This window comes from Cyprinus carpio, chromosome B8, assembly GCF_018340385.1.
Source record: "Cyprinus carpio isolate SPL01 chromosome B8, ASM1834038v1, whole genome shotgun sequence".
NCBI classification, from domain to species: Eukaryota; Metazoa; Chordata; class Actinopteri; order Cypriniformes; family Cyprinidae; genus Cyprinus; species Cyprinus carpio.
Genome location: NC_056604.1, coordinates 22,627,375 through 22,699,463, shown reverse-complemented (window position 1 = coordinate 22,699,463; position 72,089 = coordinate 22,627,375). Strand labels below are relative to the sequence as shown.

The 72,089-nt window shown below is 37.3% G+C and overlaps 4 protein-coding genes and 1 pseudogene across 4 annotated transcripts in view; 3 read left to right on the top strand and 2 right to left on the bottom strand.

Annotated features, from left to right (window-relative positions):
* Nucleotides 1-1,837, top strand: part of LOC109084679 (protein FAM110A-like) — a 4,846-nt gene extending 3,009 nt beyond the window's left edge. Inside the window, exon 3 of the mRNA XM_042730150.1 lies at nucleotides 180-1,837. Within this exon, the coding sequence (XP_042586084.1) occupies nucleotides 313-1,587 (1,275 nt within the window). The 5' untranslated portion in view covers nucleotides 180-312 and the 3' untranslated portion in view covers nucleotides 1,588-1,837. The remainder of the gene's footprint in view (nucleotides 1-179) is intronic.
* A 149-nt stretch (nucleotides 1,838-1,986) lies between these two features.
* mfsd2al2 (major facilitator superfamily domain containing 2a-like 2) lies at nucleotides 1,987-10,192 on the top strand. The gene is made up of 11 exons (XM_042730151.1): nucleotides 1,987-2,949; nucleotides 3,067-3,180; nucleotides 3,629-3,753; nucleotides 4,415-4,547; nucleotides 4,743-4,821; nucleotides 6,808-6,953; nucleotides 7,468-7,558; nucleotides 8,964-9,085; nucleotides 9,299-9,382; nucleotides 9,660-9,743; nucleotides 9,935-10,192. Exons 1-11 carry the CDS (start codon nucleotides 2,872-2,874, stop codon nucleotides 10,064-10,066), a joined length of 1,188 nt encoding a protein of 395 aa, XP_042586085.1. The 5' UTR covers nucleotides 1,987-2,871; the 3' UTR covers nucleotides 10,067-10,192.
* Nucleotides 10,193-13,708: 3,516 nt separating this feature from the next.
* Nucleotides 13,709-16,099, top strand: LOC122138268 (peptidyl-prolyl cis-trans isomerase FKBP1A-like). The gene is made up of 5 exons (XM_042730148.1): nucleotides 13,709-13,862; nucleotides 14,062-14,109; nucleotides 14,880-14,992; nucleotides 15,286-15,460; nucleotides 15,739-16,099. Exons 1-4 carry the CDS (start codon nucleotides 13,826-13,828, stop codon nucleotides 15,412-15,414), a joined length of 327 nt encoding a protein of 108 aa, XP_042586082.1. The 5' UTR covers nucleotides 13,709-13,825; the 3' UTR covers nucleotides 15,415-15,460; nucleotides 15,739-16,099.
* Nucleotides 16,100-17,968: 1,869 nt separating this feature from the next.
* LOC109084687 lies at nucleotides 17,969-28,544 on the bottom strand (annotated as a pseudogene).
* A 7,464-nt stretch (nucleotides 28,545-36,008) lies between these two features.
* Nucleotides 36,009-63,839, bottom strand: LOC109080388 (double-strand-break repair protein rad21-like protein 1). The gene is given in 13 exon segments (XM_042729103.1): nucleotides 36,009-36,471; nucleotides 40,894-40,968; nucleotides 42,094-42,195; nucleotides 42,351-42,499; nucleotides 54,619-54,715; nucleotides 54,835-54,947; nucleotides 60,250-60,370; nucleotides 61,808-61,908; nucleotides 62,710-62,805; nucleotides 62,893-62,996; nucleotides 63,096-63,195; nucleotides 63,307-63,436; nucleotides 63,576-63,839. Coding segments are annotated over 13 exon segments (1,536 nt in total). The 5' UTR covers nucleotides 63,765-63,839; the 3' UTR covers nucleotides 36,009-36,312.
* Nucleotides 63,840-72,089: the final 8,250 nt, after the last annotated feature.

Genomic DNA, 72,089 nt, shown 5'->3' with positions numbered 1-72,089 from the left:
AATGCCCTAACATTGTGGTTGGTGACTTGCACAGGCAAGCACTCATATTTTCTTCAGAAAATTGAAAAAAAAACAAAAAAAACTACTTATTAAAGCAGTCTTTAAAAGTGTGAGTGCACAGAAGAGTAAACTGTCTAGCAGCAATTGTCTGATTGTCAGAATTATTTCTGTTCCCCCAGGAATTAAAACGTGAATCCAGTGTCTCCAATGCATTAATGTGGAAGTATACTCTGCCTGTAAGTCCATTCATCTACTTCTAAGCAAACAAGTGGAGGACAAAAGAGAAACAGCTGAAGTTTTTCATTTCCAAGGATGTCAACTGACACTCTCCAGCCATCTTCACGGAGAATAATAAGGCTGGCTGTAACTCCTGGCACTCCAAGTCGCAACCTAGAGTCCAGTTGTCCAGTCAAATCATCTCCAGGCATACGCAAACCAAGTGCGGTGGAACGTTTGGAAGCAGACAAGGCCAAGTACGTCAAGAGCCAACAGGTGGCTTTGAAGAAGCAGCAGCCAGTTATTTGTCCATCCAACAACAGCCAAAGTGGACAAGTTGCTCAACAGCCATCAAGGAAGATCCCTGCGAGACCAATAAAGTCTGAGATGCCACCTCTTAACCTGGAACATCTTTGCAAGCTGATTGATGGAGTCAGCGATGCCACTGTTCCAGTCGTATCTACACAACCCAACAACGAAGAGAAAGATGCTACAGATCCATGCAAGGCCACCTCTCCAACAGTGGAAGAACCTTCTCTGGGCTTGACTTCAGCAAGTCAAGAAAAAACTCCAGTAGAAGCTTTAGGGGCGAGCGGATGTCCTACCATGACAGTGCGGAGAGTCGACGTTAGGCCGCAGTTACCTCAGATGAGGATGGCTGGTAGACCACAGCTACAGAACCGGCCACCGGTGCAACAGACCACACCTCAGGTCCCAATACAACTTCTGCGCTTGTTTAGACCGTACACACAGCCAAATCGTCAACCAACTGACTTCAAAAGACTCCATAATGCCACACAAACAAATGCCACCCAAGGACCTATTAAACCACCAAACTGTGCTGTGCAAACCTCACCTTCTTCCAAATCCCCAACTAGCCCACCTCTACCCCTTTCCATACAACAAATCAAAGAACCATTATCATGTCCCTCACCGAGCCCACTTACTCCAAACTCCATTGCTTCCCTCAAAAATGACTTCCAGTCCCCGCCATCTCCAGCCATTACTCGCCAGTCCTCAACAAGCTCCAGGAAGCGTCGTTCCCTGACGCGCTCAAAATCTGACGTCAGCGACTGCTTTTCACGAGTAGGAGCAGAACTTGAGCGCTTCTTTAATTATTGTGGCCTTGACCCATCGGATTTAGAGGAGCTAGCGAGACCGTGTTCTGACATTGTGTCTGTTTCACGTCTACGTAGCGCCAGTGCGCCGGCATCTGAGCGTTCGGCTGAGGGTGAAGATGAGGAAGAAGATGCAGCAAAAGATGAACGTCCTGTTTACGGTGTGTCGGTCATTGAGAGAAATGCTCGAGTGATCAAGTGGCTTTATGGGATGCGCCAGGCCAAAGAGAGTCCCAAAGTGGCCAATATGTAACAGACAACAAGGGACTAACAAACTACCACTGTTCAGACTGAAATAAAATACAAAATATGTTTTACAAATTGCTTACTTCCCCATTCAGTATTTTGTCTCTCATCTGTACATTTTAGAGTTGTCTTGTTAAAACCGCTATGCTTGTGTCATGTATAATAGCTCATGCTTGTTGCCACCTGTGTTCTCAAACAATAACTAAGCATGCATGGTTGCATGGTTATGGTGACCACCAATAAACTCTTAAACACAATGCATTTGTTGCATCGTTGTCTTTTCAGCAATGTTAGGCTATACTTGACAGGCCAAATCAAACAATGACAGGATTTTTATGCATGAAAAGGTACTTGCGTCATCCAAAAAATTTTTTGTTTTACTGTTTACCTTATTGCAGCTAAGCTTTAATGATCATTTTAAAATCTTGTATCTAACCTTGCTACTGCATATTTCCATAAAAGTTGTGGAAACACTAGCCTTCTCTTGTGCCCAACTCATACATATTGTGTGGATGGCACAAGCATCCGGAAAAAACCTGGCTTTAATTCTTTTGTCCAAAGGGCAAAGTGATGAATACGGATCAGTGTAGCTGAGGAGAGAAACTGAGAAGCTTTGGTTCTGGTAGACCTGACTATAGCTGAATTACTTTAAATTGTAGCATGACAAAGTACAGTATCAAAATTGCTTCTCCAACATTGAATAAAACTATGTAAATCACTCCCTCTGTAATGTGCACAATAATGGTTGCCGGCCATTTTGCAATCACTTTAAATATGCCTGTTTATACTTCAGTTTGGTATTTCAAACTAATAAACTGATATCTGATTCAGTAGCTCCCACTTGAATCCCTCAGCAAGACCTAATTTGTAAAAAAAAAAAAAAAAAAAGGCAGTATGATTTTATTAAAAAAAAAGAACCTTCTTGATATACTGAAATTCCGATAAGGTTTTTTTGGTCTCTAACTGAAACACTCTCCAAATGAAATCTAGAATGTTATCCAACAAATAAAATAAAAAATAAAAATTAATTAAAAAATAAATCACTGTTGTTCTATAAATCCTGTTTACTTTGTAAAAGTAGTCCGTATGTGATTGACAGCAGCTCTAGTTACAGTGTGGGAGGATCAGTGAACTCAGGGTTCAGCTGGACTAGTTTCACTGCTTTCACTGCTCTTAGTATTCAACAGAAACTAGTGAAACCAGCAGAAGAAGCAAATGATGGTAGATGCAGTTATGATTAAAGACTAATAAAACAGACAACCAAAGACCAATCACGCTGACTGACCACAATATGCCAACTGCTACAACACAGAGTGTTTTCACCTGTATCAGTGATGAACACGGCAACAGAGAAAGACAAGAGACATCTGTAAGTTCTTCTTAACAAAGTGTTTTGTAACACATCCATACAGAGCATAACTTTTATACGCGTATTAATTTTTAAGAGGCTGTATCTTTGTTGCTCTTTCTGTGTCTTCACAATAAGGTGAGGCTTCCCCTTTCCAGAAAGCTGTGTTATGCAGTAGGTGGTGTACCGTATCAGATGACCAACATTGCTATGGGATTTTCTCTACAGATCTTTCTGTTAGATGTAGTGCAGGTAAGAATCTGCATTTTGCCACCTGAATTATGTGTGAATTAGGTGTGAATGAAATATTATGTAATATGGAATAATGAAGGAGGTTTATAATACCTGGAAAAAGAACAGGGCATTGCCAAAACATCTAATGTAATATAATGAGACATTAGTTTAAAATTGTCATTAATATTGCTTATTTTGAATGGCCATCTTTTTGTGATTTATGTATTTTAAGGAAAGTGTAGTTGCACTTTTCACTTAAAGACCAAAAAAAAAAAAAAGGGCCACCATGCAAACAAATCCATTTTGATTTCATGGTAACTTTAACTGCCTTGACTACTAAAGTTATGTCTGAGATTTTTTGCATAGAAGCATTTTATCAGTAATCTTATCGCTGAAGTGGAAAATATCCCATATGCATTCCCATATTTACCCTCATTTCTCTGTTTCGCTCTTGTTTGGTATGCAGATGGAGGCTTTTTCAGTATCTCTGATTCTGTTCATCAGTCATGCCTGGGATGCCGTGACTGATCCAGTTGTTGGGTATCTAGTGAGCAGGAGTAGCTGGACCCACATCGGCAGACTCCTTCCATGGTGGGTGGTAAACCCATAGTTTGTGACATAAATGGTATAGCATTTTAAAATAAAATAGTACTTATAAAAATCATATCATTACAAAAAAAAAAAAAAAAAAAAAAAAAAAAACTATTTTCTGTTCAATAAAATCCTGATAACCCGATTTGGGAACAAGTTGCTCAGACCAGTTTTGTAAACTTATCCAGTGGATTCATTAAAAATATGAGTTTCCATGAAGGAATTAAAGACCATTTTCAAAGATCAAGAGGATTAAAATAATAATAATAATAATAATGTATGTGTATATTAGTGCTGTCAAACGATTAATCGCGATTAATCGTATCCAAAATAGAAGCTTTTGTTTAAATAATATATGTGTGTGTACTGTGTATATTATGCATATATAAACACACACACAAACCTTATATATTTTGAAGGTATTTACATGTATATGCATTTTTATATTTATATTCTTATATTTTATATTATATATAAATATATTTAATATATAAACATAACATATTTTTCTTAAATATATGCATGCATGTGTTTGTATTTATATATACTTAATAAATAAACACAGTATACACACATATATTATGTAAACACAAACTTTTATTTTGGATGCGATTAATCGTTTGACAGCACTACATGACTCATCTGGTTGTTTCTGTCTCAGGGCTGTGCTGTCAATGCCATTGGCCATTCTCGCTTACATCTTCCTTTGGTTCATACCCCATAATGCTGTGAGTTCAGCATTCAGTGTGCCCTGGTACCTAACCATCAGCTGTCTTTTCGAGACCTTCATGAGTGTATGACATCCTTCTTTTATTCTCTCAGTCACTAACACATGCCCTGTCCTTTCTCCATGTGATGCTTTTTATGTAAAAGCCAAATTAGCCGGCTTCCATTAGCGGCACTCTAGTGTTCATTATTGAGGTCAAATGGCTGTTACATCACACAGCTCCCCCGCATGTCTTTCATGTGCTGACTCCTGCTCCCTGCAGTGTTACAGTGTTCCATACACATCCCTCAACATGTTTCTGGGAGGAGATCAACAAGACAGAGACTCTGCCACAGCTTACAGTGAGAACACTTCAATCGTCAGCTTTAAATATTCAAACTGTGTCATCATTTTCTCATTGTTTCAAACCTGGCGTTTCGCCATGGAAAAAGGAAAAATTCTGAGGAAAGAGCAGGCAGAACATGCTTCACATTTTCATCTTCTGTGTTCCACAGAAGAATTACAGAAACTCATACAGGTTTGAAACAACCATGAGTTGTCTTACTGACCCTGGACCACAAAAGCAGTCTTAAGTCACTGGGGTATATTTGTAGCAATAGCCACAAATACATTGTATGGGTCAAAATTATTGATTTTTCGTTTATGCCAAAAATCATTAGGATATTAAGTAAAGATCATGTTCCATGAAGATAATTTGTAAATTTCCTACTTTAAATATATTAAAACTTAATTTTTCACTAGTAATATGCATTGCTAAGAACTTCATCTGGACAATTGTAAAGGTGATTTTCTCAGTATTCTGATTTTTTTGCACCCTCAGATTCCAGATTTTCAAATAGTTGTATCTCGGCCAAATATTGTCCGATCCTAATAAACCATACATCAATGGAAAGCTTATTAATTCAGTATAGATCTCAATTTCAACAAATTGACACTTAAGACTGGTTTTGTGGTCCAGGGTCACATTTTACTTTTATCCAATGTTTGTTTGTGCTGTGCATTTTTATGCCACTTAGAATATTGTGTTCCTAGATTAGTGAATGTAAAACGTTGCAGTGTTGTTACTGTTAACTAAAACTCATTTAAAGTTTACTAATTGAGATAAAGTTGAAATCAATTAAAATATAAATATTAGATGAAAAAGTTAAATAAATAAAAACTTGCCGAAAAATTAACTACATTGTCAACTTACTGAAATAAGTGTTATTTGAAGTCCTCAAAAATTACTAAAACTAAAAACAAGAAATAAAGCTAAAATAAAATAAAAACGAATAAAACCATCAAACGCATATCAAAATTATTAATTAAAGGGATAGTTCACCTAAAAAGGAAAATTCTGTCATTAATACAAAATTACAGTTCAACTGTAATTTTACGAAGCTACGAGAATACTTTTTGTGCGAAAAGAAAAGAAAAATAACGTAAACAATGTATGCTGTTCAGTGTCAGCTGCACCATATGCGGATATGCTGTTTATGATGTTTACGCTTTGATCTGAACATAATCAACGTATCCATGTACATACATTGTATACGTTGTTTATGTATGTGATACTCTCCAAAACTGCACTATATGGTGATGTGGAGGAGACGAATTGTTGAATAAAGTCGTTATTTTTGTTTTCTTCGCACACAAAAAGTATTCTCGTAACTTCATAATTACGGTTGAACCACTGATGTCACATGGATTATTTTAACAATCTTCTAACTACTTTTCTGAGCCTTGATTGTGTTAGGATCCTTGCGGTCTATGAGAGGGTCAGAGAGCTCTCGGAATGCATCAAAAATATCTTAATTTGTTTTCTGAAGATGAACATAGGTCTTACGGGTTTAGAACGACACGTCAATATAAAAATAAGTTCAAACTCAAAATATTATGAATAAATACTAAAGTTGTATATAAGGCAACACTGCTCTGTTGGAAACAATTGTCAAGTCTCCTAACCCTGCTAGTACGTTATTCTGTTAGCTTATATCTCGTTATAACATTTACAAACAGCACTCAATCATTTAGACCAGTTTTGTGTGGAGCAGAATTTGCCACCTACATAGATCGTTCCAAATCCGTCACTTACAATGTTCCCTTTGGTTAGAATGCTGCCTTATAAGACAGCTGCCCATTTAGGCAGTAGACAGCTCACTATTTTTTGAAACAGAGCCATTATGACCTATTATTACACTGCCAAGACTGAAAACAAACAAACAAACAAACAAAAAAACGAACTAATTTCGGGCAGGATGTGTGTGATGGTGTTTCTCTGAGCAGTAGTTGGTATTATCAGTTGCTGTATGATTGCATGCACATCTGTCTGACCCTCTTTCTGTCAGGGATGAGTGTGGAGGCGTTTGCTATGCTGATGGCAGCTGTGATTCAGGGTCAGGTGCTGTGGGTGTATAACAAAGACAGAGATCAAGCCTGTCTGATTGTGGACCAAACACCGGATCTCCCACACAGCGCTGCACTGCATGAAACTGTAACACGATAACACCTACACACCACCAGCATACTGTAAAGTACGGTGTAATCTAACAGATGTTACTCAAGTATTTTACTATTTATATTTAGTGCGGTTTGCTGAGGAAAGCATTACTTGTAAAATTGCCCATACCTATCTGAACAAAGCCATACAAAGTGTTTAACCTAAGGGTGTAATTTTGGTTCTGTGCAGTGTGTTAATTATACAATACTTTCAATGTTTTTAAAGCGTTTTCTAGGGGTAATTTGTAGATTGTTTTGGCACCTCAGGGACTGCTAGTCTCTGGTGTCATGTAAAATTACACACTCTGTCTGACAATTTTGAACTCTTGTAATCTAGCTAAGACATTGTTTGGAAACAGTTGAAAAGTGCCTTATATGTAGACTATTTAGTATGCTGTAGACCCGTCACACTTTCTTTAGGGAGGTCTATTAAAGCCCCTATCATATACAATCTGGGACTGTTTGCATATACACTTACTGTGCATATATATGTCTGTGTTTCCCATCAGAGAAGTGCCTTTATGATATCAGCACTGGTCATGAGCGCTCTCTTCTTTGTTTGCTGTATGGTGCTGTTCCTGGGGGTCAAAGAACAAAGAGGTGCGGCATACAGTTCAGTTTTGCACAAATAAGTGTCAGTTCTAAGAATGTTTTGTTTTGTCAGATTCTCTGAATATATTACTGAGCATGAGGGTTTGTTGAGAACTCTTATCAACATGTAATAATAACTTTATGGTAGGCTACATTTTGCATGTTTATCAGCTAAACAAGATGGGCTTGAACTGTAGTGAATTCACTGTTTACTGTTTTTTTTTTTTTTTTTTTGCCAGATTTGCTGAATATATTGTTGCGCTCTTAACAACATTTAATAAAACTTTATGGTAGGTTATATTTAGACATGTTTATCAGAGAAACATGGGCTTGGATTTTATTTGTTGGCCAGATTCCCCGAGTATATTATTGAGCATGAGACTTTATTAAGGACTCTTAACAACATTTAATGATATGTTGATAGCAGGCTACATTCTGTACATGTTTATCAGCTAAAAATATAAGCTTGGACTGCAGTGAATAGTTTGTTTACAAATAAAACCTTTTATGTTTTGTTTGTTTTCTTTTCCTAGATTTCAGGAATAATATATCACTGAACACAAGGTTTTATTGATGACTCTTAAGAACATTTAACAACAATACGGCTTTGAACTGCAGTGAATTGATTTACAAATAAAAACATTTTTGTTTTTGCTTTTCTCTTGCCAGATTCCCTGAATATATCATTAAGCATAAGGCTTTACTGAGCACTTAACAACAATATGGCTTTGAACCGCAGTGAATTGATTAACAAATAAAACCTTGTTTTTTGTTTGTTTTGTTTTGTTTTGTTTGTCTTGCCAGATTCCCTGAGCATGAGGCTTTACTGAGGACTCTTAACAACAGTATGGCTTTGAAACTGTAGTGAATTGATTAACAAATAAAACCTTGTTTTTTGTTTGGTTTTGTTTTGTTTGTCTTGCCAGATTCCCTGAGCATGAGGCTTTACTGAGGACTCTTAACAACAATATGGCTTTGAAACTGTAGTGAATTGATTAACAATTAAAACTTTTTTTGTTGTGGTTGATTTTTCTTTCTTTCTTTTTTTTTTAGATTCCCTGAATATTGAGCATGATGCTTTAATGAGGACTCTTAACAACATTTAACAATATATGCTTGAACTGTAGTGAACTACTTATAAAGTCTTTTTGTGTTTTGTTTTGCTAGATTCCCTGAATATACTATTGACCATGAGGGTTTGTTGAGGACTCTTAACGACCCTTAATAATAACTTTATTGTAGGCTACATTTTGGCCATTTATCAGGCAGCGAAACAATATGTGTTTGAACTACAGTGAATTCATTGTTTACGAATCAAATCCCACCAAACTAGCTCTTAACTCTTCACCAGTTCAGTGTCAAATTTCATAGCTTTGTGTAGATGTATTGTTGTTTCTCTCTCTGGCTCCTGTAGGGCCTCTCTGTGGTCAGAGTCACATGCACACTACATACCTGAATACTGTGAAGAAGCTGATTGGCCATGTTTCATACCAGCGTCTGGTCCTCGGCTTCCTCTTCTCCACTTTAGCTTTTCAGGTTGGATCTCTGGTTTACCTGTGAAGTATGTGTAAAATTAAAACTACTGTACCTTGATATGCAATCACAAATTGTATGCGGTAAATATTCAAAACCTAGATTCTATAATGTATAAAATCATCATGTTGTATTTTTATTTTTATTTATTTTTTAATGACAGTGCTCCATTGGTGCTTGCTGAAATTTCTGAAACATTTTTGGGTTCATTTCCAGATGTCTTTAGGGAACTTCACACTGTTTTGCACTCACGTTGCTGGCTTAGGAGCTCAGTTCCAGTATCTCATGTTAGCTATACTGGTAAGTCTAGACATAAAAATGCTGTAGTTTTATAAACAAATTCAAAACAGTATGGCACAGTTACATATATGTTAGTTATAGTGTTACTATATGATGTATTTTTGCACCACTTGAACGCTTCATAGACCAATCAGCATCCAGGAACAGAATTGTCTATTTTATAATTGCCATTATAATCTTTATTTTGCCAAAACCAGAATCAATTACACTGATGAACAGATGTTTTAGCATGGTTTAAGAGATTTTTAATTCCTTGGATGTTCTAATGTGTGTACAGGTGTCCGCTACCATATCAGTGCCAGTGTGGCAGATGACGCTGGTGAGGCTGGGCAAGAAAACTGCACTTTTTATAGGTCTGCCTGTAAGTTCCCTTTGTTTAAAGGTGAAGAGACCCGACACAATGATTCTGGTGATGTACTCTAGTTGTTAAATAACTGGGCTGGTAGCTGGAAGGTTGATTCAAACTTGAGCTATCAATTTTTGTTCCCACTGTAAAACACCTTCACATTTTCAAAGTGATCAATATGTTCTTTTATGTGTTTCTCCATATAGCTCCTCATTCCAGGTCTACTGGTCCTAGTTGCCATGCCAGAGAACTTTCCGGTGTGCATGGTTATGTGTGTTTTGGCATGTGAAAAAAATCATGTGAATCATGTGAATCAACTAATTTTTAAGACATGGTAGTTCAAGTTGTAAAATGTCATGTGGTGCAGCCTTCAAAAAACGTATGAATTATTTATTTATTTATTTATTTATTAATTATTATTTGGAATTAAAGAATTATTTAAAATATATATAATATTTAAGATGTGTTACTTACATGTATTCATATGTAAGCACAATATGTTAAAATGTTTTACTTGATGATTGCATCAAATTACACTTCAAACTTTTGAAAACCATATAATAGCAATGTGGATACAAAGAGTACATTTCGAAGAACTCAGCACATGTCTTTTGAACATTTTTTTAAAGATTTTTATTTTCTTCGACTTGGATGCTCTTATTCAGGGGTGATTCTAGGATTTTCATTTTAGGGGGCTCAGCCCCCAGTGAGGGTGGGTAGTAGGTAGATAAATAAATCAAGTCTATCAATCAATAAATAATGTTTGACTAATAGGGTGGGGGGGGTATACCTAACTTATTTCAGTATTCCACTGTATTGCATAGATATACTATGCATAATATGCTTAGGTATAATATTTGAGTACTGAATAAGCCAAATACAAGTCTTCCTGATCACACACACACACACACACCTGTTTACTGTACAAACACAAAATTTTACTATTTGCATTTCTAGTACAAACCTCTTTGCCACATGCACTGTAGTATGTTTTATATTGAAAGTAACATTTTCAAAGAGAAAATAGCAACATGATCATTTTATAAAGAATATAGGGCTGTTTATAAAGCATTCATATGTGTTAATTAATGGCTAAAAACAGTGTGATGAGGGGTGAACACAGCGAAAACTTTACAGTAGTTGGGAAACCGATTGCTCCCACATGACATTTTGTAAACTGTATGCATGACAAAGAACTGCACAGATGCAAATATTATAACACTTTATCACGAAATCATCCCTAAAAATGGCCCAGCGATGCCCATGCTCTTATTTATCATTGATTATTTATTAAACTTCTGCACATTACTAATCCTGAACCACTTGTGCAAACTAGGCAATTACACATTAAGTCTTATTAGAAACAGGTGTTCTATTACTTCTATAAGCAAACACAACTTTGGCTACTAAATGATAAAACGGGTGAAAAAAAATCTAATCTGGACAGGACCGACCTAAAACATGGGGACAGTTGTAAAATAGTATTTATTTGTAGAATTTATGTATAATTTCATTATTTTAATCAGCTGATGTGAATGATAACTTAAACTTGTTATTGACTGAGTTTTTTCTTTCTTTCTTTTTTCTAAATAACCGTTTTTAGCATAAAACTATGAAAGCTGTGGGTCCAATTTGGCTGAGGACAAGGACAGGATTTGTAATTTTCAAAAGTGTTTTTAATAAAGAAAAGAATATCTGAGAACCTAATGAATGACATATTCCACAGAAACAACTCACAGAAACCAACCATCAGTACGTTTTAGACATTTTTTGGATGAAATACTTAAATTCACTCTAACAAGTCAAGGAGAGATAATGTATGTTTCTGGTAGAATGTCCCAATTATATCATTTTAATGACATGACATCTTGTTTTTAGGAGAAAAGATGTTTTAACGAGAAAACATTTCTCATTGTTATTACGGGAAAAGATGTCATTTTAATGACATAACATCTCGTTTTTACGAGAAAACATCTCGTTATTATGAGAAAAGATGTCATTAAAATGACATACAGTATTTCGTTATTGCGACATAATTGAGTGGAAAAAATAATATGTTTGTGGCAGCACTGCGTCACCATACAAACAAGCGTGCTTCAGAATATCAATCCACACAGCTGTTATTCGCTTCATTCATAATGGCGTGCAGGAAAACACAACAATGCTGATAAAATAAACTCACGTTAATTGAGTAACTTACACTGTAGACACAAAACTGCCACTTACTTCATCTGTTGCTAACAAAAGCAAAGCAGAAGCAAGCTGCTCTTTGAGAAACACAATAATCGCGTTCCTGAGTCAATCAGTGTTTGAAAGAATCGGTTGAGTAAACTGATTCAGTGACTCACTCATAAGGACAGTCAGTGTAACATGAAAAAATATCCAACCAAAAATTCACACAACTAATTTATAAATATTCAAACATAAAATTCAAAAAATCACAATAAAAAATCATAAAAAACTTACTTAAAAGTGTAATTAAAATGTTTTAAAAACGTAGGGAAACCAAACAGCATGAGTTCCACTGTCTATGATATATGGAATATGATTCATATGCCTTGTCACTAGGCGGCGAAAAAGTGAAAGCGTTTGCGTTTCTTTACAGTGGGTATAACTTGTGATAGTGGGTGGGCGTGGCGTGTGAGAGGCGTGGTTTGTAGCCATATGGGCGGAGTCGGATACACTGAGAACAGACAAGTGAAACTACTTTATTTGGGCTTCCAAAAGAGGACACAACTAGAAATCACTGTTCCAGAACAGTTCAACCCAAATATTCAGATGCCTGCAGCGCATTTTGCGGAGGACAAGGACTGTTTTCTGTGAAAGTAGCCTACAATGCCGGTGTCTGTTTCTATAAAGTGGGGCAATTCCAACTTTGCAAGGACAGTCTGGCGCTTCTGACTCACAGTCTGTAAGTACGTTTTCATATGTAAAGGATTTGCCACTGATGATTCAAACGCGAATTTTGAGCAGTGTAGAGTAACTGTAGAGTAGCTTGTTGTTTGCTGTTTCTCTGATCACAAAATCACAGTGTTAAGGGGCTTAACATTTCCGTCACACACTTGAGGCATTCAGCCAATCACAACGCACTGGATGGATATACATATGAAATGTTGCATTATTTGTCTACTAGATAATACCTGAATACAAGTGTGTCATTATCATGTAAAAGCTTAGGGGCTGATACATATTTCATAAAATAAAACACACAAATTTTTTCTTGGTCGATGGCTGGCGTTGTTCATTTTCAGAGCATCGGACCAATAAAAATTCTTCATTGCACCAAATCCTAATAAGCTTCTGAGGCATTCAATACTGCCAAAAAGAGTAGCAAAAGTCAGAGCTATGATTTTGAACTCGTACTTTTCTTGATCGCAGGTGGGATAGTGCAAAAGTAAATGGACACCATCAGAGCTACAACTTCCTAATTCAAAACACTTGTGTATTGATCATTCTTTTCAGAACGACCAATACGAATTTAAAAAAATATACGCGTTTAAATTTACCTAATAAGGCGGCTTAATTTTGGCATAAAATAAGCCAAAAACAACGCACTGGATAGCTGGACAAATCAGAGCACACCTTAACTTTTTAAAAAATATACGCGTTTAAAAATACAACTCTTGTACACTTGTGAAATAAATATTGAAAATGAGTATTACTACTCTTGTACACTTGTGAAATAAATATTGAAAATGGAAAAATTGGAAAAACAGTCAGTGCAAATAACTAACAAAATACTAAAGGTGATCTGGTTGCGATGGAGATATAGAATTGGTAGATGATTTTTACAGTGCAAAAGACTGTGCATAGTGCGAAAACAGATGCATTCCAGTAATCATAAAATAATAAGACATACAAATATTATATTTATGACAGTAATGGCTACCAAGTTAGCGTATTGTACTGAATGGAATTACAGTTGAGACTGCTTAATATGGCGATGATCGTTGATGGACGCTCGAGGCAGAGCGCTGTTTGTCCGCTGGGGGCGCTGCAAGCGCGAGTGTGGCGCAGACGGGGGTGTCTGCCCTCAATCACAATTACTGAAGCCCATTCTGTGTGCAGAGCTTCGGGAGTCAAAACAAGCAGCCAGGATGGGAGTCGAGGTTGAAACTATTACTCCCGGAGACGGTAAAATGCATCATAGATGGAATCGCATCGACAATATACAAACCGCAATACTTATATCTCAAATCAGCCGCGTGTTAAATCGACACATTTTGCCTGTTTTGGGCATCACGGGCGTTAGCCTGCTAGCTAAACACTAACCCTTTCCCACAGGATTTGCCGTTCATTTTTAACATTTTTCTCTTCTTGTTTTGAATTTTAGGAAGTACTTTCCCTAAAAAAGGACAGACGTGTGTCGTGCACTACGTGGGTAAGTTTGAGAAGTGATCTTGTTGATGTATCGCACTAAGGGTGTTAGCCAGCATTAGCTGATTAGCCGCATTGACACAATAGACTCTTTCGCATCCGCGATCGGCTCATCGAGGCTTTACATTTGATTTGATTTAATCTACCTTTGATATTTGCTTCATCTTAGATCTTTCATTTAACTCAAAACTAATAAATGCGTCCAAAACCACGGGATTTGGAAACTGTGGCCTGTTTTTTGCGGACATGGTGTGGTTATATTGATGTCATTAATGATGAGGTGAAAAAATAGCGGCCAGCCTCACCAAACTAATCGTTTTTTGGAGATTCTAAGCGCGTCTGAACGTCATATTCGAACGTTTTTACCGCGCTTATGATGCTCGATTAGAATGTTTAGATTGGAATGTTCTGTAGCTACAATGCTACAACTGGAATCCTCAGTGGGTGTAATCTTTCATAATGCTTCGGTTTGAACGTGCCCTTGATTGTCAGATCTTTTGATTCGAACATCCGGCGTCTTTAACGCGCAAATAATTACATTCAAACGGTCTGGGCGTGCCTTGTGTTTTCAAACCAAACTGTTTTGAAGGATCCAAATTATTATGATCTGCATTCACGGAAGGCCGTTTTAATATTTAACGCTTACGGTCTGAATGAATGAAAAATGTAAGGTTTTTTTTTTTTATTATTATTTTTTTTTTTTTGGCAATGTGAAATTGTGCGTGTGCAGGTTGACGCAGCTTCTTCAATCATATCTGTGTTCTTTTTTCTCAGGCTCTCTGACAGATGGACGCAAGTTCGACTCCTCCCGAGACCGAGGAAAGCCTTTCAAATTCAAAATTGGCAAACAGGAAGTGATTCGTGGTTGGGATGAGGGAGTAGCCCAGGTAATGTTAGAAAACACTTTTTTTTTTTTTTTTTTTTTTTTTTTTAAAAATGAGGTTTGATTTGCAATATAAATCTGCCTGACCTACATTGTGCGGTTATCTAAAGGCACACCGTCTGTTCATAAAGTAGGTCTCGGCCTAATTGGAAAATATCCGCTTTCGCTTAAACATACAAATAACACAAGCTGTCTATTGGGCTTCTTATAACCAAGTGGTGTCACTTTTTTTGAGCCTCCATTCATTGTTTCTTACTATACTTCATTTGGTAAAATGACCTCTTCCCCTTGTGACAGATGAGTGTGGGGCAGCGTGCCAAGCTGACTTGCACTCCGGACTTTGCTTACGGGAGCAAGGGGCACCCGGGCATAATTCCTCCCAACGCAACCCTCATATTTGATGTGGAGCTAATTGGCTTGGAGTAAAGCCCCCACAATTGGACTCAGGTTATTCCCTATTCATTCTTTCAGGGTAGGTGCAAAGTTTTTTCACATGCCTCTTTTGAGTTTGTTCTTGTTACTTGGTATTTAATACATTTTATGACTGCATGACACCTGAAAAAACACTTTTTTCATCATTGTAGATAGTTCCTCCAGTTGCATAGATCACTTTAATAACTAACAGATAATCTTTAAAGGAGATTATTGTTGTCTTGGTCTTAGATGTCCCGTAGAGTTTATTTAACAGGCTCTCAGATTAAACCCTCATAATCGTATTTATCGTAAACCTCTCTCTTTGTTTTCTTCCAGGTCAACCTTTTAAGGAACATTGCTCCATGCACGTGATCCTGAAAAGGGGCTAGTGTTAATAGCGATACCACTTAGCTTAGCTCTGTTTTGCATTTGTATATTTTGTTGCCTTTTTATTTCTATTCTCCTTGACACAATCACTGGTATCCTCTCAATTATTGGACGTTCATTATAACACAAGTTTCTTTCTTTTTTTTCTTTTTTTCCCCCCATTTCCTTCTCTGGTTTTATATTTGATTTCTGTGTTGTAAACGTGATCACAGCAACAGGGTTGTGGCTGAGCTGGTAATAAGTACTCTGGTGGGGAAATCTGGTTAAGTATAAAACAAAACTACTTGAAAATAAATTGTTTATAAAAAGATCAAACTGGTCTCTGTGTTTGAGAAACTGAAATGGTGTGTATGCAGGTGTGTCATTATAATCATGACGGATGGTGGTACATTTTTGTCAGTCATTTGGTGGCCCCACCCACAACGAAATCACATTGGTCTAAATCCCACTCTGCATAACTAAATAATAAACAATTATCAATTATGTCTGATTGCCTGTGAGAACAGGGTGTAAATTAAAAACAAAAAAAGTCATTAGCACAACAGAAGCTTTGGCATTTTAATTAAATGCTTTTATTTGCAAGGCGCGGTTGAATTAATCCAAATTTACATTTAGGGTTGAATGTTGTTGGGCTCTGTCTAAACACAATCATTTTGCAATGAGACTCTTCAAATTAGGATGAGTTCTTTATGTGAATGTCCATTTGAAACAGATTCTTTAAGTTTACTGGTAATTAACCACAAGGAATTATTGTGCTAACATGCAATCTAAGCCCTTAAAAAATCAACTGGAACTTCATGATAATCCAGTTTTTAGTTTTTATTTTGTGCTACTTCAGAGAAACAGAATACTTTGCTTTACATATGCATTAATTAATTGCAAGTGTTTCTCTAATAGAGTTTACTAAAATCTGCATGCAACAGTTAAAGACCCATTTGTTTTGTGAAGTGATGGTCATCAAAAAAAATCTATTATGACAGTAAATCTGCATTTTCACAACTATTGTTCTTCTATACAAACCTTTTCTTTTTCTTTTTTGTTCAGTGAATGAACGTTTTGACATTGCTTTCTGCTAATTTTACATCCTCTCTAGTTCTATTCACCTGAGTTGCACCTGAGACTGATTTAAAAAGAGCAGAAAAATCTACCACCCAAAGGATAGAATAAATTCATCTTAAGCCATCACCTTCAATTGCTTTATCAATGAAATCTGGCATTTGTGAAAATTATTTTCTACAATTCCATAAATAAGCAAAAAAACAGTAAAGCAGTTTTTGCTCATATTATTAATGCACATATGTTACTGATAAAACACTAACGCTTACCTTTAGTAGAAAAGTGCAGAATGACATCAGAATACTGATCTGTAAAACACTCCACATTAGTAAAAACATTTTCATGTTATAGGATCAGTGTTCTAGTTCTATGTAATTAATGACTGAAGCAATTTTTTTAGCGATCCAAACATCAAAGTTGCAGGGTGCCTACTGATTCTTGTGCTGTTACCATTTAATACTATTTTTCCCTTTTAAACAAATTTAATTTTGCCTTAAATTGTGAAAAGGTCTGTTTCTCATGAAATGAGATTGGCACAATGATTGCTTAGAAACAGGTATGTAAAGATTTAAATTTTGAAAGCCTAGCTTTGCTAAATAGTTTGAGCTACAGTATGGACCCGAAATTTTCTCTTCTCATGAAGAGCAATTTTCATCATCAGTGTCTATGTAACCGACCTAAAGTCTCATGCAAAATTTTCTTGTGAACTGGCCTCACTCAGGAAATGAGAGCAGAATGAATTCAGTTCAATAGAAGAGTTTACATAAGAATGATGTTTCAAGGTGTTTGATATATATATATATATATAATAAGGCGTACATTTCTGTACATTGTGACTTCTCTGCTCAGCTTGTCTCTTGTTTGCAGCTATTTGTGACGGTGTACTGCCTGCTGAGTTTTTTCCAGGAATGGGAGGAAATAAAGCAGATAAGAGAACCAGAAGGAAAAGAAAAACAAATGGTGGAAATGAGCAACAGCCTTGAAACTTGTGAGTGTCTGCAAATTAGGGCCACATTCCCTCAATCTTTCTCCCAAACAAGCTTTGGTGTGATAGATTTAGGCCTCCTTGGTTAAAAAAACTAACTACCTACTGGGAGATCAAGGACAAAGATTCCACTCAAGATCCAGTTAAAAGTCTTTAATGGTACACTAATGCTAACGTTATCATATAGGTGTCACCCTTCCTGTTCCTGAGGGACTGTGGCCACGGCCGCTGCCAACCTGTCTTAGAGAGTGCAGCGCAACGGCACAACAGCCGCGTAACAGGGAGCCCATGTTGTACACTGGCATGCCATCATTCCTTGCCCCCCGGCAAAGCCACGCCAGTGTGGGAACTACAGGCACGGCCACCGCTAAGAGGTCAATCAGGAAATAACGGCTCCAGTGACTCCTCTGAGGGGGAGCTGATTCCGTGTCCTCCCCCATTCCATCTTCACCACTGACCCTTACTACCGCTTCTTCCTGTGGTGGCGGCTCGAGAGGTGGTGATGCTCTGCGACAAGGTTGTTGAACCTGTGGCTTCGTCAGCACTGTTGGTGTCGTTGTTGATGATGTAAATTCAACTGTGTTGTCTAGCGGCAATGTTTCTGTAATGTATGACATCTGTGCAGGGGAAGTAGTTACAGAGGATGGCGAAAACCTGTTGTTCAGCTAGAGTAACATCTGGTGCGCAAGCTGCTGAAGTGATGACGCTCAATTCCTCACCTGCGCCCTCTTCGGAGATCCAGGTTATGGTGGGGCTGCAGGCCTGTGAACGGTATCCTGGTCTGTCACTGACCTCTGATGCACTAGGGGGTGCTGTTGGTGGTGGAGGAGGAGGAGGAGGTGGTGGTGCTTCCTCCTGTGGGAGGTGCAAAAACAAATGGTGGTGTGGGAGGTAGGTATGTGGAGCACAGCTGCAGTTGTTGTTAACAGCATGGCAGGATCGGCTAACAGGCAACACCGTCTGTCCACTGCACAATCTCTCGCAGGTGGAGGATCGCGGCAAAGTTGAGCATGGTGCGTGAGGAACTTGAGGAACTTGCTCAGACAGTAGAGCTGCTTCTAGAAGTAGATGAGTACGTCTGTCCCCTCTTGGTAATGTCATCGCCCCTCTGTTGGCAGGAATGTAGTGATCAGAACGTACGTTTCCATTGCGATCTGTAGCACCAGGTGACGTGTCACTGCTCAGCCTGGTGAAGGTGGCACTGCGACTCATGGTGTGGGCCGGAGAGCAACCACAAGACCTTGATGCCCCAAATCGTGGGCCTATCCTACCGATGCCTAGACCTTCAGATTTACAGTCCTGTTGATCTGCCTCATGGGGCCCCAGATTGGACGTAACAGTTTCCACAGCCTGCTGAAGCTGCCGGATCTCCTTCCGGGCCTCTTTTAGGGCCAGCTGGGCCTCTATGCGATGACATTCCTCCTCGATCCAATCCTCCTGCATCCGAGTCAGCTGCATCCGTAACTCCTCGATCTCAGAGTCTCTGCCATGGTAAATAAAAAAAAACAAGGGCATAGAAATAAATCTAGTGCTATGTCCAAAAAAGCATACGGTGTAGTAGGTACTACATTTGATTTGAACTTCACGTCTGTTAAAAGTATTCTATACGGTATGAATGTTCATATTTTTCTTTCTGAAATGAATCAGTTAATCCCACCTAACAAACATTTTTAAATATACTTTTATGTTGCAATAATTTCACACTCAAACTTCAAATTAATGTAGAAACAGCATAAAGACAGTATATTTAAAATATTTTTTAATGGCGTCTTTTTTTTATGACTGAAGGTGAGTATCACTGATACCAATACTTTTCCCTCTAATATTTAATCATTGACTATAGCCATTCAACATTACAGTATAATTGAGAGCTATCCATTTTAACATTTATTAAGTGAACTTGAATCAATCTTCTCATTAACCCATTAAAATAAATGTCATATTTACCTGTACCCTTCAGCAAGTAGAATATATACAGAAATTGAATAAAGTTATCAAGCACTAAATTCTAAATTAAATATAGATGATCATCTATGATTACAGATGACTGATTTTTTTTTTATTTTTTTTATTAACAGACATCCCAGCTGCTGGTTATTAGCTTATTTGGCTGCTGTTACCTTAAGAGCAGCTGCTGCTGAATGTGACACAGATCTGACACACATTGCATTTTCTCACAACCCTTTACCTTTTCTGACCCACTTGGGGTCTTAAAATCTCTACTAATGAGCTGACGAGTTGAATCGGGTGTGTTAGATGAGGGAGGTCTTAAATGAGACTCATATATAACAAATAAATGCATGCACATGATTCGCCTTTTTGTTAACTTCATGACGACATAACTACAACATTGCATGCTCGGAATTTCTTTTGCACTTTATGAAATGATCGTTTCACAATCCACATAGTTGGGAAGTAGGTATATTCAGATGCAGGGTAGGTTCTGCTATATATGTCTGGATGTATAATACTCAGGAAGACCCGAAGCTATAAAACTACACTGACAGTACCTTGGTGTAAACATCTCAGAGGACCTGACTTGGTCTACCCACATTCAAACACAGGTTAATAAAGCCAGGCAAAGACTGTACCATCTGTGACAGCTGAGAAAATTCAGGGTTTCGCCAGCAATCCTGAAAACTTTCTATTCAGGGGCCATAGAAAGTGTATTGACTCAGTGTATCTCAGTGTGGTATGGGAACAGCTCCAGTCACGACTGCAAAGCCCTGCAGGGAGTTGTGCGCTTAGCAGAGCGCATCACAGGGTCTGCTTTCCCCTCTCTGTAGGACATCTACCTCAAATGCTGCAAAAGCAGAGCTGTTAAAATCATCAAGGACTCAAACCACCCCAGTAACCATCTTTTCACTTTGCTGCCATCTGGTAAGCGCTTCCATAGCCTGATGGCAAAAACTGAGAGACTTAGGAGGAGTTTCTTCCACAACCTGTTTGCACATTCACCTCTTGCACATTCCTGTGTATCTTAATATTTAACTACAGTATATTTTCATGCACATTTTATTTTCTATTCTATATTTAATTCTGCAGTATACTTTTTAACTATATTTTATTATTTTTATTTCATTTTTTCATATCAATATTTATGTATATTTTCCTCTGTGTTGTATTCTGTAATAATTGCACTGTCCATGGAGCGGACCCGACTCACATTTCATTGCTGGTTATATATTCTCTATATAATCGTGTATGTAATGAATAAAATCTTGAATCTTGAATCTTGACAGGATATTGAGAGATTGAAGCATTACTGACCGGTCCTGAAGCCTCTCCACATTTTCTTTCAGCCGAGCTCGTAAGTGGCGAATACACACTTCCTTCTGCTGCAGTGGGGTGAGATACTGCTCAGGAGCAGGCGGACGGATCCCGTGATTCTCACTACAAGTTGCATACTTTGCCTGCCGTCTGGTCAGAGAGCAAGACATACATAATATTTATATATATAAATATGAATATAATCATTTATAATTGCGATTGATCTCATATAATTACAACATATTTAGCATGTTAAGATAAAACTAAATAACAGGCCCAAGTGCAAATATTAGGACTAGCAACTGGTGCAACATCCATAGCGTAAATTTAACAAAGATGTCTACCCATCTCATTTGCACAAAAAGCAACAGATTCTATATTTCTGTAAAAGAGAAAATTAAAGAAGCCCTAAGTAGCAATGCATGATATTTTTTCTTTCTTTCTTGTTTTGTTGTGATCTCAACATAAGAAAATAGCTATTTTCTAATTTTTCACATAACAAAAAGTTGTTTTTTTATTGTTCTTAATGCGGCAAAAGCTTAGCGTAATCCTTCAGCATCAATAAACGAATTGGTTTTTACTTTGATCGCAGATTCACTCTGAAGCTGATATAGCTCCGTGTGTGTGAGTGACTGCCAACTTCCACATCAGTGTCTGACACTTGAGAAGCTGTAAATCTACAAAGTTATTGTCAAAGACAACAATTCAACACTGAACATGTGGTCAGGTTTCTTTTTTTTTTCTTTCAAGGCAATAAATGACATTTGCAAAGACATCAGCTTGCGTTCAACACCATTCACAAAAGTTAAAGATAAAATTACATTGATTCAATCGCACAAATGTAATTGAAATCTACAGCAAAAAGGAAGATTTTTAGTGAATAACAGCTTTTGTATAACTTTAGCAGACTTAAATAATGTGCGAGAACTATGAACTACATCTATGGTGCTTTTTATGATAGCCCTTCTCCCCTTTTACTTTCATTTAAAAAAAAAGAGCAGCCTGCACATTCTTACAAAATATCTCCTGTCGTGAACCACAGAGAAATTAAAAACAGCTTTGGAACAACATCAGGGTTTGTGAATAATAGAATTTTATATTTATGTGTGAACTCTTCCGATACACATAATCATCTTCATATTTCTGTATTTCAGAACTTTTGAATATCCGATTAGGACACAAGTATGTTTCATGTTAATTTGTATATTGCTTTTCACAATGCACATTATTGCAAAGGAGCTTCACAGAAAGAAACCAGAATTTTAAATGTTTATAGTGTCATGTCTGTTCCATCAATTCTATTTCTGTACTGTCCTTTGTGCCACCATGCAAAATCTGGAACACGACCCTGATGGAAGACAAATCTAATCTGCTTTTTTGTGTGTGTGTTGCTCACTGTGGTGTGGCTGGGTTGGAGAGTGGTACAGTATTGCTCTCTGTGCACTTGCAGGATGCTGTTGAGTAACTGCTACGGACAGACGAGTCTCCATGCGAGTGTCGAGTGCTGCTTGGGGCAGCAGGCCTTCTGTGACACACACACAGTGACAGCTGAGCTCTGATGTCCTTATCAAACAGGATGCCACAGTGAAACTATTTGCACTGGAAAACTGGATGTGTTTTAAAGGAACTGGCACTGAATGAATATAGCACATTATAATAATTAGAAAACTTGTGTGTTAAAGGAGATAGGCGGCATTACCTGCGGGAACCAGCAGATGGCATTCGGTTCACTGAGAGGGACATGGATGAGGACTCGCACCTTGTAACGGCACAATTACAAGGATTCCTCACGACAGATCTCTCTAAGACACACATACACCACAGAATATGAAATAGAGTCAGAAAAAAGCATATTTGAATGACACAATATAAATCTCTTTGTACTTAAAGGGAAAAGGATAGTTTTTTAATAGAGCACAAAAGGGTCTGTGTGTTTCTGCATGTTAGCCGCACATGAATTTGACTAATAGAAAAAAGTTTTTCAAATAAAATAAAGATAAGCAGTGAATGAGATTTTTTTTTTTTTTTTTTTTCAAATACAGTATGTACACTTGTTCAAAAGTTTGGGGTTGGTAAGATTTTTTAATGTTTTTGAGAGAAGTCTCATGTTCACCAAGAATTTATCACCGTTGTATATGTTCAACATTTATCTGATCAAAAATACAGTTCAAAAAAGCAGTGATATTGTGAAATATTATTGCTCTTCAAAATAACTGTTTACAATTTTAATATATATTAAAATTTAATTTCTTTTGTTTGATGCAAAGCTGAATCTTAAGCATCATTACTTCAGTGCCACATGGTCCTTTACAAATCATATGCTGATTTACTGCTCAAGAAACCTTTATCATTATATTTGCTGAAAAAAGATTCTTTTTATTCTTTCAAGATTCTTGGATGAAGAGAAAGTTCAAAAGAAAAGCATTTATTTAAAACAGAAATCTTTTGTAACATTTTATGTCTTTACTGCTACTTTTGATTAAACTCAAACTTGTAAATTGTAGTGTATATTTTTCCAAAGACACTATAAAAATTAAGCCAGATTACTGACGAATGAAGTTATCTTGTAGGTTTTATATTTCATTATCATATCAGGACAGTTAACATTGTTAAAAATCCTGCAAATCATGAACTAAAAATATTTGACACTGCCTGTGTAAACCCAGATAAAGTCATCAACATTTTAACATAAAATCATCCTACATAAATATACAAAAAACAATCCTTCAAAAAAACTTAAAGAACATCCTGTGAAATAACCTTTATATTTTAATATTTACTAAGTACGGCCATGTCAAAGATTGAAATCATTGTGAAATTAATGGTTGAAATCAAACTTTGATGCTTGTTATCGCATAATTCGATTTTGAGACTTTAGCCTGGATTTCACAGACAGGGTGACATATGTGCAGCATAGAAGAGGTATATTCAGGTCAATGTATATAAATATGCAATGTTTAGGTATTTTTCATTGCCCCAAAAGAATAATGTTCACACTGTTATTTTCCAAACAATGTAAGTAAATGGGACAGGGGCAAAATGAATGAATAAATAAATAAAACTATCTTAAATTGTCTATATGATTTGTGTGCTTCATTCCAAGTCACGTGATAGCTTTGCGTGAAGAACAGACTAAAATCGAGCAAAGCCATGACTTCAGAAGAGAGTTGGAGTATACTGCATAGATCACTTTTATGGTGCTTTTCATCACTTTTGAAACTTGACCACATTAGTCCCCATTCACTCTCATTGTATGGAAAAGAGCAGCCTTAAGATTCTGGTAAAATCCTTTTGTGTTCTACGGAAAGAAGTGATGAGTTTATAATAACACAAGGGTGAGTGAGTATAATTTGCTGGTTGGCCATTTGATAGCCACAAACACAAGTGTGTTTATTTGGAGACTCTGTAACCATGCATCCCATTAAAATACCAAATCAAAAAAGACACATGCCAGACAATATTAGAATATCAGATGCTGAACAAAATCCGACAAAGAGCATTTGATTCTGGATGCCACATGATGCACAAGAAAATAACTGCTTATGTAAACCAAGCATTCAGAACTATAAACAAAATGAACTAGACAAAGACACACACACACATACAATACAGCTGATGGATTCTTTCACACTTTGAACTGAGTTATTCACACACTCACAGAAACAAGGATTGTCTCTCCGGAGCATGAAGAGTGTGTGGGTGTGACTGACGTAACACTGGCTGCCATGACAAAGCTAGTGTGAACTGTTGATTCATGTCCTGCTACATTATTCAAATGCATATTTGATGCATTATTTAATGAATTTATTTATTTTTCTAATTGGAGGCATGGTGATTATTATTTCCAAATCTGCTTGCACTCTAGATTACTAGTTATCAAATATGCTTGCACTTTGCATATTTTGTAAGCCTGAGGACGGTCAATTGACCGAAATGTCATTTAAATATTTTTGTTATTATGCAGACTTGTGGATAGTGTGTAGGATTTATATTTTTCTAGTTTATAATGCATATTTAATGAAAGTGTTCAGCATATTTAATCCTCAAAGAATCTTCTCAGTCGCCAGTAAGGTGTTGGGCAAAAAAAAGGCTTTTTCGAGCATGACCCAGTTCTGATTTGACACACACAATATCTGGAGCTGCTGGTGTTATATAAGCATTAAGACTAGAAATCCTTATGTTCCAAAGCCGGACTGAACAGTCAAAATCATTGCAACTTCTAAGACACATTTTTTTCATCATAAAAAGTCCCTCAAGATATTCTCTCCCTATTGCTCACATTCATCTCTGTTCTAGTCTGTATTTCTCTGAACAATCTCAGAACACTGCATTACAGCAGTTACTATGTTACTATGGATGAACCGTTTATGTTATGAACCTTAAAATGTAGAGGACATTTCAGAATTTTGAAAATAAATCTTCATGCTATAAATGCTATAAACTCTACAGAAATATGACATATTTTGTCACAATTTCTAAATGACTAATCAAAGAACATTTGTGATTCTGATCATACAGGTGCACAGATATTCTTTGAAACATCTCAAAACCAAATTCATGTTTCATTCAAATTCATTCAGTTTAAATTAGAACCTAAATTGTTTTAATGATAATATAAGGTGCAAATTAAATACACATAAAATTTGAAAAAATAAAAATAAAATAATAATAATATATATATAATATATATATATATATATATATATATATATATATATATATATATATATATATATATATATATATAAACAAAAACACACAAATATAACAGTAAAGACAAAATTGCTTTCTCTGCTGTGGAGTCAAGGCAAATAAATAAATAAAGACATTTTCACTAGCCATAGTATTGGTGTCAGAAAGAAACCATTTAAGGGGCAATATTTGCTTGCTTTGTTACCAAAGTTTTATATGTTTAAAAAAAAAAAAAAATACATAGAAAAAAAATGCTGAAAATAAAATCAAGCGAGCAAATATTGCCCCTTAAATGGTTTCTTTCTGACACAAATACTATGGCTAGTGAAAATGTCTTTATTTATTTATTTTTATATATATAATTATATAATTATATATATAATTATTATTTTTTTTCTTAACCATATAAAACTTTGGTAACACTGTACAATAAGCTACAATGTGTTAGCATTAGTTAACTACATTAGTTAACCTGAACTAACAATGAAAATATTACTAAAGCATTTATTAATCTTAGTTCTTGTTATTATCAGCATTTACTAATGCATTATTGAAATCAAATGTTGTATCTGTTAATATTATTTAACCCTTGTGCGGCCTGACCAGACACCTGAAATGTAACTTTTTTTTCTTCAGTAAAATCAATCTAAAATATTATTGTTCAATAATATTTTTTATTTTGTATTTTGAGATAATTTTATGGTAATAATATTTATACAATAATTATTCTACATTTCCCCCCATTGAAAATAGTACAAAAAACATTTAATTTCCTTTTTTATTATTATTATTATTTAACGCAGTATCTCAGATTAAAATAGACACAAGGCCTTTAAAATCCATTTTTTTGAAGGTGGATTAGCACCTCCTGGTGGGAGCAAACATGTAATTTCATGGTGTAACCACTAGATGCCTGTATATGACACTATAGAGAGGCTTTTGCATTCCCTATTTGTTTTTATACATAATTATTTACTTTTATTAGGTTGTGGATTTAAATGTATATTATGGCTTTCTCAAAGAATACTTTTTATCAAGGTTTATATTTTTTTGTTGTTTTAAATGTTGATTTGAAGTATCAGTTTTTGAATTATTATTACTAGTCAAACCTGAACACAGAAAGCATTGTTACACAAAACAATTTAAATTCTATAAAAATGTAACAAAAATAAACAGGAATGCTTTATCAGAGCTTAATCCTTCTGAATCTGATCTGATTTCTACCTCTTATTTCAGTTTTCTGACTCATTTTGGCTATATGGTTATAGCCATACCAATTCATTTGAGTGTGAATAATTGTGTATGTGTGTGTCTGTGAGTGTGAGTGGATGTGTCCGTTTTGCATTCTTGATGTTTTAGTGTAACCCCTTCCTTGCTGTCCACTTTAGGGCTTTTTTTATTTATTTATGTATTTTTTTTTTTTTTACTAAATTGTAGCTTTTACATAGTTGGTGTGTTACAGGCACACCAGTTCATAGGGGTGGGTGGAGGGGTGTACAAGTGTTTGTGTGTGTAAGTGAGTGTGTTGATTTTGCAAAGATTAATGTTAACAAAGATTAATAAATACAGTGACAAATTGTCTTGCTCAATGTTAATGTTAGTAATGCATTAACTAATGGGTAAAGTGTTACCAAACGTTTTTGTTAAATTAAAAGATCATAATCACCAATATGTCATATACTTTAGTTAAATTAATCAAATTAAATACATTTTCATTTTAAGCAATTAAGTCTGTTACTAAATTAATATCAAATACAAAAGACCCTGCAAATAATACTTAGGTTCATAACAGAATAAACATTCAGCTAAAATTCCTTTTTTAAAAATGGTCCAGTTTATATATATATATATATATATATATATATATATATATAATATTTTTAATGATGTCACAAGTTTTTTCTTCAAATTTTCGAGTTCCAGCCATTATTTCTAGGGCTGGTTTTACTTTCATTTGACATTAGCATATTCAACAACACTTGCCTCAGAGTAATATCTGACAGCTACAGGTCATTATGTTATATGCAGAGACACTAAGCTAGACAGGCCTAGAATAAAAAAAATAAATAAATAAAAAAATCTAATAATATTAAATAATTATTTTTTCCCCCACATTTTTTTTATATTTGGGACATACCCCTGGTTAATTTCTGCCTCACAGGGTTGTACTGCAGTATAGCACAAGACTACATTTTTGTTTACAAAAATCAGAGACTTTTATAGAAACATAACTGCCCTGTGTAGTAAAGGGCACACGCTGTGTTATGTAACAGTACCTGAGACTGAAGCGCGGCGCTGCAACAGTGCGTCGGTGACTTTGTTCAGCATAAAACTGACATAATAAGCCTAGTCTACAGAAACTGTAGGATGTTGAGAGACGCAGTTACACGTGATGCACAAATCGTTATGATGATGATGAACATTAAGCACCTGTCATAGTTTCTGAAACAGCTGTGAGTCGAGAGAATTAATGACAGAGAAGAGTGGACCGGGATGAACGTCACTTACATCCTCTGCTCTTCCCAGTATATCCCGGTGAAGTTTGTTCATGGATGTTGGCGGTGCCCTGCGCTCGGGCCAGTGATGCGCGCGGCGTCATTGCGCTGATGGACGGATGCTGCTGCTGATGAGAGCAGAACAGACGCATTTGCGTGACGCTGCGACGGCGTTTCTTAAAGGGACAGGCACCAAATGTTCAAAATAGTATTTTATTATTATTATTATTATTATTATTATTATTATTATTATTATTATTATTATTATTATTTTATTGCAAACTGTACACAACAAGACAGGGAACACCCAGCTACATAAGGCACATCCACTATAAATAATACAAATAATAATTATTATACTCACAACACTAACAGCAACAGTGAGGGGGAAAAGAAGAAGGAGAGAGAGAAAAAAAATAACAACAACACAAGGACAGGAATCAATAGAAGTACAAAAAGACATCAAATAAAAATGCATTTAAATAATACATTTGAGATGTCAAAAGAAAACAATGTATGCAGTATGTGTGTTTTTTTTATCTTAAAATGCAAGGGGATGGTTTAGGTGTAGGGTTGATAGAAACGTTTGTGTAGTATAAAAAACATTACGCCTATGAAGAGTTGGGGGGTGAAAACTTTTGAACAGGATGAAGATGCTTACATTTTTCTTATTTTGTTGAAATATCTTTTTCTTTTTTTTCTTTTTTTCATTTAGTACTGCCCTTTGGAATCAACAGAAGATACTTGCCTGTTTCCCGGAAGACAAATGAAGTACTATTTACCTTGATCTTCAAATTCAACCCCCCTTTATTTTAAGGTTCAATTATTGCTATTAACAAGCAACTACAGTTTTTTTCTCAATGCTTATTAATAATTAGTAAAGTAGTTGTTAAGTTTAGGTATTGGGTAGGAATAGGGATGCAGAATATGGTCATGCAGAATATGTGCTTTATAAGTAATGAATAGCCAATATGTTAAAACCAACTTATTTAATATCATAAAACATAACGTGTCCACCCTGTTGCGTCAGTTTATACAGGACATGAAAATATTAAAAATCAACCCATATAGTATGATACAGGAGAACGGAGTTAAGACTCAAGAAGAAGAAAGACCTCCATTTTATTCAAAGGCCAAAGTGAAAAAGAAAAAAAAGCAGTAACAGACTACTTAAAATACACATACAGTCAGGTCCAGAAGTATTTGGACACTGGCTGAGTTTTTGTGCTTTTGCCTTTATACGCCACCACAATGGATTTGAAATAAAACAATCAGGATTTGATTGAAGTTTAGACTTTTAGCTTTATTTTAAGAGGTTCCACAACAATGACATTTACCATTTAGGAGTTAAAGCCATCTTAAGCAAAGTACCAACATTTTCAGGGGCTCAATAGTTGGACAAAGTGACATATTTATAAAAATAAGCACAATTTTAATACTTAGATGAAAATCCTTTGCAGTCAATGACTGCCTGTAGTCTGGAGCCCATGGACATCACCAAATTCTGAGTTTCGTCCTTGGAGATCCTTTGCCAGGTCTTCACTGCAGCCACCTTGAGTTGCTGCTTGTTTGTGGGTCTTTCTGCCTTCATTCTTGTCTTCAGTGACTGATCAGGTGACTGACTTGGCCACTGAAGAATATTCCATTTCTTTGCCTTAAAAAAAGTCTTGGGTTACTTTCACAGTATGTTTAGGGTCATTATCCATCTGTACTGTGAAGCTGTGTCCTATCAGTTTTGTAGCATTTGGTTGAATGTGAGCAAAGAGTATAGCCTTAAAGACCTCAGAATTCATCCTGCTACTTCTGTCAACAGTTACATCATCAATAAACACCAGTGAACCCGTTCCATCATGTTTGACACTTGATGTGGTGTGCTTTGGATCGTGAGCTGTTCCGGTCTTTCGCCATACTTTTCTCTTCCCATCAGTTTGGTACAAGTTAATCTTGGTTTCATCAGTCCAAAGAATCTTATTCCAGAACATGGGAGGCTTTTTTTTAGATGTTTTCTGGCAACGTTTGCATTTTCTTGTAAACCCTCTGTATTTACATTCATGAAGATGCGTTTGGTTTGTAGAGTTTGACAATGATATACCTACCTTCTCCAGAGTATTCTTGATTTCTGTTGATGTTATGAAGGGTTTTTCCTTCACCAAGGAGAGGATTCTGCGATCATCCGCTTTAGTTGTCTTCCAGACCTTTTGCTGTTGTTGAACTCACCAGTGCTTGCTTTCTTCTTAAGAATGTAGCCAACCGTTGATCTGGCCACACCTAAGGTTTTTGTTATCTCTCTTATAGATTTATGTTGATTTTACTTAATGATGGCCTCCTTCCAACCTGTCCTCCAACTAATACGCTCGTATAGGTCGTTTGTCCAAATCCCTGAAATACGACCCATCAGAGCGTATACTACAATTGCGCCCCTATCGGCAAAAGGTCGTGTTCATATTAATGTTTTGTACTCTTTTATTTGCACCGTGATTTGCGTTTCGTGTAGCTCAGTTGGTAGATTATTGCGTTATACCTTGAAATGCAATCATGCTATCATGGGTTCGATCCCCGAGAATGGACGTGCACGTAAAATGTATATGCTCAAAAAATCATAATTTAGCATGATTTCTGTGAGGGTTAGGTTTAGGGGGTGGGGTTAGGTGTGGTCATTCGAAAGAATAAGCCTCCTAGTAAAATATGTACGAATTACTGTGAGATCGGTGTAAAAAGTCCACACATTGCATTTAAATAAACGTGCGTTTTGATTGGTAATGACGTTATACGTCATTTCATGACGACAGACGCAACGCGATACTGTCATTATTTTTACCCCCGCTAGAGGCCGCTTAACGTTAAAACGTAAAAATAGGTCGTAATAAGGTGCTTGCACAAACAACCTATATGGTCGTTTTTTGTTGGAGGACAGGCTCCCTCCTTCACATTCATTGAGATCTCCTTGGACTTTATATTGGTAGCACCAGCCAAAAAACTTCCAAATGCCAATTTGATACCTCATATCAACTTCAGATCTTTTATCTGCTTAATTTGTCTTGAAGTGACGAGGGAATGGACATCACCTGCTCAATTAACCTCTTCTTAGTCAACTGTACTATTGAGCCCCTGAAAATGTAAGATGGCTATAACATCTAAATGGTAAATGTCATATTTTTGTGGAACCTCTTAAAATAAAGCTAAAAGTCTGCACTTCAATCACATCTTGATTGTTTTATTTCAAATCCATTGTAGTGGGGTATAAAAGCAAAAGCACAAAAACTCAGTCAGTGTCCAAATACTCCCAGACCTGATTATAAATATCAGCTGTCATTTTATGTCTCCCAATAATATGCCTAAGCAAATCATATTCAAACACTTAGTTTTAATATCAAAGCTCTGTAGTTCCCTTTTGATACTACACTCGTACTGCATCTTGCTAGACGCATATGTGAAAAAGCCTTTTTTCTCCTGAACTGAAGCCTTTTTTAATTCACACAGTGAAACTGCACAGCCATTGGTTTGTGCAGTGTATTAAAAACGAACCAATGGCTAGGCAGCAGAGCTGCCCGAGCCTTTGGTGACAAAGCCCGCCAAAGCCTGACAAAGCCCGCCAGAATGGGCAGGGCATCTGGCTTTATAAGCAGGCGTTTGCCACAGGATTCTCAGATTTCTTCTCCTTCAGCGACAACTCTATGTCTCTACACGGATCCGAAGCCACTTGCTGTTGACATGCCTTTGCAGCTGGAATCGGGACCTCTCAGCATGGCTGACCTGCTTCTCTGCCGCTTCCCCTGCTGCCATCCGGCGATACTAAAAGAGTTTACTAAAAGAGCTTTGTGTTTTTGCAAATGCCACGCCATTACTGCGGTTTGTGCAGGTCTCCCCTGCATGCCGATGACTGCCACACGGAGTGCGTTTCCTGCTTGGGGAAATCACATGAGGAAGCTGCGCTTATGGGAACTGATTGCTCACACTGCGAGAACTTCAGTTTTGCATCTCTCCACTCGCGGATCGCTTTCTTCTCAGAGAGTGCCTCGCCCTCGCCACAGAGAGAGTCTTCTCCCGTCCTTTTCTCCCAGTCTGATGAGCATCCCTCTGCTGGTGCGTGTGACCTGATCTCATTTTGGGGAAGTGAGGACGAGCTGCTTGACGACAGAATGTCATTAACAGCATCGGACGCAGAGGAGCTGTTGGGCTCGGTGACTGACCCCACCCCCTCACCATCATCAGCGCCCAGTGCCGCCAAAGACAGGATGGATGCTGAGCTTCTCCGTATCCTCTCAAAAGTGGTCGAAGAGCTGGGTTTAGAGTGGTCTCTGCCAGAGGAGCCCTCCCGCAGCCGTCTGGTTTAATGGTTCCTGCCAGGGCGGTGCCAAGCCCCTCATCAGTGTTCCTCTCCGTTCTTCCCGGAGGTCCATGACGAGCTCACCAGATCGTGGCGTGCTCCCTACTCCACCTGCCTTTGTGCTTTCTACTTCACCCTCCCTCACTTCCATCAACAGCGCTGAAGAGAAGGGGTACGATAAGCTGCCTCCCCTGGAAGAGTCGGTGGCCGCGCACCTCTGCCTGCCTACGGCTATCAGTTGGAGAGCAAAAGCTGTACACCCATCCAAGCCATGTAAGATCACTTAAGCTCTCACTGGATGTGACCACACTTCAGCCGGACAGGCGGCCTCAACGCTTCATTTAATGGTGGTCCTCCAGATCATCCTAGCCAAAATCCTTGCTTCCTCTTATGAGTCTGGCCTGGACCCTGCGACCCTAGGGAGCTGAGGAGTGCAACTGACCTGGCTCTGCGTGCGACCAAGACCACCGCTCAGGCGATCGATGGCCAGCCTTGTGGTGCTCGAGTGCCATTTGTGGCTGACGTTAACTGAGATCAAGGACGCGGATAAAGTCCCCTTCCTCAATGCACCAGTCTCTCCCAAAGGTCTCTTTGGACTGGCTGTCGAAGGATTCGCCGAGCGCTTCACAGAGGCACAGTAATTGTCCCAAGCTATGCAACATTTCCTGCCTAAGTGCTCCAGCTCCGCTGCTGCCTCTGCTCACCTTAAGTCTGTGCCAACTCAACCTGTGAAGCCAGTACCTGCTGCCCCCGCTGTTCAGCCAGCTAAGGAGCAGCAGACGCGGGAAGGCTCTCGTTAGCCACACGCTACCCGCTTTCTAAGCACCAGGAACCCTGACCCAAGATTGCATTGGACCCGGCGCCTCAGGCGTCATCCTGATCTGAGAGACAGGAAGAGGACGGGGCCAGATCTCATTACCGTTGGACCGCCCCTCATGCAGCCTCTCTTAGACCTCTTGACACCTCGTTCAACTCTGGGTACAGAGGGAAATGTGTTTTGTGCAAACAATGGGACCTTTTCTAACGACACTAAGGTCTTCCTGAAACCAAGGCACAGTTACGTACCTAAGGTGCTCTACACTCCGTTCAGAGCACAGGTCATTATGCTCTCCATGCTTCCTCTCTCTGAAGAGGACAGAGAGCTATCTCTGCTCTGCCCCGTCAGAGCTCTGAGAATCTATATTAAGTGTTCCACCCCTTATAAGCGGTCGGAACCACACTAGGTCAACTACGGTAACCGCACCAAAGGGCTTCCGGTCACGAAGCAAATACTCACTAGATGGATAGTAGACTCCATCTCGCAAACATACTCTTCTTTGGGCTTTCAATGCCCCATTGGAGTACGAGCCCACTCAACTAGAGGCATCGCCTCGTCCTGGGCATGGTCCAGTGGTGTGTCCATAGCGAATATTTGTGAGGTGGCCAGATGGGCCTCACCGTCCACATTTTCTACGGCCAGACCGCCCCTCAAGCAACCTCTCTTAGACCTCTTGACACCCCGTTCAATTCCGTGTACAGAGGGAAATGTGTTTTGTGCAAACAATGGGACTGTTTCTAACGACACTAAGGTCGTCCTGAAACCAAGGCACAGTTACGTACCTAAGGTGCTCCCACTCCGTTCAGAGCACAGGTCATTATGATCTCCACGCTTCCTCCCTCTGAAGAGGACAGAGAGCAATCTCTGCTCTGCCACGTCAGAGCTCTGAGAATCTATATTGAGTGTTCTGCCCCTTATAGGCTGTCAGAACCACTATTTGTCAACTTCGGTAACTGCACCAAAGGGCTTCCGGTCACAAAGCAAAGACTCTCTATATGGATAGTAGACTCCATCTCGCCAGCGTACTCTTCTTTGGGCCTTCAATGCCCCAATGGAGTACGGGCTCACTCGACTCGAGCATGGTCCAGTGGTGTGTCCATAGTGGTGTGATATTTGTGAGGTGGCCAGCTGGGCCTTGCTGTCCACATTTGCAAGGTTTTATAACCTGGAAGTCCGGGCCTTACAGGCCAGGGTCCTTTCCGCTTTAAGAGACACGTGCTGCATAAACAGATCTGGCAGAGAGCCTTTGGTCGTATCACGCTCAAGCTCTCTGGCATTAGTTCACCTGTTAGCTCTCGACCCCTGGGTGTCGATGTTACAGGAGTACTCTGGAATGATTAACGAGGCCGGGTGTGACCTCAGGAAGCTCAGCCTGTCTTAGCCTTGGGTTGTGGTTAACTTCTCTATGGGCATTGGATGCTTTTGGAAGTTTGATACTTTTAGTCGTTCCACTACATTAGCATGGCGTGATTGTTCTGTTCCCATATGCGTCTAGCAAGACGCAGTACGAGTGTAGTATCGAAAGGGAATGTACTCAGTTACTAAACGTAAGCTTGGTTCCCTTTCAGTCGGTCATGTTCTATGTTACGTCAGAAAGAGACTGACGAATGGGGTCCCCATTCGTCAGTCTCTTTCTGATGTAACATCTCCGTTCCCTCCTTTAGGGAACGAGGGTTACATACGTAACCTAGACGTTCCCTTTCAGTCAGTCACGTTCTACGTTACATCAGAAAGAGACTGAAGAATGGGGACCCCATTCGTCAGTCTCTTTCTGACGTAACATCTCCGTTCCCTCCTTCAGGGAACGAGGGTTATATGCGTAACCTAGACGTTCCCTGAGATATGGGAATGAGTACTGCGTTGCTAGCCGTGCTATGTAGCTGCACGACTCAGTCATCGCTTCATTCGAAGTAACCTGAGAATCCTGTGGCGAATGCCCACTTATATAGACAGATGCCCCGCCCATTCTGGCGGGCTTTGTTGGGCTTCGTCACCATTGGTTCGTGCAGCACCACTGCCTAGCCTTTGGTTCGTTTTTAATACACCGCACAAACCAATGGCTGTGCAGTTTCACTGCGTGAATGAAAAAAGGCTTCAGTTCAGGAGAAAAAAGGCTTTTTCCCATATGCGTCTAGCAAGACAGTACTAATTCCCATATCTCAGGGAACTGAGGTTACGTTTAGTAACCAAATAAGTTTTTATTGTGCAGGTAAAATGTATAATGCAGTTTAATGATTGAGAGATGAACAAATAAACATTCCTTAGTCTGATTTATCATGTTAGATATTCATAAAAAAATGTATAGACAATCAAGTCAATCTAAACTGCTTCAGTCCAGTAAATGTTCATCTTGAAATACTACTAACAATATGAAAGTTATTCTTATGCTAATTTAGTCAGAGCTCAATTTAGCATCAGTGCCTATTCACACATTTATAATAGCACACCCATTTCTTGTAAAAGGACATCCTGCTACAATTTTCCTTTAGAGTTTGTAAAAGTATGTTTGGAAGAACAAAATGTTTTTATTTTTTAAGTTTCAATATTTATTTATTTGATTTGTACATTTAATGGTCTCAAGAATTGGGTAAAAAGAACATACATATCATAATAATCAACACATAGCACAACTGTTTTTGGAAAATAACAATTATTACATTAAACTGTAGGACAAAAAGACCAATACCAATTCAGGCTTGAGTTTCAATCCATGCCAACTCACTTTTCAAGTAATGAACAAGGATTTAGTTAATTTAGTTCATGAAATTGGTTAAACTGAAACAATCATATTAATGATCACTTTATATGGAGACCATTCACTGTGTTGTCAGCTGCTCTACGGTACTTTTCACCTATAGCCCAGCTCATACAGATCTGAGTACTACATATATATATATATATTTGCACTCTGGTGCAAATTGGTGATTTGTTGTTTCCTCAAGACCAGCAGGCAGAAAAATATGGCTGCCACATATGAACGACTGCTGCTTTCACATAAAGCATAAAGGCTGTACATGGCACTGGGGGTAGAGTCTTGTTTCTGAAAAGAAAAAAGAAGTTAGTGCAAGCTAAATCCTAAAAAATAAAAAAGAACACCAAAAGGTGTCCATAAAACAGTTAGCCAAACATCAAGCATCTTGACTCTTTTTATACTGAGATTTAAACATGTTATTAAAAAAACTTTGTGATATCCAAGTTTAAAAACTGAGAAATAATGATTGAAAAAAAAACAAAAAAAAAAAACAAAGCAGACGTGACCAATCACAGTTTGCTTTGGTTTAGACAACAAAACATACAAGATATTAGTCAGAAAATAAAGCAAAACATACAATTCTGTTTGACATCTACGATATGTATCCCAAAAACTCAAAGATTAATAACACTACCCTGTCAAACTTCTGCAAATCCAGTGATTTTCCACAGCAGTTTAGTTGTTACTGAATCAACCCCGTATCTTGTTAATATGACTGTCCAGGCAGACTGGTGCACCCCAGCACCCACAAGTTAGATGAAGTCAACTGGAACTGACTAGAACTAGCACTTGCAGACAGCCATGTTTGTGTATACAGTAAATACACAACAACCATCATGTCTCCAAGATCTCAAAGTCATATAAACTACACAATTCTACACAGATCACATTTCATAATCCTATACAGAATCATTGATCTACTGTATATAATATCTAATATAAATGTTTCTATATAATATCTATCAGCGTATAGAAAATATTTAATATAATCACATAAATAACCTGATCTCATGAAGAAAACGTACCTGTGGGAACTTTTTGGCAAAACGGGAAATACGTAGTGCCATGTTAGGGATGATCATTTGAACCGGTTAACTGTTAACCAACTGTAAGAATTTTGACCAATTAGTACAATTAGTTAAACGGTTAAAAAAGTCATTTATTTATTTTTCAGTAATTAATCAAAATATTTTATAAGGTTTGCTGCATGGTTAATATACACTACGCGTATAAAAACTAACTGCGCTTTTTAGAGAGAGAAAAAAAGTCACATAAAAGTTGCATTTTATCATTTAATTTAGAAGGCCTAATGCCCACGCAAAATGTTTACAAATATTATAATAAACACCGTAAACATAGCTAGGTTATTTTAGTTCCCCTCACTCCACAACAAATCCTTTCAATTTAACAGTATTTAGAAAAGAACAAGAATAAAAAATATAGGAAGCTATAGATAAGCTAAAAGGCAAGCCAAAACAAATTAATTTAGGCTAAAATGAAACTGAAACCAACAATGGGTCTCTCATTCAACACAAAATCAAATGTTTCCGTATTTGTTATGTATTTGAATGCCAAAATATTATTTATTATGTACTCCACTTGCGATCCAATACAATAAGTAAAACAAAATACAAAACATCACTGCGGTACAGTGATAACGCTTAATGGCACAGATTTGACTACATATTTAAACTAAGCAGTGTGTTTTTGTTCCCCATATGTTCGACTGACTGTATTTTATTATGATAATGAACATTGAATTGTCAAGGTAGTAATGCTTAACTGTGTGTGATCATGCAAAGCGCCGGCGCAATCACTTGAATTTTTTCGTTCCAACACTGGAAGCAACTACTCCTTTTAGTCAAAGATAATCGGAATTGTAAAAGGTCTGCATTTATTTGTGTACATTCACAATAAAAACAAATCTTTGTGCTTTTGTAAAACTGGCCTAAAGAAAAGTTTTTTTAATTTATTATTTAAGTAAAATATATATTTCTTGTTTAGGCCTAATTATTCGTTTATATATATATATATATATATATATATATATATATATATATATATATATATATATATACACACACACACACACACACACACACACATACAGCTGCATCTCAAATTAGAATGTAGTGAAGTAATGCAACTCAAATTGTGAAACTCATGTATTAAATAAATTCAGTGCACACAGACTGAAGTAGTTTGAGTCTTTGGTTGTTTTAATTGTGATGATTTTGGCTCACATTTAACAAAAACCCACCATTCACTATCTCAACAAATAAGAATACTTCATAAGACCAATAAAAAAAATAAAAAAAAAATTTAGTGAATTGTTGGCCTTCTGGAAAGTATGTTCATTTACTGTACATGTACTCAATACTTGGTAGGGGCTCCTTTTGCTTTAATTACTGGCTCAATTCGGTGTGGCATGGAGGTGATCAGTTTGGGGCACTGCTGAGGTGGTATGGAAGCCCAGGTTTCTTTTGACAGTTGCCTTCAGCTCATCTGCATTTTTTTGGTCTCTTGTTTCTCATTTTCCTCTTGACAATATCCCATAGATTCTCTCTGGGTTTCAGGTCTGGTGAGTTTGCTGGCCAGTCAAGCACACCGATACCACAGTCATTTAACCAACTTTTGGTGCTTTTGGTAGTGTGGGCAGTCGCCAAAACCTGCTGGAAAATGAAATCAGCATCTTCAAAAAGCTGGTCAGCAGAAGGAAGCATGAAGTGCTCCAAAATGTCTTGGTAAACGGGTGCAGTGACTTTGGTTTTCAAAAAACACAATGGACCAACACCAGCATATGACATTGCACCCCAAATCATCACAGACTGTGGAAACTTAACACTGGACTTCAAGTAACTTGGGCTATACACCCTTCCTCCAGACTCTAGGACCTTGGTTTCCAAATGAAATACAAAACTTGCTCATCTGAAAAGAGGACTTTGGACCACTGGGCAACAGTCCAGTTCTTCTTCTCCTTAGCCCAGGTAAGATGCCTCTGACGTTGTCTGTGGTTCAGGAGTGCCTTAACAAGAGGAATACGACAACTGTAGCCAAATTCCTGTAGCCAAAGTCTGTGTGTGGTGGCTCTTGATGGTCCATTCCTTGTGAAGTTCACTCAAATTCTTGAATCGTTTTTGCTTGACAATCCTCATAAGGCTGCGGTTCTCTCGGTTGGTTGTGCATCTTTTTCTTCCACACTTTTTCCTTCCACTCAACTTTCTGTTAACATGCTTGGATACAGCACTCTGTGAACAGCCAGCTTCTTTTGCAATGAATGTTTGTGGCTTACCCGCCTTGTGAAGGGTGTCAATGATTGTCTTCTGGACAACCGTCAGATCAGCAGTCTTCTCCATGATTGTGAAGCCTAATGAACCAAACTGAGATACCATTTTGAAGGCTCAGGAAACCTTTGCAGGTGTTTTGAGTTGATTAGCTGATTGGCATGTCACCATAATCTAATTTGTTGAACTGGTGTTTTTTTTTAAATGGGAGCCAAAATCATCACAATTAAAAGAACCAAAGACTTAATCTACTTCAGTCTGTTTGCACTGAATTTATTTAATTCACAAATTACTGAAATAAATGAACATAACCACTAAAAAATAAATAAACAGGTAAATATGGAACATATATACATATATAATGTTTTTCTCCGCTCGCAGAAGTGCTGCAGGTGTGAGATATTATATGACTATGTGAATCCTCATGTTCTGTTCTTTTCTGCTTTTGCACATATAAAATTAATCCCTAGTAAACAAATTTTGTATTTTTAACAGGTCACAAACACGTATCCTTTCTAATTTAATCTAATTCTAATTTAAAATAATCTTGTTGGTTAATGGTTAATAGTCGGTTAACAAGCATCAAATGTCGGTTAGGAGAAATAACCGAAATGAACATCCCTACGCCATGTACAATTTGTGACATATTCAATGTGAAATGTCCACTGAGTGGTGCTAAATGTGTTGGCTTTTTTCCAGGTGAACAGATTAGGAACAGATTAATGTAAATATGGTATGTTTTATGTGACGTTGCTTTTGTGTCACCGCAGTTCTGACTTTAAATGTCTGTTGAGTGGCTCCATAACTAATGCTCTGTGACGTTTTAAATTAACATACCAACTGCACTACACCTAAACATGAACAAAAGTAAATGTGACAAAAACACAATAGCAAGCATGCCATTATCTCTCATCTTTCAGCGGTTTCAACGTGAGTCATATTTTTTATGGGTTTCTTACCCAATTACTCCACATCATAAGTCCAGTTCCGTGCCGGCTGAGCTACCAAGCAAGCATGTTACATCCAGAAAGTGAAACATATGGAGCTGTAATCATAACTATGCATGAAAACAATCACAAATGCACCTCTAGTGTTCATTTCTGTTGGAAACTGTAGTGATATGTACTTATTCGTACGTTATTTCTCATCTTGCAAAAAATTCCCATGCACAGGTACGTTTTCGTCATGAGATCAGGTAGCACATATCACAGTGCTTTAACACAGCCTGCTATTGCCACTGTGAGCAGTGTCAAATGAATCAGACTGAGTTTATGCCCTTAAGTCTGCAGCTCTCTTCACCACCCATATATTTAATTTCCCACTCTCTTATTTCTTCACACCTAATTCCTCATCTACAACTGCTCCACACGCCAGGCCTGATCAGCATCAACTCTCTCTGTGGATTTGGTGTTTGATTATTTCTTACTTTGAGGGCCTGGAGGAGGTTGTGTGCCCGACTGGTCATTCTCTTATCCTCTACATCCTGGCTGTTCAGAGAAAACTGCAGACAAAGGGAAGAGGTCAAATGTTACACACACATCAGTCTCTTCTGCTCACCAAGGCAGCATTTACTTGATCAAAAAAATAAAAAATAAATAATAATAATAATATTGTGAAATATTATTGCAATTTAAAATAACTGTTTTCTATGAGAATATGTTAAAATATAGTTTTTTGGTGTGTTGTAAAGTTTGATTTTCAGCATCATTATTCCAGTCTTCAGTGTGACATGATCCTTCAGAAATCATTCTAATATGCTGATTTGCTGCTCAAGAAACATTGCTTTATTATTGTCAGTGATGAAAACAGTTGTGCTGCTTTATATTTTTGTGGAAACCGTAATATATTTTCAACAAACAACATGAACAAAATTCAAAAGAACAGAATTTATTAGAAACAAATCTTTTGTTTGTAAAACTTTTTAAAGTCTTTACTGTCACTTTTGATAAATTTACTGCTGAATAAAAGTAGTAACTTATTTAAAAAAAAAAAAATCTTACTGTCCTCAAACATTTAAACAGTAGTGTAAGAACATGTTTGACATAGGATTTCCATGATTATAAAATTGCAGTAAATTTAACAACAAATAGTTCAGATCAAAAAGATCGAGTCCCCCTTATCTGTTGCAATAATCTGACTGGCATTCATGCACACACTCAATGGAATATTTGAATTTACTTTCTCACTTATTCTTTATTCAGTTTTTCATAGAAAAGTTTGTAACAGCCACAAGTTACTTATTTCCTTATAAAGTTATGGATTTTAAAAGTGTGACTAAAGAGTCATATAATATTTCAATATCACTCTGAAAATTAAACTCATGACCATTTATGGAATGCAAGATTGCAGAAAAAAAAAGAAAAGAAAAAAAAGTGACCTTTTTGTTTTCAGGTAATTTTGTTTTTTATTAATAAACTTATTAAAAGGAGTTATTGGAATATTCAATGTTATTTGAGTTTGAGTTCAACAAATATAACAAATTGGATTGGTTACTACCTCAATTTTAAAGGCACTGACAATGATGTCATTGCACAGTGCAAAGATGTCACTAGTCAACATAAAATTGTCATTAAGTCGACAATATTTAATAATCAGTATTTATGTGTGGTAAAGTGTTTAGCACTACCTGTGTGTGAGTCAGTGGGGTTTCCCTCATATCTCCAGATGGGATAACATGCATGGAGATCTCAGAGAGAGGCTCTGGATGCGACACCTCCAATCTAATCTCCTCCTTTGAGAGAGAGAGATGGTGAGATAGGGGTGAAATAATTAGTTATTACATTCTGATGAAATACTACAAATCTAGACCAGTCAATCACTCACAATAAGACCAGTAACATTTATAGCTAGTACACAGGGCTGAAGTACATATGCAGTTCTTACACTGTTGGTGTTCCAGGGAGGTGGAGGTTCAGGATGAGTGACAGAAACTTCTACAGTAGTGTCTCCGCCTGCTGCTTGATCTGGACCAACAGAGTCTTGCAGCAAATTCCAGTCATCCAGAACCGGCTGAGCTGAGTTTTCCCAGACCTCTACAGGTTCACACAGACACACACACAAACACACATTTTGCAGAAAGGACAGACTGAAATTTAAGTCTTTATTCACAGAAAATGTTGCGCTCCTAGTGTGTTCAAAAAACACAAAAAAATATTTGAAAGCCATGAAAGGGAAGTGAAAAAAAATAAATAAATACTCAGTGAAAAGTGCTATCATTTGATTTCAGAAGGCTTAAAATATTTAATTGCAATATTCAAATCAATTTCACTGCATCAAGAAAAAAAACCACCAGATGCATTCTGCTCCTATGGCAGATGTTTACCCGCTTCAGTGCAAAAAATGCTTTTCTTACTTAGATCTTTTTGTCTTGTTTCCAGCCAAAATATCTAAAAATGCTTAAATCAAGAAACATTTTCTAGACAAGTAAAAATTATTGTCTTGTTTTCAGAAAAAAAACAAGTCAAAATTAAGTGAGTTTTTGCTTGAAACAAGCAAAATAATCTGCCACAGAACAAAACAAAATCATACCCCACTCTCATATAAATAAGACTTTTTTGCTTACCCCACTGGCAGATTATTTTGCTTGTTCTAAGCAAAAACCAACTTAATTTTAACTTGTTTTTTCTGAAAACAAGACAATAATTTTTACTTGTCAAGAAAATCCTTAATTTAAGAATTTTTAGATATTTAGGCTGGAAACAAGACAAAAAAAAATCTAAGTAAGAAAAGCTTTTTTTTTTCCAGTGTTTCATGTTGATTTCAAACCTGTTCAAACCTTTTTTTTTTTTTTCTGCAGAACACTAAAAAGGTATTTTTGAGAAATGTATCAGTGTATTTTTGTCCATACAGTGCAGTCAATATTCACAAAAACTGTTAGGTTATTAACATTCTTCAAATTATCTTCTTTCACAAGTTTACCTGGGAGAATAACACAAATAGAGGAGGAGATGGGGAGGTGGAGGGATGCCGGAAGAATTGTCGCTAGGACAGTGCAATGACTGCTGCTTACATTATTATTATTATTATTATTATTATTATTATTTCATTATTATATGCTCATAATAATAAATGACAGGACTGAATGATTAGGCTACTCCTGAACCTACGTTTGGAACTTCATTTCATGATCCTCAGAAGAAAGAATGCTGTACAGGTTTGGAATGATTTCAATGGGAGTAAATAATCTCAGAGGCCCTGTTTACACCTGGTTTTAAAGGGGTCATGAACTATGAATCCAAAATTACCTTGATCTTTTGACATATAAGAGGGCATTGTAGGGTACAACGGGGCTAAAGGCCCACCTTAAGAAAAAATGTGCTATTCACTGCGCCTAAAATGTATAATTGCAGAAATATATATATATTTATATGTTGTATTGGACATTAATGGAGCAACAGATTTTGTGTGAAAATTAATCATTCAAGTTGCTTATTTTCAGGGCTCGCAAAATCGCTAGCACAGCGTGCCGGGGCTATTGTGTTTTCCAGTCGGGCTACCAAAATTCATCACTGCCCTGCTGACGGGCTATCTTGAATAGTGATATAAAATGCTTCCCTTGATTTGCGTTTTCCACTCGCTTGTAGGGGTAAAACGGATCATAGTTGATCGTTTGCACTTGTTTCTATGTCTTGCCGATTTAAACATTCAAGCGCTTTAAACCATTCGCACGCACTCAGAGCTGCACACACTCATTCAAAGCGCGCACAGAGAGCACCGGCGGCGCCAGGGGGGGTCTTGGGGGGTCTCAAGACCCTGCCAAAAAACGCCTTGACCCCCCATTTGACCCCCCCACCCCACCCTCTTCCTGATTAAAAATATATATATATATATATCCGGGATAAAGATTTAAAAATGTTTCTCTTCTAACTACGCAGAACAATAATAATTAATAATTTTAGACATTTATTCGTACACTGAACCGAGAACCGTTTCTGTCGGGCACGTACGATTCGAGAACCGAGGAGCTGATGATACTGTGCATGCGTGATTCAGCCTGAAGCAGACTGACACACAGCGCGTCTGAACCGAACTGGTTCTTTTGGTGATTGATTCTGAACTGATTCTGTACTAATGTTATGAGCGCGGCTAAACCGAAGGCTTGAATGAAGGGCAGTCATGCCAATGGCATTACGTCGAGCGCAAAAGAACCGGTGAACCCTATTTTTTTAAATTGGTTTATTGAATCGAACTGTCCGAAAGAACCGAGCTTATCACTACTGATCCGATAAAACGATGCAACCGGTTTTTGACTCGAGAACGAGTCAATTTTTCGTTATCTGGCTCGGCTTGGTGTTCAAAACTTCAGTTCTCTCTTCACAGCAGTTCAGTCAGTGTACTGCTTGAGTAAATGAATTACTCCGGGATATTGGTTCATTTTGACTCAGAGGGAGTGTCAGCCACGTTAAAAAAGTTAACAGCTTAAGTAAATTGTGGATTAATCAGGGGCGTAGTTTATGGGGGGATGGGGGGGTAGGTAACCCCCCCAATATTCAAATCCATCATTTACAACCCCCTCAATATTTCAACATGAAAATCACAGTAGATCAAATATGTAGAATTCATTTATTTTGTAACAATAATTTTGTTCCTAATCAAATATGAGTTTGTCATAATAAATCATACAAAAAATACTCCCCTTCCATTGAACCGATTGGTAACGCCCAACCAATGAGTCGCACTTTCACCGAAACAACGCGAGTGGTGTTTATGGGAGAGCACACGGGTAACGTTAGCGCCAAAAATGAAGAGAAGCGCAGCACAGCGAACTATATTTAACTGCTGGTCAGAGAGCGATGCAAAATAAATAAATAAAGCATGTACTGAAAATGAGGTATGAGAATATTGTGTAATAGCTAAGTACACACCACATATATTTTAGCTAGCTAATCCATTGCAATGTATTTAGCTATAACTATCAGTATAACAAGTTACCAAAGCAGCTGGTCTGTTTGCTAGTTTATTTTTCAATAGTGTCTGTAATTATCAATGACAAAAGTATTCACATCGGTGTTTGTTTCCTTCCTAAATTAATCTGACTTTTGAACGAATTGGATGAATGAACGATTTGAGTGGCTAACTCATTAAAACAGTGAAACGCTGCAGCCTACTGGCGGTTTCAATACTTAATTTATTTCTTTAGATAATCTCTACTATGTTAGAATTTTATGAATGATGATTATACACAAATTCCATAACGTTATGAGGTGTATAATCTCTTAACATGTTTTTATAACAGATTCGAGGTAAATATAGCAGCAGGGTAGAAAAAGTCAGCAGAGGGAGAGGAGGAGCAGGTGACCAGGTGAAGAAGATGCCATTCAATCAATAAAATAAAATAGGAAACAGTATAGACAGTTGTTCAAGAGCCGATGTGTTTCCCTTAAAAAAAAAATAAAATGCATTAAGGTGGAATGTAAAAATCTTAAAATAAATGTCTAAATGTTGTCTCTTTCGTATTTGTATATGTTGAATTTGTAATCAGTTTAAAAGCATGTAGATATAGATAGATAGATAGATAGATAGATAGATAGATAGATAGATAGATAGATAGGAAAAAAAATAATGAATCCAATAACAATACACAAAAAAATAAAAAATAAAAATTGAAAAAAATAACAGGCAGCATACAACGTTCAACCCCCCCAATGTTCAAACCAAATCTTCGCCCTTGGGATTAATGCTTATTGTAGACGCGAACCGTTTCAAACGATTCAGTTCGATTTGGTGAACTGGTTCAAGAAGATCCGGTTACATCGAGTGATTCGTTCGCGAACCGGATGTGCTGTGAACGCGCTCACAAACAGACCCGGAAGAGAAGACAATGCTGAATAAAGTCGTAGTTTTTGCTATTTTTGGACCAAAATGTATTTTCGATGCTTCAGTAAATTCTAACGGATCCTCTGATGTCACATGGACTACTTTGAAGATGTTTTTATTACCTTTCTGGACGTGGACAGTATACCGTACATACATTCTCAATGGAGAGACAGAAAGCTCTCGGACTAAATCTAAAATATTTTATACTGTGTTCTGAAGATGAACGGAGGTCTCACGGGTTTGGAACGACATGAGGGTGAGTCATTAATGACATAATTTTCATTTTTGGGTGAACTAACCCTTTAAAGTTTGAGCATATTGTTTGCAAACTGCAATTGATTAATTAATTAAAAAGTAGTTGATATGCTGTGTTGTTTTTGTTGTTTAGTAGCAGTAATATGCAGTTATTAGCCATATCCACTGTATTTTTTGTTGGTTTTCATTAGACCCCCCTTGAAATGACCAGGACCCCCCATTGCCCCCCCCAATCAAAATTGTCTGGAGCCGCCACTGACAGAGAGCCGTGTTTCTGAAAATGCGTGTACACAGAATTGATTCCTCTTTTGCGTATCCTTGCTTCTGAATGAATACATACACAAAAAAATACATCAAAAAAACAAACTCTGCAAGTATTCTCATAAACACAGTCGGTTATGTCTTAAGTGAACGTATACAGTGGAGAAAGAAATCTCCTGTGCATCGTTAATATTGGGTCCGTGCATTCGGTCTTAAAGGGGCAGCAGCCTATAAAAACCTGCTGTTCCATAAGCACCACCTGCTATCAGAGAGTGACATTTGTGTCTTATTCACAAAGCTAAAATCAGACCATTCTGTTTTTTCTTCAAATTTTGAAATTATACAATCGAAATAACATATATTTAGCATCTTTTTTGGACCGTAATTCAAATGCAGTGGTTGCGTCTGATTTTAAATAGAGCACAGGCAAAGCCTTTTATTTGTATTTTTTTTTAATTATTATTTGATTTGGGATTTCTTTTAAAATTTAAAAAGTTTTTAAAAAGTTAGTTTTATTATTTGACAATTCAATTTCACAAAGAAATATGCAGCATTTTGTCTGATAAATAATAAAAGGACACCTTTTCATTTATAATTTGTCTTAAATCTCATTTTGTAAAAAGATATATAAATTGTATTTGGTATTCTGTATCATGAAATTTATCGCAGCGTAAGTAGAGTGAATCGTTACATCCCTATATGCTACTAATTTTTACTGATCATGCTGATTTGTTCGCAGTAAAGTTAAGGGGTCCAATTCCAAAAACTCTCCGTAGGTTTCATCCTAAAAGTGTACATATGCACAAAAGCTAGATTTTGCGTACGCACAAAAGTTTTCAGTTTGATAAAACCATGCGTATGCTAGAACCTGTGCAAAATCCCTTTATAAATCCCAGTCAAGGGAAGATTGTGCGTACGTGCATCTCCACCCCGACTCCTCCCGAAAATCACTGTATATGGAGCTTATGACGCCTAGTTTTACTATGCATAACCTCATCTGCATATCATTTCCATGCATATTTCCATCCATGTGACACCATATTTAACACTGTTAAAGGTACAAGACATTAAGGAAATATGAGATGCGGACTATAAATGCAATTTGTGCCATACACACTTTTTTTTATTGCTTAAAATCATCCAGTATCCTTGTTATGTTTTAGCATAAATATATAAAAATAAAAATCCCTAAAAACAAAACTGTTTAAAATAGTTCTCAGATAAATATTTTAGAATATAGTTGGTCTCATTCGTTTCCACTGGCCAAATAGTAATTCAATTGTTTTAAACAATTCAAATCAAATTTAATTTATGCAGTTTTGCTGATAAGGTGAACATATTTTAGCTATTTTTAGCCTATATTTATTGCAGTGTAAATAGAATTGTCTGACTCGGCGCATCACTGACAAAGTAGCCTATTTTAAAAAGAAAACATGCAAATTACCATTTTCTTCAAGTTGTATCCTTCAAATACAGTGGTATTTTTCATAATGTTGTGGAGATGCCTTTACACGACATCAACACCTCTGTGCAGCTGTGGTTGTAAAGTAATTATTATCATTGGACCTATTCAAACCCGACAATGAACCGTTCGACCACTGAATCCAGCAGTGTCAGCCATAATATCGAAATAAGTGCGCATTAGGGGTGGAACGGTTCAACTTTTTCACGGTTCAGTTTGTATCACGGTTTAAGAGTCACGGTTTCAGTATGGTTCGGTATGTGCTGTGTTTATGGGAAACCTATACTTTCGAATAAAAATAAAGAAAATAAGAATAATCTATCTAACTACAAGCAACAGCACAAATAAATACAAAAGAGTAAAGATACAAATAAAATAAACAGTGATTTTCAGGTTTTTTTAGGTAGGTCTAGCATTAGTTTTTAGGTAATCAAATGTTATACAGCATTGCATATTTGACTGTATAGATTAAAGATTAATCATTATCCAAGTTACAAAAACTATCCAATTAAAAAGCTCAAATCAAAAGTCACTTTAAGAGAATGCACTGATCCAATGCACTGATACAGTATGTTCAGCCGGCTATGTCTGCTATAGGATACCTTACCAAGACGGACATTTTGACATAATTTGGAGGAATTCCTCCACAAGTCAGTCATAGTTTACATAGATGACATCCTGATATATTGCCGGAACCTGGCCGAACATCACCACCACGTGATGCAGGTCCTCCAGAAGCTCAGACAACACCATCTCTTCCTGAAGCTGGAGAAGTGTGAGTTCCATCGCTCCACGGTACAGATCCTCGGGTACAACATCAGCCCTGAAGGTATCCAGATGGACCAGGGGAAGGTATCTGCCATTAAGGAATGGCCCATTCCACAATCTGTGAAGGAACTCCAGAGGTTCTTAGGATTTGCTAACTTCTATCGATGCTTTATCCAAGACTTCAGTCTGCATACTACACCATTAACCTCTCTCCTTAGAGGTAAGCCCAAGTCCCTGTCCTAGACTTCCACCGCCCACGAAGCATTCGAAGATCTGAAGAACGCCTTTAGCACGGCTCCCATCCTTCATCTCCCGGATCCTGAATCACTGTATGTGGTAGAAGTGGACGCCTCCACCACCGTGCTATCCCAGCAGTTCGGTGAGCCTCCACGCCTCCAGCCTTGCGCTTATTATTCCAGAAAATTGACCCTTGTGGAGCAGAATTATGACATTGGGAACAGGGAGCTGTTAGCGATCAAGATTGCTCTAGAAGAATGGAGACATTGGCTGGAGGGAGCTAACCACCCCTTTACGTTAATCACTGATCATAAAAATCTACAATATCTCCGTGAAGCCCGTAGATTGAATCCCCAGGAAGCTCGTTGGGCCCTGTTCTTCACCAGATTTAATTTCACCATCACTTACCACCCTGGAAACCGCAACTGCAAGGCTGATGCTCTTTCCGGTCTGCATTCCCTGGACAGTCCTTCGGACCCCGAATCTATACTCCCTCCAGCCATGATTGTCAGCCCCATCATGTGGAGCACAGACGAGGACGTCAGAGCTGCTACCCAACATGAACCGGCAATCCCTTCTGGGCTCAGTTCAATGTATACTGGGCTCTGGACATCCAGGCAGCCAACAGACCCTCTCGCTCCTCCAAGCTCGGTACTGGTGGCCCAGTATGTCCCGGGATGTCATCAGGTACGTCCGCAGTTGCTCAGTCTGTGCCATGTCTTCCACTCCACGTCAGCTCCCGGCAGGCAAATTGGTACCCCTACCTTATCCTTGAAGGCCCTGGTCCCATCTGGGAATTGACTTTGTTGTGGATAGATTCTCAAAAGCCTGCAAATTAATTCCCCTACCAGGATTACCAACTGCCCTAGAAACTGCCGAACATCTCTTCAATCGTGTCTTCCGCAACTTTGGTCTACCAGAGGATATTGTGTCCGACCGGGGTCCACAATTCATATCCAGGGTATGGAAAGCCTTCTTCCATCTCCTAGGAGTGACGGTCAACTTATCTTCTGGGTACCATCTGCAGACTAACGGCCAGACTGAACGGAAGATCCAAGAACTCGGACGGTACTTCTGGGCATACTGCCAAGACGATCAGCACAGCTGGAACCATTTTCTTCCCTGGCCCGAGTATGCACAGAACTCCCTCCGACAAGGTACCACCGGCCTCACACCCTTCCAGTACATGCTCGGTTACCAACCCCCTTTGTTCCCTTGGACAGATGAACCGTCAGACGTTCCAGCTGTGGACTACTAGTTCCGAGAGAGTGAGAGAGTGTGGGACTCAGCTCACATCCACCTCCAGTGCACCATACGGAGACACAAGGCCTTTTGCTGATGTTCGACGTGCCGCCACTCCAGTTTACCAGCCAGGGGATAAGGTCTGGTTGTCAACAACACGGGATCTGCGTCTCCGTCAGCAATGCAGGAAGCTGAGTCATTGCTAAATTGGTCCATTTACGGTCAAGAGGCAGATCAATGAGGTCACCTACAGGCTCCAATTACCACCCAGGTACCGCATTCACCCCTCATTCCATGTATCACTCCTAAAACCCTTCTCTGCCTCCACTACAGATTCCCCGGAACCTCAGGAACCCCCTCCTCTGGAGATCCTAGAACAACCATCCATCTACCAGGTGAAGGAGATCCTGAACTCGCAGCGACAGGGCGCCCGGCTGGAATACCTGGTGGACTGGGAGGGGTACAGACCAGACGAACATTCCTGGGTGGCCAAGGATGACATTCTAGACCCCATGCTCCATCGACAACATCCTGATCATCCCGCACCCAGAGGCCGTGGCTGCCCTCGTCATCGCGTTAGGGCGTCAGGAGCCGCCCCTGGAGGAGGGGGTAATGTCAGGAACTCACCATCACAGCCCCCCCTGATTATCTCCAGAGCTCTGGAAGTTAACCTCTCAACAACCCAACAACACCTTGTCACTGAAACACTTGTAAATAAACTGTTCACTTGCACTAAATCCTCCGTCTCCATAGTGGTTCGTGACACAGAAACGGAAATGAAATCAAATTTAATAGTTCTGAACAGAATCAAAAATTTGATATGGCCATTAACCGGTTAATAACATTACTTTATTGTTCCATTTAATATTTGAAATTTGCTTTCGACCAATCAGGAATTCAGATATGCAATTGTGACACGGACGCATCCAACGCGTTAAATGCCTGTGCTCAGTTGTGAAATCATCATAGGTAAATCGCATTGGCAATGCATTAGAGTTTATCATTTTAGTGATTCAACAGATATACAACAAGATGGTGGCGCGTCCACACGCAGCGGCTTCTCTCTGTCCCGACAGAACGGTGTTTTCGTGTTTTTTGTCTTGTGAGTCACAGTGTTTTTGTACGTCGTCATCACGTCTTTAAGCGCGCATACAGTCGTGAGTTTCTGCTGGATGTCGGCAGAGCCGCATTTTTAGAGTTAAACTCCGTGCACGCGGAACAGCTGCGAGATCTCGGACTGCTCCGGAGGCCTACATCATCACCGACCCCCACTACTGCATCTCGCCCACAGCGGAGGCGCCACAAGCGGCGTGAGAGGAAGCAGAAGAGGGGTAAGCGCGGAGGTATCCAGGCTACGCTAACGGCTAACCCACACAAGCCATCTATCCCCACCATCGTACTGGCTAACGTACACTCTTTGGACAATAAACTGGACTTCATCCGATTACTACGTTCAACTCAAAGGACTGTAAGAGACTGTTGTGTTTTTGTGTTCACGGATGCTGTTGTGATCTGCAAACACTGCTCACCCCTGGTGGAGTTTATGATTATCAAGTGCCGGCCGTTCTATTTGCCGAGGGAATATACTGCCATACTGCTCGTTTCGGTTTACATTCCCCCGAACAACAACAACAGCAACAGGAACGATGGCACTAAATGAACTGCACCAGCACATCAGTGAGCAGCAGACAGCCCACCCTGATGCTTTTCTCATCATAGCTGGGGATTTCAACCATGCTGACTTAAAGAGTGTGTTTCCAAAAATACACCAACACATTAACTTTCCAACAAGAGGTAATAACATTTTAGACTTTGTTTACACCACACAGAGAGGAGCAGAGGACAGCTTCATCCATCAGGCTGTCAGGAAGCTGAACTCGCTCCCGAACTTGCCCCCCCCCGTCCCTCTTCAGCCCCAGGCACCACTGAACTATGAATATTAATATATTAATAATAAAATGTGACATAAGATACCAGATCACTTCCTGTTTTTCTTTTTCGAGTAGAAAATGCTGTACTTTATAATTATTATAAGGCTATTGTTATTGTTATTATTATTATTTTTATTATTATAGGCAAAGAAATAGTTATTATAATCGTTTTTAACTGGTATTTTTTCTAGTCAAACGATAATAATACAGAGGAACGCAGGAACAGAAACGTTAAAATATCGATTCTGCTCGGAGTGAACAGACTGGATTTTTTTTTTTTTTTTTCATTTTCAAGCCCTGCTTGTTAATCTAAAAACAGCTTATATTGCAGGCAGTCTGCCAAAACAACAGCCTTTGAAATGTATGATGTATCGATGGCTGTTGATCTTCTGCGGAGGCAGCACTTATATAAACTATTATATAAGTGCTGCCTCCGCAGAAAATCAACAGCCATCGATTCGCACATGTAGTGGAGAGAGGTGAAAGCACAGGTCTACGCAGAAACCAAACGATAATGATGGCTCTGAAGACAACAAGATGCTGTGGAGTGCCAAGCTGTGGAAAAAACAGTGTTTGTGTTGCCTTCCTTCTGATCCCAGTGTTAGGAAGTAGTGAATTAACTTTATTTTTAAATCTATCTTTATCTTTAATGAAGATCCAGACCATGCCATTAAGAACTTGGTCTTTTGTTCACTTCCTTTTTTACCACGGATTCATTTAAAAACAAGGCTTGATTCGACGCAGGATTTTCAGAAAGATTGAATCTAAAATACGATGCTGTGCTGACTATATTGGTTCCAACAGTCATGTCGCAACACAAGTGTTATTGTTTTTATTATGTGGTCACTATTATTGTGTATTATCATTTTATATGTCAAAGTATTTATGCGTTTTTTACCTAAATCACAGCATATAAATCTATAAAGCATGCTGACTGTCAAACATACACAAGCCAATCACAGCAGTGGGGGTTTACTTTTAAGTCTATAATACAAACAGCCAATTCAGAAAAGATTAATTACTGAGATTTCAGCAACTCGAGAGTCTAGACCAGGGATGGGCAACTGGAGAGGTCGCTACTTTCCAGCGCTATTAATTTCAGCGTAAATGAAATGAAACGCTGACTAGGGAAACAGTATTTTTCAATCAAGATGGTAAACAGATTATCGTTTTACTAAGTTCAAGGTGATACCCATATGTTTGGGTTGTTTGGAAATCTGTATTTTATTTAAATTGACATCACTGCTCACAAACAACGGGGTCGCCCAGAGTTGCCTCAAATTTCAAAGCCCATCAAAACTCTTAAATGGTATAAAAAGTTCTTCATTATAAGAGGTCTTAAAATTGGGGACGGAAAGACAAGAATTGCTATATAGATTGATATGATGCCGATTGAACTTCAAAAGGCTACGATTTCACTGAATAAAACTAGAGCGCTGCATGTTTCAAAGTCAGGCGCTGCGCTGCTTTGTGTACTGTCATTGGAAACCACTATATTTTTGCCTCTCCGAAAGTGAAACCTGCTGGCAGAGAACGAATTTGCATTTTCAATAAGCCCTTCTGCTGTTTTTGCTTCATATTTTTAAATGTGAACCGGTGGATCGACTAGAAGCTAATGCATAATAAAAATCGTAACAATTAAGACACTAAGATATATTTCTGTTATTTAATATACTATTTGATTATTGTTTAAATTAATATAATAATTGATACTTTTGATTGTTGCAAATTTACAGACAATGCAAGTGAGACCTTTACATTGGCTTCTTGGTGTAATATTGCTGTCAACTGACAACAAAGTTTCCCTTCTGAATTAGCATAACTGTACAAGTTTTAGAGTTAATAAAATCTTTAAAAATAAATTACATTAATTATACTTTAATTTCCTTCAATAAAAAGGAAATTGAGTAAAACGGTGTAAAAGGTGTGTGGACGTGGATTAGCAATCTGGCCCTTTGGCATAAAGGAGAAAAAATGCTGGCTCTCATCACTATCAAAGTTGCCCATCCCCGGTCTAGACAAAATCCGAACATGGAAGACGCATTTAAAATGCATGTTAGGACCAGGTATGAATGTGTCTCAGCTGATCAGTTATCACATCACAGAAAATGCATCTTCATACCAGGTGGAAACAGGGCTCATCAACTCTGCTTCTGTCTGATGCAATGCGATTCGTTACCCTCTCTAGATTGCTCTCTCATCTCCTCTGGGTCAGTCTGCTGTCTCACTCCTCCCTCCAAGCCTGGTCTGTTAGGTGATGTGCCACAAGGGAACAGCTAGAGGAATAGAGGGAAAGGAATATTTCCCATGATGCACTGCATAACACTAAACTGACAGTATAATGACAGCTGTGCACTTCATCTATGATGCTATTTCAGCACAGGGGGTGCGATACCTGCTTTAAGTCAGGGTGTGAGAGTGGAAGGCAAAAATTGGAGAAGAGCTGCTTCACTCCTCCATTCTCCTTCCACTCCATGAGCTGCCGAGTAGGCGGGGCTATCTCCACTCCTGATGTCATCATTTGTTAGTTCCTTTGACCAGTCAATCACCAGCTTCCGTTTCCTCGTGCCTCTTTTCCTTGTTGAAGATAATGAGCAATGAGCAATGAGCAATGTTTGAACTTTCCATTAGTCTGATGCACCAAATGTGAGTAAAAATCAGCATTGGCGAGTATACAGTACGAACCAGTGTTAATTGCCAGTCAGCTGTAACTTTTTATATTAACTATAACAATGTCTAAGAACACAATATGGTTTTGTGTGATTATGAAGTCACAAAAACAGTGTGTTGGGGTTAGTAAATGCTGCTCCACACAAACTCCACTTCTGAAAGTGCTGTGCATCTAAGGCACTAACAATCTGTTGTCAAATCTGTTGTCAGTCGAAGAGAAACATTTCTAAAGAGAAGTTTCTCTGCTGTTTTTCGCTAAAATAAATCTCTGTGGTTTAACATTTGAAGGCAAAGAAAAAAACAACAATACGAATGATTATTTTTATGGAAATTAAAATTATGGAGGGATGCAAACTCATACAATAGTTTTATTTTTATCTTATTAATTTTACATTTACAGTTGTGCAAACAAATTCACTTTAAAAATTCACTTTTCATTGATGACGATGACATAAAAAAAATGTGCCAAAATTCCTTGTGGAAAACAAAGGCTTTTGGGATGACAATCACATGAAATTACCATTATATCCAGTAGAGAGCAGCAAAGGATCACTCTTTAGCTCAGTTGATTTAATTTAAAAACTAAATTATATAAAAAAAAATGCCTTACAAAGGACACAACAAAAAGTGTGTTTTAAGTTTTATTTTTAACTGTAGAAGCTGCTAAAAATATTCAGCCAAGTAACACAGATGTTTTGCCATTGTAGTTTTGTTACTCTGAATGTTCTCTGCATCACTTAACGCACAAGTCTATTTTTGACATCGGTTTGTCAAATAGCTCTTTCTGCCCAGTGCTACAGTTATCACTGTCAATCATAGCAATGACTGACGGAACAATTTAGCGGATTTACTCGCTTAACTTTTTACACTTGCTTTTGCCACTCCTGAAACAGTATAGGTGGATGTTCGGTCCTCTTAGACAAACAAAACTTCTCTTCAAATTGTCAATGGATTATGTAGAGAAAAACCGAGCAAAAGTGCTCCTCTTATAGCGCAACTGACTGAGCTTACTCGCATGAAAACTCCTGATATAATAAATGACTGACTACTTAATCAACCCCAGACAATTTTGATTGGGGGGGCAATGGGGGGTCCTGGTCATTTCAAGGGGGGTCCAATGAAAACCCAGTTGCGGCTCCAGACAATTTTGATTGGGGGGGCAATGGGGGGTCCTGGTCATTTCAAGGGGGGTCTCATGAAAACCAACAAAAAATACAGTGGATACGGCTAGTAACTGCATATTACTGCTACTAAACAACAAAAACAACACACAGCATATCAACTACTTTTTAATTAATTAATCAATTGCAGTTTGCAAACAATATGCTCAAACTTTAAAGGGTTAGTTCACCCAAAAATGAAAATTATGTCATTAATGACTCACCCTCATGTCGTTCCAAACCCGTGAGACCTCCGTTCATCTTCAGAACACAGTATAAGATATTTTAGATTTAGTCCGAGAGCTTTCTGTCCCTCCATTGAGAATGTATGTACGGTATACTGTCCACGTCCAGAAAGGTAATAAAAACATCTTCAAAGTAGTCCATGTGACATCAGAGGATCCGTTAGAATTTACTGAAGCATCGAAAATACATTTTGGTCCAAAAATAACAAAAACTACGACTTTATTCAGCATTGTCTTCTCTTCCAGGTCTGTTTGTGAGCGCGTTCACAGCACATCCGGTTCGCGAACGAATCACTCGATGTAACCGGATCTTCTTGAACCAGTTCACCAAATCGAACTGAATCGTTTGAAACGGTTCGCGTCTACAATAAGCATTAATCCCAAGGGCGAAGATTTGGTTTGAACATTGGGGGGGTTGAACGTTGTATGCTGCCTGTTATTTTTTTCAATTTTTATTTTTTATTTTTTTGTGTATTGTTATTGGATTCATTATTTTTTTCCTATCTATCTATCTATCTATCTATCTATCTATCTATCTATCTATCTATCTATCTATATCTACATGCTTTAACTGATTACAAATTCAACATATACAAATATGAAAGAGACAACATTTAGACATTTATTTTAAGATTTTTACATTCCACCTTAATGCATTTTATTTATTTTTTTAAGGGAAACACATCGGCTCTTGAACAACTGTCTATACTGTTTCCTATTTTATTTTATTGATTGAATGGCATCTTCTTCACCTGATCACCTGCTCCTCCTCTCCCTCTGCTGACTTTTCTACCCTGCTGCTATATTTACCTCGAATCTGTTATAAAAACATGTTAAGAGATTATACACCTCATAACGTTACGGAATTTGTGTATAATCATCATTCATAAAATTCTAACATAGTAGAGATTATCTAAAGAAATAAATTAAGTATTGAAACCGCCAGTAGGCGGAAGCGTTTCACTGTTTTAATGAGTTAGCCACTCAAATCGTTCATTCATCCAATTCGTTCAAAAGTCAGATTAATTTAGGAAGGAAACAAACACCGATGTGAATACTTTTGTCATTGAGTAATTACAGACACTATTGAAAAATAAACTAGCAAACAGACAGCTGCTTTGGTAACTTGTTATACTGATAGTTATAGCTAAATACATTGCAATGGATTAGCTAGCTAAAATATATGTGGTGTGTACTTAGCTATTACACAATATTCTCATACCTCATTTTCAGTACATGCTTTATTTATTTATTTTGCATCGCTCTCTGACCAGCAGTTAAAAAATAGTCCGCTGTGCTGCGCTTCTCTTCATGTTTGGCGCTAACGCTACCCGTGTGCTCTCCCATTCAAACACCACTCGCGTTGTTTTGGTGAAAGTGCGACTCATTGGTTGGGCGTTACCAATCGGTTCAATGGAGGGGGAGTATTTTTTTGTATGATTTATTATGACAAACTCATATTTGATTAGGAACAAAATTATTGTTACAAAATAAATGAATTCTACATATTTGATCTACTGTGATTTTCATGTTGAAATACTGAGGGGGTTGTAAATGATGGATTTGAATATTGGGGGGGTTACCTACCCCCCCATCCCCCCCATAAACTACGCCCCTGATTAATCCACAATTTACTTAAGCTGTTAACTTTTTTAAACGTGGCTGACACTCCCTCTGAGTCAAAATGAACCAATATCCCGGAGTAATTCATTTACTCAAGCAGTACACTGACTGAACTGCTGTGAAGAGAGAACTGAAGTTTTGAACACCAAGCCGAGCCAGATAACGAAAGATTGACTCGTTCTCGAGTCAAAAACCGGTTGCATCGGTTTTCGGATCAGTAGTGATAAGCTCGGTTCTTTCGGACAGTTCGATTCAATAAACCAATTTAAAAAAACCGGTTCACCGGTTCTTTTGCGCTCGACGTAATGCCATTGGCATGACTGCCCTTCATTCAAGCCTTCGGTTTAGCCGCGCTCATAACATTAGTACAGAATCAGTTCAGAATCAATCATCAAAAGGAACCAGTTCGGTTCAGACGCGCTGTGTGTCAGTCTGCTTCAGGCTGAATCACGCATGCACAGTATCATCAGCTCCTCGGTTCTCGAACCTTACGCGCCCGACAGAAACGGTTCTCGGTTCAGTGTACGAATAAATGTCTAATGAATTATTAATTATTATTGTTCTGCGTAGTTAGAAGAGAAACATTTTTAAATCTTTATCCCGGATATATATATATATATATATTTTTAATCAGGAAGAGGGTGGGGTGGGGGGGTCAAATGGGGGGTCAAGGCGTTTTTTGGCAGGGTCTTGAGACCCCCCAAGACCCCCCCTGGCGCCGCCGGTGGGTAGATCTGCGAGCATGTAGAACTCTGTAAACTTGTGAAAACAAAAATTAGTTCAGAGGGAATTTTGTAATTCTAAACCAGAGCGTGCACGCAAAAACACACAGGACTATTTAAAAGCGATTGACTTCAAGTGGGTACAGAATTGAATTGGTATTAATGGTACTGTAAACCCCCGCCCCCCACCAAAAACACTTTCTCATTGGATCTACACAAATCTCGTAGATGACCTATTTTGATCTCAAAAAGATATTTTTTTTTTACTGAAAGGTGAGAAGTTTGCATCTATGAATATGAAATACTTTAATAATAATAATAATAATAATAATAATAATAATTAATAATAATCATAATAATGGCAGTTAGATATGTTTCCCCAATTTGTTGTGATCTTTTGAATTAAATGATGCACATACAGTTTCATTGCTGGTAAAGATGTTTATGGCTGGTAGATTTTTTAAAATTTCTCAAGTCATCGGCAGCCATTGGCAGGTGTGGTAAAATGTTAGTTTTAGTTTTAGGCCCTGGTCTGATTTGTTAGCAAATTTGTGACCACGTCTAGACTCAGAATGGAATACTCTAATACTGCATTATGAGCAGTATGTACTGTATAATGCAAATTAAAACTCTAACTTTAATTCAGTGAGTGGTGACCAGCTGCCATCTCAAAATATAAAAAAAGCAAATGTTGTATTTGTGATCCAGTATTATGCAAAATTGGTCAGCTAAAAAAAGTAAAGAAAAACTATGGTTGATATTACTTTGTATGACACTGTATGCTGTAATATTCTTCAATAAATATGGCTCTGGTTGCAATTTACACCTTCTGTCAAATATAGTAGGCCATTATGGTATTCCTAAACACAGAATATCTACATAGCGTGCACTGTGTACATACTGCATCAGATAATTCATTACCATGATTAGCCCTAGAAAATGTACATGGATATTTTTATTCCTGATTGTCAACAGCACCCTCAAGTGGCTTCATTAGAGCAGTTAAACCCCAACATTCACCCAAAGATGAAATTCTGTCACCATTTACTCAACATCATGTTGCTCCAAATCTGTACAACTTTCTTTCTTCTGCAGAACATAAAAGAAGATATTCTGAAGAGTTGATAACCAACAGTTCAGTTACATTTGACTTACCTTTGACACTGTATGGACAAAAACACATTTCTCAAAGTATATTCTTTAATGTTTGTCATAAGAAAGTAAAACTCATGAAGGTCTGGAATGATTTGAGAGTGAGTAAATGATCACAGAATTTTCATTATTTTGGTGAACTTTCTGTTAAACTGTTCAACTTTGAACAATGTACAACAATTTGAGGCAAATGTCAAAACTGCTGCTCATATAATTCTCCAGAGCAGCTAAAACTCACGTGAGGCAACAACCAGTGCAAGAGCGAAACCTTCCTCTGCATTTACTAAGAAAGTGGTCTCGGTTGGGGCTGGACTGCTCCTACCCTTTAAGCAGGAAAGTTCTGGTTTCACAGACTCCAGCTCTTTGAGAAAATGACACATTGGTAAATGTTAACATTGCAAGCAAAGGCCAATTCTTAATTACAGATTTAAAAAAAAAAAGTGTTAATATTTAAATTGGTACTGTACACCCATATAACCAATTAGAAATTAACCATTTATCATTTTATAAACTAAAGTGTACATGTAAAGACCATACTACATGTCCTAAGTGGTTTATTAAAATAATAAAATATCTAAACATTTTTATGTTGTAGTAAAGCCTCTGCATGTAAGCTTTTAACCTTGAAATATAATATCACTAGCCTTTTCAAAAACTTAGTCTTTTCAAAGACTACATCTGCATGACAGAAAAAACAAAAAACAAAAAAACTTTTAGGTATGCAAATTAAAAATGTCTATTTTTTTTACAATCTCTTTATAGTACCTTACAAGCCATAAAGTGTTTTAAATAACAAATCAAATTTTTATGTACATTTTTGCCTTTTACTTCTCATTGTTATTGATTGTGTGTAATTTCATGTGAGCAAAGCTTTTAACAACGAGATATGCAGATGAATAAACCATTAACAACAACATAGTTGCTTGTTCATCTGTTTCAAAAGCTAAAATATAATGTAATGCAAATACACACACACACACACACACACACACACACACACACACACACACACACACACACACACACACACATATATATATATACACTACGGGCCGTTGAATGCTTGAATCTGATTGGCTCACCAACGTTCTGAGGTGTTCAATTATTTTCTGAGAAACCCTCGCCAAACGTAGTTCCAGGCAGCTCTCTTGACCGTATTACAGTTCCATATCACGTTGCATAGTAAAACTGTAATAACGGAAATTACAGGACTAACAAAAACAATAACATGACAGACGATTTTCCGAAAGTAAATACACGACATTTCTCACTAGCGAGGTAATAACAGCGATGTGTAGAGACTGCTGCAGAACACTGTTGTGGGACGCACAGAGGTAGCCTATTTTACACAAGCTCTCTCTCTCTCTCTCTCTCTCTCTCTGTGTGTGTGTCTCTGTCTCTCTCGCTCTCTTTCTAATAGCTTCATTAATATCTGCATTAGAATGCTATCAATGGCTCAAGCCTCCATTACCAGATTTAAAATTACGTTTTGGAACCAGCAAAACAGGCGTTGGATGAGATGTGGAAGAAATAATCATACTCACAATAGCGATTCAAGTACAAAAACCGAACAAATCCCTTTAAATATATCATCTGATCAGTGTCTTGAGGTGTGGAAACCGTAATATAAGCGGAATAATTGACTCCGGCCCATTGAATTATTAGAAAAATAATTCACACCCGAGGTGGTAATGAGGCCACGACGCGAAGCAGAGTGAAGAGCTGTGAATTATTTTTCTAACAATTCAACAACCCGTCTTCAATTATTCCTTACACAATGTACTATCATTACCTGCTGCACTGACAGCAGTTGGAGGAGGTGTAGCTGGTAATTCATTAGAAGTTTCATCAAAGATATCAGGCACCACAGCATCATCAGTCATATCGGCTATAAAATCTTGACAGACAACAAATAAAGAGAAATAAACAAATATGGGACTCTCTCTCTCTTGGAGAAGTGGCAGAGTGATACAGTTCCATAATTTTAGTGATTTAAAAAAAAGACAAAAATTAGGCAAATGTGTTTGTACAAATTTAGATACAATGATTTTGTACAAATGCACAAAAAGCAAGGGGCTTCATATTCACTTATGCATTATACTATCATACCCCACTTTAATGTTCACATTAAGCTTTGGGAAAGTGTTTGATAAACATATTTAAAAATAGTTATTTTTTTCTGTTTTGTGGCAAAAAATAAATGATACACCTTTATAGAAATGATTTACCTTTAACATTAAACCAAATTTGATTTTGAAATAAGGACATTTTAATGTATCCCACTTTTTTAAACATTTAATTATTTGCTATTATTGCACTCACCTGTAGTGTTAATGCTTGACTATAACTGTAAAGGTATAGTTCACCCTAAAATGAAAATTGTGCCATCATTTTACTCCCTTTAACTCTTTGTAATCAGCAAGACCTATAACGGTCTCTTAAAACAATGACTAAACATTTATTTGACATTTGATTAACATTTCATATTTTAATCTTTATATAATTAATGATTATAATGATTAATGCTAATACTAAAATAATTGTTTTATTTGAATATGCATTAGAAAACACATAATGCCAGTATTCATTTCAATTTGACTTTAAACATACACATAAATATTACTAATTTCATTAGTATGTGTGCAAATTTTCAGAGTAAAAGCACTCATAAATGAACTCATAAATGTTCATACTGTACCAATGAGGTCGACAGCCATTTTCTCATCACCAAAGCAGTAGCCATGAACACTGAAACTCTGATCAAACAATCCTTGATAAGACTGGATTTCCTCACCTTTGAACGGGAAATACAACCACAGACATCTATAGTTTTGCAAAGTTTATGTAAAAACCTGGTTTATTGATCATTCAGAGGTGTTACCTATTCTCTCCATGGTGAGAAAGTGGTTCTCAAAGTTCTCTTTGAGAGTAATATCTTCAGTGCGGCACTGGTTCAAAGAGAAGTGATCGACCACATCAATGGTGCTGGGTGAGACATAACATGTCAAAGAAGTCATAAAACACTAGGCACACATCCGCAAAAAATCTATATGAAGAGCTGTGAGCTGTTAATAAACGTGATACTTGAGATCAGGCAGCTGGGAATCAAAGTCAGTGAAGTCCTCTGGTAGAGTGATAGTTTTTAATGTGGCCTCCATCGCATCCTCAGGCAGATCTGTCTGTCCTGTGAATAAAAATGAAATATTGTTGAGTTCTCATGCAGCGTTCCCTCATTCTGTTGTTACTGACAGATTTAACATCAGAGACGGCATGTATTGTATGAGGCTGCATTTACCTGGCCTGAAAGCCACTTACATTTTGACCAACGCATCACTGCAGTCTGCAAGAAGGTATCTGGTCTTCTTTGAGTATATCCGGACAACTCCTAAAAGAAGGTGACCTGAAGTTCACAGACCAACTTTCATCTGGTAATGAATCATGGAGATAAATCCCACACACAGGAAGAGACAATGATACACTTTTTTCTGTCTCTAAAAGTGAGCACTAACCTCATTAAATTACTTGGTTTAGTGTTAATATATGGATTAACCAGGTGAACCTTACCTGGGGCGATAAGATCTCCTTTATGGTGGTCTCTAGGTCACATTCAAACACGTGTGCTTTGGTTATTTTCTTCTCCCAATGGGCTGCGAGCCATATCTTGGCTAATGTGCTTCATTTAGAGGTGAAGATTTGGGCATAAAACATCGTGATGTGTGGCATGTCTGAGAAAACATAAGTCGTCGTCATCATGGGAGACTATGAAGCTAATGTAACTTAATGAACTTATTAGTGTTTATTAACACCACCGTACACTTAAATAGACTAAGTCATTCATTTACCTAGTAACATAAGAATTGGCTTTTTGTAAATATGTGTTGCATGGCTGTCATTCTAAATTCCTTATATATTGTTTGTTTATTAGGCTCTGTCTCAAAACACAGTTAGCTAAAATTACCGACCCAGACAGCCTCAATAGGCACCGTTTGAATGATGCTCCAGAATGCTGTCTAGATGGACACCAAACGGGTTGTGCGTTCGGAATGCGCTTATGACACCAAATAATGTTGTCTGGTAGGGAGTTCATCAGTTTTTGAGACGTCGTCTTGCGTACGTTAATGTTAGCCAAATAAATAACGTTACGCCAGCTGTCAGGGATTTTTCGCGTTCATCTGTTTCACAATTTCAGTATCCTGGAAATTAGCTCTATTTGTTTATAAATAAATTATTAATTAATAAAGTCTAGATATCTCTTATTTTTATAATGTAGCACATACCTTTTGCCGCTCAGCGTGCGTCAATATTGAAACAATTTCCCGCCCACTTCGCATGCGCTTTACTTCTGTGTTATGTTGGCTATAATAATAATAATAATAATAATAATAATAATAATAATAATAATAATAATGATAATTATTATAAAAAAAAAAAATAATATATATATTATTATTATTATCTTACGTGAGTATGAATTAGGTCAAATTACATGTTATTATAGTTTAATTTTAGCCCCTTACCTGTATGTGATTTGTATATTAGCATAAACGTTTTGTTATTTTTTTATTTTTAATTCAAATGCTTTGAATAACAAAACAGATAGGCATTCATAACTAAGAAATTTACATAGGCATATCAAGACTCATCTATACATACCACACAATAAATTTAAGATATAAAATAATAATAATAATAATAAAAATAATAAATATATTAGGGAAAAACATACAAAGAAAAAGTAAGGGAGTAGGAGGCTTTTATATTATAAAACCAAAATCCTCTTATGACTCCAAATTTTACAAATTCCTCTTTAAATATCACTAATTGTGGACCTCCCATTAAAACTGTGGGTAGTACAATTCGACAACGAAAAATGCTACCTGTAAAATTATGGTTTATTAACGTGTACACCTACCACAGCCCTAAACCTACCCTTACAGTAATGTAAATATAGTAATTATGTGTTATATTCGTGGTTGTAGCTAGAAGGGATACAGCTACAGGAAACCAACAATAAATATTTTTTTTCTACCTATTAGATTGTGTTTTATTAAAGTCTACACCTACCCCAACCCTAAACAGTAATGTAGAAACACTAAATATTGTTGTTCATCATGAGAAAAAGGATGCAATATTGATGTGTGCATATGCAGTAAACCCTGGTAGGACAATCTGAAGGTTAGGATAAAATGTCAGCACACCAGCACATGACCAACCTTCAATGTTGAAATATGGTTGAAAAAATGACAGTTGTCGTTTCAATGTTGAAAAATGTTTAATGCAAAATGGTTGAAAAAGGTTAACAAAAACACTTGTAAATCAACTTTATTTTTTTAAATAAGATCTGTATGTTGAATCAACAATGTCTTCAACAGCATACAAAATAAATGTCTGCCTTTTAAATTATTAATATTAAATTATTTAAGATCATTAATATTATTTTAATAGCATTTTACAATATTTTGATCATGAAACCTATTCTAAAATCTAAAGGTATATGTTAAATATTATCATCAACACATTTAAACTAAAACTACCTTTGCCTTCAAAACTAAATACATTTCGCTGGTTATTCTGAAACAATTCCTATTGGTTGTTTTACTTTATTGCTTTAATCATGATTGTATAATCTAGCTGTCATCCAGAAAACTGGACAATGAAACTGTTCACGCCCTTCTAAATTTGAAAATATGACCATTATTATCGTCTTTCTGTGAGTGAGGCGGCTGACTTTTAGCTGCTGTTCTTTGTAACTGCTCGGTCGGTCCTGAATTATTTTGTATTTGCCTGTTAATTTTTTATTTATTTTTTTGAGTGAATTTGAGTCGTTACATGTCAATGGAGAACAAAAACTGTAACGTGAACACAAGAAGGTTCAGATGTGTTCTGTGAGGTCTTGCAAACATACTGGCAAAATGAGGTAAGAAAATCACTCTTTATTACCTTTCAAAAATAGTAAAGTATATCATTACCAGAGTTTACAAATGGGTAAAAGGACATGTAACCTGCAGAAGATAAATAGTTTATTTTTGTATTGCTTTATCACAGATGCTCAAGTTAGAGGCTCATCTGATGTTTGTTGTGTTGCTGTCTGTCTCTTAGAGATTTTTCCACATTTTCCTGATATGAATGCCATGCATTAGGTGTTATATATTTTAATCTTATAATAATCTCAAAGATAACATACTCTGTTTGTGTTTTCTGAAATATATTATTGCAAATGTCGGTACAATTTAAATGAATTAAGATTGTTTAAAGCAGTGGTTCTCAAAGTGTGGTAGGAGTAGCACTAGTGGTACTCAGGCTTCCTCTAGTGGTACGCAGAGGAATCACTAAATTAAATATAAATTAATGTTAATACATATTCATTTAATCTTTATTTGAGTAAAGTTTTTTTTTTTCTTTTTTACATTTAAGTACAGTACAGTTAAGTAACTTTTGTTATAACACATTTTCAATTTTCATTTAATCTTTAAGTTTTTCATTTACCTGTATGTAAGCACAGTGCAGTGTTAATGTTCAAACTGTTTAAATTTACAATGTTACAATGTTAAAAGGGTCATATGATGCGATTTAAATTTTTCCTTTCTCTTTGGAGTGTTACAAGGTCTTGGTGCATGAAGATGATCTGTAAAGTTGCAAAGACTAAAGTCTCAAATCCAAAGAGATATTCTTTATAAAAGTTAATACTCTGCCACGCCCCCCTAAAACGCCTCAAATGTTCACTCAAAGAAAGAAGGCGTGGTTTCAGTAACCGCAGTAAGTGTTGAAGCAGCCGTCAGGGAGATGCTGTGTGTTTCTGGGTGAAAGCAAAAGCACTTTATTTGGCCTTCCGAAAGTAGATGCATTTAGGAATCTTTAAGATTACTTACAGCAGAACAGCAACACGTTTTATGGACGACTGTTTCGTGAACCTAGGAGAGGAGGTAATTTTGACTTTGGTACGACAATCTGGCGCTTCTGAATCAGCTACTGTAAGTATGTTTTTTTATTAAAGTATTTGCTATTGACTGTTCAAATGCAGACTTTTGTGTGTCGTGTGTGTGTGTGTGTGTGTGTGTGTTTGAGAGAGAGAGAGACAGGGTCAAACAGTGGAGTCAGCTGTCGTAACCGTCCGTGGCTTGTATACTGCAAACACATACGAGCTTCATCACTGTGTCTATCACGCAACTCTGTTCCCCTTTCAGGCTTGAACTGATGGTAAAACTAAGGACATTATTAACTGTCTTAACATTTATTTTGAAAGCTTAAGCTCGCGATTAAGGAAAGGGGCGTTACATTTCCGACGAGTGCTTGTGGTGTTCGGCCAATCACAATGCACTGGATCAGTTGGCCAATCAGAGCAGACTGCTCTTGTCGGAAGGAGGGACCTTGTAGAAAACAACGCATTTAAGAGAGGCGGGGCATAGAGGACCTACAATAATGTACAGTATTTGAAAAATAATGTTTTTTTTTTTTTTTTTTAACATTAAAGCATGTCAACACATTCTGTTACTCCAAAAGATGATATTTAAAAAAAAAACATCATATGGCCCCTTTAAAGTGGCTGACAACAATACATATTCTTATTAAGAATAAAACTGCCTCATTTTTGAACTGTGCAGAGCTGTAGCTGAATAGTTAGGCCTACTATACGCTGCTGAAATGTAATGTTGGTCATTATGGTGGCCAAATATTTTCTGAAGTGGTACTTGGTATAAAAAAGTTTAAGAACCACTGGTTTAAAGAAATGGTATAAAATGAAATCCTGCTTTTTAAGACTTCTTTCAGTAAACCATTTCTTCTTTCCCCTTGTAGAGTCATCAAGGATCCAGTTTATTATTTGCAAATTATTATTGGCCATTTTCACTGCACAAATGTACAAATCTCTTGTAATGAGACACATTAACTTTTTATTTTGGATGCAATTAATCGTTTGACACCCCTATTCAGAATGTTTTCCATTTGTTCCATGAGTTTTGAAAAAGTGACAAATTGACGATTATTTACCTAGCATTGCTAAACTGTATTATTTTCAGTGGGGTTAAAATCTTAATAAACTGCACCTTAACATTTTTAATTGTGTGTTTTGTGTGTGCGCATATATAAGGAGAAAGAAGTAATATAAGATCTTGAACATATTTGTGTAAAAACAATATATTTAATGGTCACACTGAATAATTCCAAACAACTACACAATGTATCCAAAATTACTACACCATTCTAAATTTCATATAAAATGCAATGGAATGTAGACTCTCATGTGCTCCTCCACTGTATCAATCCAGTAGGAGATAATTCGGCTTACTAGACTCTGGGAAACATCAAAGCATTCAGCAATTTCTCCTTGAAGGAAGTTCAACTTCAGCTTCTTCATGGTCATCAGAATTTGGTCCATTATGTGCATCTTAAAAATTGGAAGTGTAGAATTGCTGAATTGACACTAAGTGTGAAGCCAGTGTACAATAAAGAGCTAGTGTCATTCCTGAGAATGGCAAAAGCTAAGGAATCTTCACTGTGGAACTGTGTTGCCTTGTGTAACATTATTTTATTTCCTGAGGCATAGCCTAAACGTGTCTGTCAATGCCTGGACCCCCCACTGAGTGCAGGCATCACTGTACTGAAGGGGCAGCTGCAATGGCTCTGTTTGTGCGGTCTCATGGTCACCTTGCTCATCATCTGCAAAACACAACACTGAAGTCAGTAAGATGCTCAGGAGACAATAGGAAACAATTCCTATTGGTTGTTTTACTTTATTGCTTTAATCATGATTGTATAATCTAGCTGTCATCCAGAAAACTGGACAATGAAACTGTTCACGCCCTTCTAAATTTGAAAATATGACCATTATTATCGTCTTTCTGTGAGTGAGGCGGCTGACTTTTAGCTGCTGTTCTTTGTAACTGCTCGGTCGGTCCTGAATTATTTTGTATTTGCCTGTTAATTTTTTATTTATTTTTTTTGAGTGAATTTGAGTCGTTACATGTCAATGGAGAACAAAAACTGTAACGTGAACACAAGAAGGTTCAGATGTGTTCTGTGAGGTCTTGCAAACATACTGGCAAAATGAGGTAAGAAAATCACTCTTTATTACCTTTCAAAAATAGTAAAGTATAACATTACCAGAGTTTACAAATGGGTAAAGGACATGTAACCTGCAGAAGATAAATAGTGTATTTTTGTATTGCTTTATCACAGATGCTCAAGTTAGAGGCTCATCTGATGTTGTTGTGTTGCTGTCTGTCTCTTAGAGATTTTTCCACATTTTCCTGATATGAATGCCATGCATTAGGTGTTATATATTTTAATCTTATAATAATCTCAAAGATAACATACTCTGTTTGTGTTTTCTGAAATATATTATTGCAAATGTCGGTACAATTTAAATGAATTAAGATTGTTTAAAGCAGTGGTTCTCAAAGTGTGGTATGAGTAGCACTAGTGGTACTCAGGCTCCCTCTAGTGGTACGCAGAGGAATCACCAAATTAAACATAAATTAATGTTAATACATATTCATTTAATCTTTATTTGAGTAAAGTTTTTTTTTTTCTTTTTTACATTTAAGTACAGTACAGTTAAGTAACTTTTGTTATAACACATTTTCAATTTTCATTTAATCTTTAAGTTTTTCATTTACCTGTATGTAAGCACAGTGCAGTGTTAATGTTCAAACTGTTTAAATTTACAATGTTACAATGTTAAAAGGGGTCATATGATGCGATTTAAATTTTTCCTTTCTCTTTGGAGTGTTACAAGGTCTTGGTGCATGAAGATGCTCTGTAAAGTTGCAAAGACTAAAGTCTCAAATCCAAAGAGATATTCTTTATAAAAGTTAATACTCTGCCACGCCCCCCCTTAAAACGCCTCAAATGTTCACTCAAAGAAAGAAGGCGTGGTTTCAGTAACCGCAGTAAGTGTTGAAGCAGCCGTCAGGGAGATGCTGTGTGTTTCTGGGTGAAAGCAAAAGCACTTTATTTGGCCTTCCGAAAGTAGAAGCATTTAAGAATCTTTAAGATTACTTAAAGCAGAACAGCAATGCATTTTATGGACGACCGTTTCGTGAACCTAGGAGAGGAGGTAATTTTGACTTTGGTACGACAATCTGGCGCTTCTGAATCAGCTACTGTAAGTATGTTTTTTTATTAAAGTATTTGCTATTGACTGTTCAAATGCAGACTTTTGTGTGTCGTGTGTGTGTGTGTGTGTGTGTGTGAGAGAGAGAGACAGGGTCAAACAGTGGAGTCAGCTGTCGTAACCGTCCGTGGCTTGTATACTGCAAACACATACGAGCTTCATCACTGTGTCTATCACGCAACTCTGTTCCCCCTTTCAGGCTTGAACTGATGGTAAAACTAAGGACATTATTAACTGTCTTAACATTTATTTTGAAAGCTTAAGCTCGCGATTAAGGAAAGGGGCGTTACATTTCCGACGAGTGCTTGTAGTGTTCGGCCAATCACATGCACTGGATCAGTTGGCCAATCAGAGCAGACTGCTCTTGTCGGAAGGAGGGACCTTGTAGAAAACAACGCATTTAAGAGAGGCGGGGCATAGAGGACCTACAATAATGTACAGTATTTGAAAAATAATGTTTTTTTTTTTTAACATTAAAGCATGTCAACACATTCTGTTACTCCAAAAGATGATATTTAAAAAAAAAACATCATATGGCCCCTTTAAAGTGGCTGACAACAATACATATTCTTATTAAGAATAAAACTGCCTCATTTTTGAACTGTGCAGAGCTGTAGCTGAATAGTTAGGCCTACTACGCTGCTGAAATTTAATGTTGGTCATTATGGTGGCCAAATATTTTCTGAAGTGGTACTTGGTATAAAAAAGTTTAAGAACCACTGGTTTAAAGAAATGGTATAAAATGAAATCCTGCTTTTTAAGACTTTTTCAGTAAACCATTTCTTCTTTCCCCTTGTAGAGTCATCAAGGATCCAGTTTATTATTGGCAAATTATTATTGGCCATTTTCACTGCACAAATGTACAAATCTCTTGTAATGAGACACATTAACTTTTTATTTTGGATGCAATTAATCGTTTGACACCCCTATTCAGAATGTTTTCCATTTGTTCCATGAGTTTTGAAAAAGTGACAAATTGACGATTATTTACCTAGCATTGCTAAACTGTATTATTTTCAGTGGGGTTAAAATCTTAATAAACTGCACCTTGACATTTTTAATTGTATGTTTGTGTGTGTGCATATATTAGGAGAAAGAAGTAATATAAGATCTTGAAAATATTTGTGTAAAAACAATATACAGTATTTAATGGTCACACTGAATAATTCCAAACAGCTACACAATGTATCCAAAATTACTACACCATTCTAAATTTCATATAAAATGCAATGGAATGTAGACTCTCATGTGCTCCTCCACTGTATCAATCCAGTAGGAGATAATTCGGCTTACTAGACTCTGGGAAACATCAAAGCATTCAGCAATTTCTCCTTGAAGGAAGTTCAACTTCAGCTTCTTCATGGTCATCAGAATTTGGTCCATTATGTGCATCTTAAAATTGGAAGTGTAGAATTGCTGAATTGACACTAAGTGTGAAGCCAGTGTACAATAAAGAGCTAGTGTCATTCCTGAGAATGGCAAAAGCTAAGGAATCTTCACTGTGGAACTGTGTTGCCTTGTGTAACATTATTTTATTTCCTGAGGCATAGCCTAAACGTGTCTGTCAATGCCTGGACCCCCCACTGAGTGCAGGCATCACTGTACTGAAGGGGCAGCTGCAATTACTCCGTTTGTGTGGTCTCATGGTCACCTTGCTTATCATCTGAAAAACACAACACTGAAGTCAGTCAGATGCTCAGGAGAAACTGATAAATTCTCCACCCCCTATTTACAAAAAGTATTACAAAAAAGTAGCAAAAGTATTTTGTACATAGCACCATGGTGTTCCAGTCACAGTAAAGTGGTATTTCTATTCAATACAATTACAGTACCTGGCTTTAAATGATAGTTCACCCAAAATGAACATTTTCATCATTTACTCAACCTTGAGTTGTTCTAAACCTGTATACATTTCTTTGTTCAACTGAACACAAATGAGGATATTTGGAATAATGTCAATATACAAA

What these genes read in the sequence shown, in the direction of transcription:
- mfsd2al2 (XM_042730151.1), top strand. Translation starts at nt 2,872, where the DNA reads ATGCCAACTGCTACAACACAGAGTGTTTTCACCTGTATCAGTGATGAA. An exon ending in ATCGGCAGACTCCTTCCATG is followed by an intron (nt 3,754 to 4,414) that starts GTGGGTGGTAAA and finishes TTTCTGTCTCAG; the next exon opens with GGCTGTGCTGTCAATGCCAT. An exon ending in GCGCTGCACTGCATGAAACT is followed by an intron (nt 6,954 to 7,467) that starts GTAACACGATAA and finishes GTTTCCCATCAG; the next exon opens with AGAAGTGCCTTTATGATATC.
- LOC122138268 (XM_042730148.1), top strand. Translation starts at nt 13,826, where the DNA reads ATGGGAGTCGAGGTTGAAACTATTACTCCCGGAGACG. An exon ending in AACTATTACTCCCGGAGACG is followed by an intron (nt 13,863 to 14,061) that starts GTAAAATGCATC and finishes TTTGAATTTTAG; the next exon opens with GAAGTACTTTCCCTAAAAAA. An exon ending in GGGATGAGGGAGTAGCCCAG is followed by an intron (nt 14,993 to 15,285) that starts GTAATGTTAGAA and finishes CCCTTGTGACAG; the next exon opens with ATGAGTGTGGGGCAGCGTGC.